We start from the raw sequence: 72,089 nt of genomic DNA, 5'->3' as shown, positions 1-72,089 counted from the left end.
GCAAGGAGGGAACAATACGAGGAACTGGCACGCTCTCGCTTTGGTAAACAACTCGTTGTTACGCGACGCGACACACACCAAAGAAAATGGTATGAGGGTGGCTACTATTCGCCCTTCCCATTCCTGCGTTTGTTGAATAAAGCAAAGTGGCACGCGCGTCGGTGTTCTCCCACGCACAAGCTCTCGGTTGTGCTGTGCAACCTGACGCACGCGCCAGTTGCGTTGGCACAAGAAATGTATAGGCACTCGAGTGAGGCCTAATGGAGCCGTAAAAGCTGTTCTGCTGGAAGGCCTTGGTTAGATATCCCACCGTCGAACACGGTTGGATCATTGCTTGCGCGAGAAATCGAAAAACACATCCAACCAGTTAACTAATATTCCGCAATAATCTTTTGAAATAATTACTTTACGGCACATATTGCTGTTTACGAAATGTAGCGGGCAAGTTTGCAAGGCGTATACACTTGAATGAATTTCCAGAATTACGCCAGTTTCGAGATATCGTTTCCCAAAGTGAGGGACGAAATACATGGGCGTTGCAGTTACTTTTGTGCTTCAGTGCATAAAATAGGAACCTACTTACCGTAACGTTCCTGCCAATAGGCAAATTTACATTAAGAATGCTCCTTGGCTCTGCATGTCTACTTTCTAGCCCGGTAATGACACATTTACCTGGAGTAAGAGAAAGAAAAATTTATTTACAGAAAGGTAGAGAGGCCGGCCTGAGCTGTAACTTGCTCTGGCCTGCTGCTCTACACTGGGTAAAAGGGACGACCTGGAGTAAACACTTCGCTAAAGGACCTCGCGCGAGGCAATTTCTTGCGCTCGCGTCCTTGAACTAAGCTTTCAAGTCTACGCATGGGTGTCACAAAGCGGACAAATGTGTGGCCGAGGTCGATGGCATTGTGGCACGCAATCGAAATGCAAACTGCTCGTCCGCCTAAGCCAGGCATCTATGAGCGACGGGCGTGCGAAAGTTGCCACATGAGGCACTGGCTACTGAGTCACATCCTCGATACAATTGCATTGACGGAGAGGACACAGGAAGTGCCTTACTGCGCTTATCTACCGCTTACGGCAGACTATTCTTGGGAGAGTCAAAGCACAGTGGCCACAACCCTAAATATACAAAGACGTAGACACCTACTGCTAACGGTCTCGGAGCACGTTTTGGATATTGCACTGATAAAGACGTAAGTTTTTATTAAGACGAAAGCCTTAATAAAGATGTGTTTATGTGTTTGGGATAATGATAGTGATCATGATAATTGTGACGGTGCAATATTTAAAGGTCAACGCACACCTTCATTTATGGTCTATGATAAATGGTTTCATGGTAGTCAACCAGAGTGAAACAAGCAGGACGAACGAAAGACGAACGCTGCAATTCAACTGGTTTTTACTCAGAAGCAGTGCAACAAGAAAAAACACAGGAAGTATGAACTACAACGAATAAATAAAATGATCATATACCGGCAGACGCCACTTTCAAGTAAAATATTGCTGTTATGCATATGGCATTTGTCCATTCAAAATATATCGCCTCCGTATTTGACAGGGCAGCAGACGCAATGCTGACACAGGTATCATCCTCTTTCTTAGCACAAAATACCCAGATGGTTCCTGCGCAGACCGATCGTTCAAGGCACCGATAAGGCTCGTGTTGGCGAAGGCCGCTTAAGTGCCCTTCGTCTGCACAAGCCTGCACCGGCGCGAGGTGTTCCCTTAATCTGCCATTCACACAGCTGTCAGTATGACCGACATATTCTATTGCACAAGAAGGAGCTTTTATACGGCTTGTTTCAGAAAATGCGTTCGAATCTTTTTTTTTAACACAGGGCAGATGAGACATCTAATCGATTTACCCGGGATTTTTTTTTCCCGAGGACAGATGTAAAATTTTTTGATGTAATAATAAGCCATCTAGTTACTGAAATTAGACTACTGAACTGTTTAACCGAGAGAATCAGGCGATCGTTCCTAACGGAAGATTTGCAGACCTTCATCCGAACGGTTCATAAACGCTTCCCGAATGTCAAAAATCTGACGCTACTAATTTCACTAATTTCTGAGCAGTAATGAATTCCGGCTCATATTACCTACAAAACCGAAGCTGGAAGGCCGGAGAGCGCAAATGTCACGTCCTAAGCACATACCATGAGGTAATTAAGTGAATAAATAAATAAATAAATAAATAAATAAATAAATAAATAAATAAATAAATAAATAAATAAATAAATAAATAACATGACAGTTTCCGCGACCTCCCCATCGGGCGAGCGTTATCGATCTTGCTCGCTTCCCACTCGCCAGACGGCGAGGCGGAAACCGTCACGTTGCTCATGGGTTGACAGTTTTGCTCTCCGACCTTTCAGCTTCGGCTTCGTGTGTAAAACGAAGCGTAACTCATTACCGCGCACAAATTAGTAGCGTCAGCTTATTCCAAGTCTGAAAGCGGTTATGAAATCGTCGAGTGAGCGGCTTCCAAGTCTACTCTAACATTTATATTTACTTGACTAATTGCTGCCTCGAGCCATTTTGAAATGTCTGTCTTTGTTGGAAAAGCAAGCCCAAAGACATCGGTTTGGTATTTCATGTTCCCTTCATTAAAAAAGAATCGGAACACATGCAATTTCTATAAAGCACTGACTCTACCACTCTGCCTGGAAAAAGCTGGTACTAACGTGCTGTGGTGTTAACGACACCAAAAGGCAAACACTAAGCTTTTTTGTTTTATTCGGGGGATTTGCCATACCGCATATGTAGTAAGAAATAAACAAAAAAAGGAGATCAAAGAAGCCACAGTTTCGCCCGAAAGGCTAAGCATCGATTGCGATAGCAAATTTGTGGACAGTTAAACAAAGTAAGGATAGTAGTTTTATCGGCCGTGTAAACTTGTAAATATAGGCAAACTAACTAAATTAACAAGAATGATATCACGCGCGCACAAGCAAACATGAACGCCTTTCACTCGATGACCGCGGAAAGTCGCTGTCAATACGCTGGAGTGAGACAGCGCAACAGCAGCAGCGAGCTAATAGAGCTTCGTGCAGGCGCTCGCATCAACGCGACCTTAGCCGCGAAAACACAGGGATGGCGGACCCTGCTCCCGCCGCACATGACTTTCAAGATTCAGCCGCGCGGGCGGACGCTCGCGGTGCAGAACGCGCCCCCCCCCCCCCTCCCCCCCTTCACCCCGGAGCCTACCGGCCCGGCGGGAGCGCGCAGCCGCAGCAAAGCGCGGCCCCTACACCTGCCTACCACCCGCCCGAAGACTTCCAGCCCGGCGGGAGCGCGAGGCCGCGCTGTAAAGCGCGGCCCCTCCAACTCACTACCCTCCCTTCGGAGGGTTGTGCGTGACTGAAAACTGCGCGCTTCCTTCCCACCTCCGGCCCTTGTGTGGGCGAGCCGCGATTGCCGGCTCACCGTCGAACGCTTTCGCTCGCACATATAGCGTACGGCACGCGGCGATGATTTTAGGACCCGTGGACTTTATACGGAACCTCAGGGCGACGGCGACGACGACGGCGGCAGAAATTCGCCTAGAGCCTCCATGTAATTGCTATCGTAATAATAAGCGCATATAACGCCGTATGATGCACGTGCTACACCAATGAGTTTGCGCATTTGTTCACCGTTACGCAACGGTTGTATTCATCAGAAAAATTAAGCTTGAGCCCGGCCTCCCTCAGCGCGTTGGGCCTGAGTACCAGGCACAGCCACAGAAGGTGCTAAGTGAGCTCAAAGGTCCACACAGCGCACGTTATTCCTCGCAGGATCAGAGTGGTATACAACATTCCTCTTTTCTATGGAACACGTTACGTCTGTGGAAAATGTACGAATGACGTATGAGGGAGACATTGAATATAGGTGCAGACTCATGCGATGCGAATAAAAAAGGGGGGCGGGGCAGGAAGGAGAGAGAGAGAGGGGGGGGGGGGGGGCTGAGAAGCGCTAGCTGACCCATAGCTCCGTAATTAAGCATACACTTAAAGGGAGCGTTATCGGCACCTTCGAAACTCAGGTCACAAGAGAATTGCTTCTGGCGTTATGTATCACAGAATACGCTGACATCTCTGTAAGCACCGCATCTAATGCTGCCACAAAGAGTTTCCTGAGTTATCTGAATGAAGATATGTGGTGTGCATGCTTAAAAGCAAAACCTTGCTTGAGACCGCTGACTGCAAACCTATGGTGTTCTTTCTCTGCGTAATGCATTTTTTGCGCACTCGTCTCCTGACACTGCTCCGCCGCAGAGATAATATAGGTCTAGAATTCACCCTATGATTTTCCTTTTCTTTTTAAAGCGAAGCTTTATATGGCTAAGTGAAATGAAAAAGTGTCTGTCCGTCGCCTGTGCACAGAAAAGTATCACCATCAGCACTGGCTTGAGCGTCGTCGTCTTCTTCCGCAGCTGGTTCGTTGGCGCCCATAGAGTTTCTCACTATATTATCGTCAGAATCTCTATGTTGGCCCCCTCGGGTTGCGCCCGTACTCGTGCTCGGCACGCACTAGTGCCACTGCTCCCGCGTTCGTCGTCGTCGTCGTCTTCTTCCATGGGTGGATCCGTTGCCGCCCATCATTCCAGCATAGAATTTCACTTCTCTTCTGTCGTCGTAATGAGGAGGCCGCACCCGCCGCGGTGGCTCAGTCAGCTAAGGCGTTGCGCTGCTGAGCACGCGGTCGCGGGATCGAATCCCGGCCGCGGCGGCCGCATTTCGATGGAGACGAAATGAAAAAAAAAAACCGGGTGCTTGCGTTGTAGTGCACGTTAAAGAACCCCAGCTGGTCAAAATTAGTTCCGAGCCCTCCACTACGGCGTGCCTCATAATCAGAACTGGTTTTGGCACGTAAAGCCCCAGGAAGAAGAATGGAGAGGCCGCGCTAACGGGGGCATGAGCCATTGCTTAAAGGGGTATGAGCCATTCATTGCCTTACGTAATGGACATATTTAATTTTGAAGCAATCTAATTTCGAAGAATAGCAAGTGGCAATGGTGGGCGAATGCTGCTAACCACGCCACCGAGCAAACTCGAGACATCGAACGCAAGCGACAACGGCGGACTGCGGGCATACCGTCAGTAGTAGTAGTAGTAGTAGTATACACTTCATTATTGCGATAGCAATTATACGGACACTCAAAAGCAGATTTCTGCCGTCGGCGTCGCCGTCGCCGTGAGGTTCCGTATGACGTCAATGGAGATGAAATCGTCGCCGCACGCCGAACGCTGTATGTGCGAGTGAAAGGGCGCGAGGGGCGCGCGCTTTCACGGGGAGTGAACGCACGGCGGAGAACAAACGCGCGTTCTGCGCCGTGCTCGCTTAAGGGGAGACGTGGGTCAGAAAACGGCGATTTTCATTAAAAAAATAGGTTTTCTGTTTTATTGCGATAGCAATTATATGGACACTCCAAAGCAGATTTCTGCCGTCGGCGTCGCCGTCGCCGTTCGCCGTCGCCGTCGCCGTCGCCGTCGCCGTCGCCGTGAGTTCCGTATGACGTCAATGGAGATGAAATCGTCGCCGCGCGCCGCCGAACGCTGTATGTGCGAGTGAAAGGGCGCGAGGGACGCGCGCTGTCACGGGGAGTGAACGCACGGCGGAGAACAAACGCGCGTTCTGTGCCGTGCTCCCTTAAGGGCTGCAGAAGTAGGCGTCTCTTTCCTCCTTTACAATCACCATATATGTAGAGCAAACGCGCCTTCTTCTGACGCACGAAAGGCCGTGGGGCGGGGGGGGGGGGGGGGGGCAGGGAAAGGAGGCGACGTTTAGCTGCGGCACCAAGTGCCTACTTATATCAGAGGCTCCGGCAACAGTCACCAACGCCGCACGCATTTTGTGCGAACGCGGGCAAAACGCCGACGGCGTCGACAACAGTGCTGTGTGTTGCCGGTGCTGCTGCATGTCCAAGTTTGTACAGCGGATAAAACTACTATCCTTACTCCGTATAGCTCTCTACTAAGTTGCTATCGCAATTGATGCTTCACCTTTCGGGTGAAACTGCGACAACTTTTTTAGTTGTTTCAGCAACATTGATCTCTCCTACTTCACATGTGAAGAAATCAGAGCCAGAAATGATCGGGAAAAGTATAATAAACTCGATTAAAGCCCTCGAGGTGGCAAGAAAAGGCACAGATATGACATATTTTTAAGCGCGCAATGCGTCAAATCGCGGTTTCACACGCCATTGGGCTCGTGCAAGGTGGTAGGCCAAAGCTTTTTCTCTCCAAGGTTAGCTTTGCCACATCACAACCTCCCTGAGAAGTAATAATGATAATTAACAGAAGTAAACAACTTTTAAAACTTTCAATCGCATTTTCTCAACTTCATATTTTGGGCAAAAGAAGGCGTTTGTGCACAGCATTTTATGTACTTATTGTGGTCCAATCAAGACCACACTTGATGGGCGTAATTTTTAGGATATGTAGAATGCACTTATCTAGGATTTGATGCAATCACCTAATTTTTTTAAGGATGAAAATTTTTAATGTACTCGGGCACCAGCCACTGAATATGAAGCACCAGATACGAAATTCTCTTTAAATGTTGCCTGTAAAGGGAATCACATTATCTTGCTTATTAGCACTCAGTGGAGTGTTAGGGACAAGAAACATAATTTTGCACTGCTCTATCATGCTAACTGCTAAGTCCAGCAGCTGCACAAACATGCACTGTTTCTCACTTATGCATGGTACTTAGGACATGAAAGCATCAAGATATCCTAAAACTAAAAGTAGATTTCGAATGAAGAGATCAAGCTCTATAAGTGGTAAAATTTTCATTTGCCCAGCATCATTATTTAAAAAGAAATGTTTCTGAGGAGCATCTCCCCTTAAGGGCTGCAGAAGTAGGCATCTCTTTCCTCCTTTACAATCACCATATATGTAGAGCAAACGCGCCTTCTTCCGACGCGCGAGAGGCCGTGGGGGAGAGGGGGGAGGGGGGGAGGGGGAGGGAAGGGAGGCGACGTTTAGCTGCGGCACCAAGTGCCTATTTATATTTTAGGTCCTGAGAAGCTAGGCAGGGGGGCCTGCTAGCCGTTGGCTAGTCCCATGTCGGAACAGAGAGGCCATGCCTCTCCGCTCGTTCACGGGCCCTCTGCACAGTCAGGAGTTGGACGTCTTGTCTGGGATCTGTGATGGCCTTCGTCCAGTCTTCTTCTTGGTTAAAATCCTGTAACACAGGGCACTGCCAGAGCATACCGTCAGTGACGTCGTTCTCTCCGTCGCAGCCGAACGTGTGTTTAAACTCATAAGAAACACGAAGGCGTAACCAGTAATTGAGACATACTTTAATGAACCGTCGGGATTAACCCAGTGATAAACACCGGGGCCGCACGTTTCAGTTTTACTGGTTAACCATCTGTACGGAGTGCTTGGGCGGTGATATTTTTTCCTTCGCGATGTCAGCTTTAGCGCTGGGTAATAAATGCATAGTTTGAACTCATTAACTAGATTTCGGTTGTACAAAAACTCTGAACCGAAGCGGCAATTCGTTAAAGTGATCTGGTGCAAGGTTAACCTCCAGAGGAAAAAAAAATTGAATAATTCTCGGTATACGCTCTATCAGGAAGTATACTTATAAGCATAAAATTCTTGTATATTTTGTTACCATCAATGACGGAATTTTGTTACACTTCTACATAGAGGTTGTCCTAAAGGCGCACGGAAGGGCACCGTGTAAACGCGATAGTTGTTCACATAGTCCAGGACGGCCACTGCACAGAGATATGGCCTGCTACTCCACTAAATTATGCAGTAGTTTATCAATTAATCAATCAATCAGCAAGTCAGCTGATCAAAGAGGGAGAATCCTACACAAGTTATTCGCTCACTATACGTGAATGAACCCCGCTGCTAGCAGCAATAGAGATGTATTCTATCCTGGGCCGCGTCGCTCTGCTGGGCTGGGAGCATCTGTCGATGCGTCCATGACATATTTTGATGCCGGCGAGTAGAAAGAAGTGGCAGCGATCGACCAGGGCCACGATTTTGTAGCGATGACTTCCGTTCGATTCTATACTACTCTTATCATCCACCCTTCACGGCCGGCTGATACCGTTGATAACGCGGGCGGAGCGTCACATTCACCACTTACGAAGCGCGAAAAAAAATAGCATCGGAAAAAGCATCGCTACAAAATCGTGGCCAAGGGTACTGTTCTGTGTGGCAAGATCTTCAGCCTTTCTGGGCGACGCACTGTGATCGACGTGATGTATCCTGTGACGATTTCAAACTTGCTTAATTGATCGATTGAGACAGACACTAGAATAAATAAGGACGGCCGCGACTCACGTGGCAAATGTGAGAAGACGCGGAAAATCAACGGGAGGCAGGCATAAAGTAGCTGTTGGCTGTTCGATAAAATCCAGCGGAAGGAGCTCCGAAGCAAACACCACCGATGCCTTGCCTCTATAGGTAAAAGCATCTAATGGACAATCCGTCGATAAGAACCCAGCTGGCGGTATAGGTCAATGGGCCAGAAAGCTGCGTTTACGATAATAGGACGTTAAATACCTCGACTCCGCGTAATGTATATGGCTGGGCGGGTGATAAACATTGCTCACTGGGGTCTATATGCTCCACGTTTCAGCCTTATCGCTTCTTATTTTATTGCGATAGCAATTATATGGACACTTAAACCGCATTTCTGCCGTCGGCGTCGCCGTCGTCGTGAGGTTCCGTATAGATTCCAAGGGCGATAAAATCGTCGCCGCGCGCCGTATGCGCGAGCAAAAGCGCGCGCGGGGGGACGCGCGCGCTATCACGGAGAGCGAACGCACGGCCGAAAGCAGACGCGACCGCCGCGCGAAAGGCCGTCGGGGTATGGGAGGGAAGGAGGCGGGGCGACGCTGTGCTCCGGCACCAAAGGCGTATCCTGCAATCGGGCGTAAGGGGAGCTTGCCACTCTATCTCCCACGCGAAAGCAACAAAGCGGTAAGGCAGCGCGGGAGGGAGGAGGGGGGGGGGGGGGTGCAGCTTGTCCTCAGCCAACAACTTCTCTGCCCGGCGGTCGCCCGCACCGTCTCTTATCTTCACACGGCTCTGACCTTTGTATGCGCTGTGCATTCGCCGCTCAGTTTCCGTTGAAGCGATAGACCGCGCGAACTTGCGCTTGCTGCCAGCGTTTTGGCAGTCGTTGGCTGCGGTCATTCAGTGTGATCTATTCATGTTTGCTTGTGCGCGCTGACACCACGCTTGTTAATTCAGTTAGTAAGCGGATGTGTCCAAGTTTATGCAGCCGATAAAACTACTATCCTACTCCGAATAGCTCTCTACTAATTGCTATAGCAATAGATGCTTCGCCTTTTGGGCGAAACTGCGACTTTTTCACAAATTCCGCCGGCTTTAGCGGCATTCTATCATCTTTTTTGACGGGACTGCAAGGGCCGCTACGTGCCAGATAGACAGTCTTTGAAGGCGGAATTACACCTTAAACAAGACTCGAGCTTGGAAATGAGACATACTCTCGGGTCATACACCACGAAAGCGCTGCTTGCGGGTCACGAGCCTTAAGAAAACTTGGTAAATAGTGTAAAAAGTGTGTGTGTGCGTGTGCGTGCGTGTGCGTGTGCGTGTGCGTGTGCGTGTGCGTGTGTGTGTGTGTGTGTGTGTGTGTGTGTGTGTGTGTGTGTGTGTGTGTGTGTGTGTGTGTGTGTGTGTGTGTGTGTGTGTGTGTGTGTGTGTGTGTGTGTGTGTGTGTGTGTGTGTGTGTGTGTGTCACTGTATATATCATAATCATCACCCAGCACCTGGAGTAGTATGTCAGGCGAATAGCCAGGCTAACATCTGCGGTATCTCATTAAAGTATGTTTATCTCCTCCTCCTTGGTGATTTTAAAACACCCGGACTTCATTGGAACACGCTTCGATATTATCATTACAATTGTTACATAGAAAACAAATACAGTATATTGTTGGACTTTCTGTCCATCTTTTCTTCAAGATAACTTGAACGCCAATTGCTGTGGCAACGTTTTAGACCTTTGCCTCTCAAATGCGCAAGATATTAGATGTCTCTTTTTGACATTTCACTTGTTCGTCCCGATATGTTTCATCCGCCACTAAAGATAAGTGCCGCTGTGTCAGCCCTGAGGCACAGCTCCTACATTGGCATGAATGAATCCTCTCGCTTTACTTTCAAGCATGACGATTATGTTGGTTTGTATGATTTCTGGCTCACCACCGACCGGTCACTGTTTACAGACAAAACCAATGTTGATGACCAAGTAGATCGATTTATGGAGCTTGTTTTGAGCACTATGCGCAAGTACATTCCCCAGTACAGACCTAAACGCTCTAAGTATCCCCACTGGTTCTCATCTGGAATTTAAGTGTCCTATAGTCCAAAGATCGCGTCCTGTGCGCGACCTAGAAGTTCTGTGACTAATGAGGGGAGAGAAGAACGTAAACTTTATTATCAAGTCAATGAGATTTGAGTCCGGTGTACTTTTAGTGGGTCTGGGCACCCGCCGCGGACGCGGTTCCGAGACCTTGTCTCGAAGCGGCTTGCTCGGCTCGCTGGACGGCCCAGAGTTGTACTGTCAGGTTCGAGCTGAGCAGTGTGGTCTTCCAACGCGAGCGGAGGCTGGCGGTGGAAGAGACGGAGGTGTCGGCACTGCCCGAATTGTTTGTTATGCGTTGACATTCCCATAACATGTGATTAAGTGTGGCAACCTCGCCACAGGATGTGCATCTGTTTGTAGTGTACATGTCTGGATACATTGCGTGCCTGAGTCTGGGGTTTATGTAAGAATCAGTTTGAGGGGAGAGAAGAATTCCGCTTTTTTCACACTCTGCAAACGCCTCTATGAGCAGGATCACCACTCATATATTGCTTTTTTGGAAAAGAGCGCCTCCGACAGGCCGGCGGAATTTTGGAAGTATATTCGCAAGCTGGGTGTCAGTCAGCAACATACGATGGTTCCTACATCTAGTGGTATGTTGTTTGATGAAAAGTTATTCTGCGAATGCCTTAAGCGTTTGAAGTCTTCCCTATCCTGCGGCCTACAGCAGTATCCTTCCCTACTGCAGCCTACAGCAGCTTACAACAGTATATTTACCCCAGTATTGTCCTCTATATTAAATAACTCTTTGAATACTTCCACTTTCCCTCACCTGTGGAAAAGTGCTCATGTTTTTTTATATATTTAAGACTGGCTATAAAACCTATGTCTCATATAATTAGATTTCGAACTTGCTCTTCAAAACATATTGTCTTTTACTGTGAAGAACTCACTAATTCCGAATCTGCATAGATTTCTCATCGGCTGCTTCACTATCACAAATCTCGCCAGTTCCATCATACAGATCTCCGTGCCAGTACTTCAAAGGGGGCTAGTTGACACCATTTACTGTAGTCTCGAGCAAAGCCTTTCATAGTCAACCACTCACTACTTCTGATCAAGCTTGCGCACTTTGGTGTTGACTTGTCAATTGTCAATCTCTTGCGAAGTTATGTTCTTGATAGATTATGTTATGTTAACGTCAATGGACAAAACGTCTTCTTTTTACATGGCAACTAGCGGCGTCCCTCAAGGATCAGTATTGGGACCACTCCTTTTTATCACTTTTATTAATGACGTTTTTTCCGCCATTCGGCATTCTTCATTCCTTGTATGCCGATGAGAGATTTTTTTAAACATCTTTATTTCTGCATTCAATAGGCGAACCTTGCGGCAGAAAAGGGGTGCTATATGGGGGTGGGGGAGCAGTCTGACCTGCTTTCTTTTTCTAAATGGTGCACAGATAATAACCTAACCTTTAATGCTGTTAAGACCATAGTCATGACTTTCACCCGCAAAACGGCAAGCATTTCTTTTTCTTATTCGGTAGGTTCTGTGCCATTGTGTAGGGTCCATGAGTTCAATGATCTCGGTGTACTTTTTGATACAACCTTACACTTTTCAGCTCACACTAAACGCGTTGCAATGCGGGTTATGCGCACTCTTGGCTCTGTTTGCAGACTATCGAGATAATTCAATTCACCTATACCACTCCACAAGTTGTACACAACAATCTGTCTTCCACAACTCGAATACGCGTCGGTCGTCTGGAACGACATCTCTAGAACCAACAGTGACATTATAGATCGGGTCCAGAAAACGTTTGTCAATGGTGTCCACTAGCCCCCTTTGAAGTACCGGCGCGGAGATCTGTGTCATGAAACTTGCGAGGTTTCGGATAGTCGAGCGGCCAGTGAGAATTTCATGCTGATTCGGAATCAATGAGTTTATCACAGTGAAAGGTAATATGCTGTTAATAGCAAGCTCAAAAATCTTGGACTTGCAGAGAAGAGAAATCGAGCGATAATTCAAGACATCGGTTTTAAAGGCATAATTCAATACAGGAAAAACACGAGCAGTTTTCTACATGTGAGGGGAAGGGGAATTATTCAGAGTATTCAAAAACTTGTTAAATATAGGTGACAATACTGGGGCAAATATACTGCTGTAAGCTTTTAATATTGTGGAGTGGATTCCATCAGGGCCGCAGGATAGGGAAGGTTTCAAGCGCGTAAGGCATTCGCTGAGTTTTTCATCAAACATAGCCGTACATGTAGGAACCGTCGTTTGCTGCTGACTGACACCAGCGTTGAAACCTGAAGTTTTATATAAGGATGAGAAATGGGCAGCACAAAAATAAAAAAAATCCGCGACTGCTTGGACTTCTACTCCTCTAGAGTCGAGCAGGCGAAAACACTATCCACGTTTACTAGAGCGCTTGCGGATATACTTCCAAAATTCTGCCGGCCAGTCGGAGGCTCTCTTCTCCAAGAATGCAATAAGTGAGTCGTGATCCCGCTTATATAAGCGTTTTCAGAAAGTAATAATAATAATAATAATAATAATAATAATAATAATAATAATAATAATAATAATAATAATAATAATAATAATAATAATAATAATAATAATAATAGGGTAGATACCACTATGCATCTAATAAAGACAATATTGCCACAACGGAGTTCACTCCACATCTAACGTCCATACATGCAATCCGCTGACCGGAAGGTATTTACACTTTGTATATCCATTAGTGCAAAAATCATCCACGTACTAAATGGATGTTAGGTCCAAACACAGGGCACAGTTCAAGTTCAATCAACCATAGAGAGCATGCACGTCACTTCATACGTACCTGTACATGACTACTTATTACAAACCGCTAAAGTAATTCTGTGTCCATTATTTATTTATTTATTTATTTATTTATTTATTTATTTATTTATTTATTTATTTATTTATTTATTTATTTATTTATTTATTTAGAAATACTGTTAACCCTCTCTTGAGGGTCATTACAGGGAGGGAGCACATTTTGCATACAGAAGTTTACACACATACACACTTACATACACGTACCTACACATATATGTATATTTAAGTAATACAACCAAACAACAAGACGTTTAATACAATAATCATAGCTAAAGCTCAGACTAATCATCATAGTAAATCATATAAATGTACATCAAGTAAACGCATGAATTCAATAACATCATTTGTATTGACCACATCATTCGGAAGCCGGAATGATCAAATACTTTGATGTAAAATACAAAGTATTTTAGGAATATGTGCGCCTTTTGTTGCAGCTGACTCGCTGACTACGGTACAATTATTTTTATTTTTTTATTGCGATAGCAATCATATGGACATTCCAAGCGCATTTCTGCCATCGTCGTCATCGCCATCGTCGCTGTGATGTGCTGTATAAAGTCCAAACCCAATAAAATCGTCACCGCGCGCCGTACGCTATATGTGCAAGTCAAAGCTTGCTAGGGTCAGCCGACGATCGCGGCTCAATCGCGCGCACGCGAGAGAGGAAGGCGGGGCGGAAGCGCGCCCTCTTCTGTCGCGCACGAAGCGTGGGGGGAAGTGAGGGAAGGGGGGGAGGGTGTCTTACTCCGGCAGCTGCTGCTTCCGGTGCGGCCGCGCAGGCGCCTTATCTTGAAAGCGTTCTGCGATGTGGGCTAAGTGCGCGCCCGCGCGGGCCTCGCATTCAAAGCGATCTGCGATGTTGGCAAAATGCGCCGAATGCCGGTAGGTTCGTATGCGCTGTGCTTTCGACGTTTAGTTCGCGTTGAAGCAAGAGACAGCATGAAGGTCACTTCGCTCACTGCTGCTGCCGCGATTTCTCACTCCAACGTTTTGACAGCGACTTTCCGTGGTCATCGAGTGAAATCTGTTCATGTTCACCTGTGCGCGCGTGGCACCGTGCTTTTTTAGTTTAGCTAGTAAGCGAATGTTTACAAGTGTATACGGCCGATAAAACTACTATGTCTACTTCGTATATCTGTCTACTAATCTGCTATCGTAATCGATGCTTCGCCTTTCGGGCGAAAGTGCGACTTCTTTTATATCGGAAAGGGCTGCTTCTCCAATCTTACTCTGCATGGGGAGGGAAAAGGAGATTAAGAGACTCAAGGGAGTGAAAAAAATTATATGTGCGAGTAAAGTTTCACCTAATGCTCACGTCATGATATATAAAGGCTTGAATATTTCGCCATCGTTGCACCTGTAAATATCATTATAAGAATCATAACGGAAATTTGTTCCCAGAAGAATACCAGCTTTCGAGAGTCAAGCAATCGATATAACTGGAAGGGGGAGAAGCAGAAACAAATTCCACCACAACTAAACAATTATTTTAACGAACACGCTGCCTCTACAACTTGTGTTTGGATTTCTAAGCTCGATTAGTCAGGAAAATTTCACGTAGACCTGATTCCGCATTGCGGATGCACAGATGTTGCGAAGTACGCAAGTGTGACTGTGGCACGCAGATGGTGTAGTGCGCAGCTAAATGTCACTGTTTTCTGAAACCTGATTGACTCAACAGCTGGCACTGCCTTTGTACCTGTGCTGTTTTGCCTACTCGTGACGTCAGATAGAGCGCCTAACATCCAGCAATCAAACTGAAAACTGCCAAGTAGAAGAAAAAAATTACGCCGCTAGATATACGAAGAGTGAGTAGTACGACAGCATCCGTTCCATCCAATTAATTTGTTTCTGAACATATGTAAGAGAACACAGAAAAGAAAAAAAGTCAGAGGAGTCTTCACAGAGAACAAGCGACGTCTGCCGGTAGAAAGTCGCAGAAACGGGTAGGACCTCAGTGAGTGTAGCGATGCCGACCCTTAAGGTGTCGTACTCTACCCCTGTTTAACTTTTTACCGCTGTAATCTTCTCCCTCGAAGAGGTCGTAGAAATGCACTGTCCAAGTCATCGTGACATCCATGGCGCCCTTCTTTTGCTCTTTAGTTTATAACCAACGAGGCGTTCTCTGTTCTAGCTATGTCTAAAGATATTGTTTCCAATGATGTCATTAATATTTAGCAGGATGCTAACACTCTTTAAAATTCTAGGCTGTAAAAAACAAGAACGTACAACATTTATAAACCATTGCTGTCAGTTTCATTTCATAAAAAGCAAAGCGCTGGTACTTGTTGCTGGAGGAAAGTGAGATCGTCGCCTTATACTTGAGACATTTTCTTTTTGGCACGTTAATGTCGGGCTTACAATAATGCATTTCTTCTGTCATGTTCTTTTCGACTGGGTCACGCTGTATAGACACGCATAGAAATACACACACATTCACAGACACCGTGAACGAGGTGCGAACGCCGGATCAAATTCTTATCAGCTTCCTAAAATAATCCCACGAAAGCGAGGACAATTAAGAATGAGCCCTCTGGTGCGCCAGCGAACGCCGGTTGCTCCCCAAAGACGAGTCCAAGCCCAGAGTTGTAAAAACACAACCAAATATATTCTTCAGGCAAGGCAGTTACACACACACATGTACACTTAGGCTAGACGCATCACAATACAATTCAGATGATTATTCTCAAAATACAGGAAAATGATTCACAACAAGCACTAGGCGTCCAACACGTAAAGTACAAAAGGAATAGGAACATTCAGTGTCCAATCGTATTCACCCGTGCTGGTCTTTGAGCCGGACGATCTCGGCGTAGCTCGAGGCAAATCTCGAAGGAACTTCTTCCAGAAATGCAGACGCTCGATGAACTCGCCGACTAGCTTGCCGGGGAATCCCCTTCTTCGGTTCTTCCGCAGACGGTTAGTCTTCACATTACATCTCTTCACCGACGCCGGTCTGAACCCCTTCTGATTTCCAGCACGGGGCTTTTATAGTGTTCGCCGGGGCTTCTCGAACCTTCGGTCGGAGTTGTCATCCCGTAGCATGACCAAAGCCTGGGAATCTTCTAGCCAATTCTCGCATCTTCGACCGCCGCCGTCGGAGCGTCGTCGAGGGGGGGGGGGGGGGGGGGGGGGGCTGGTAACTCACTGTAGGCGCGCGCTCACGCTGTTGTATTCTCTCTCTCTCTCTCTCTCTCTCTCTCGACTCGCCGGGTGAGAAGGTGTCTCGGCGCGCGCGCTCTCTTTCTCTCTGGTTACCATCGCCTTGTCGATGCTTCTATTGACCCTTTTCGCGGAGCATTTTGCTATAGAGGAACAAGATGGCGCTTTTGGTGGCGCACCATACGTTGCCTCAGCGAATGCGCACGAATACGAAACCATTACTGATTTTGCCCTGCTACTGAGCGATCAGCTGTCGGAAATGCAAACTGGGTGTTCGCTAATGCACTGTGCCCAATTCATACTGCAAAATGTGTAACGATAAAGGGAAGATGTTGCTGCAAAGTGAAAGTGTTCCTGACCGTCTGGCCGAACGCTGTACCGGCCCGGTAGCAAGCTATAACAGATGTGTGCGGGTTTCTCGCTGCAAACATAGCGATTCACATATTAAGGAATGGAATCAACCTGTGTCGCCTCTGCTACATAAGGACTGCCTGTGTTGCCGCCCTTCGCGATGCACGGCTTTCCTCGAGGATCAAGAAAGATAATCCATCCGTTAGCGCTGTATAGCTATATATCCTCCAAAGAAAGGATTTCAACTCCGGAACGTCGGCACTTTAAAAGTGAGTACCGCTCGTTACAAAAGAAAGTAGCGAAACTTACTGGCAAAGTAAACTTCTCGCACGTTATCTACACACATCCACGCCTACTTGCATGTAAACTTACGCCCACCCTATCGCCAACGTATCAATAAGTGAATGGGCGCACACTTGAATCGATGTGCCGAAGCATGAGTGATGGTGACTACACCGACAAGACACGAATGTTTGAAGCTGAACGTTTCGTGACGGACCACATAGTAAGCGAGGTACTAGCGATAATACGCCCTTTGTTACAAGCTACCGCAAAGTACAGAAAGTTTACATTCCAAACTTTGTGCAAGCACACCCGCGAGCGATTAGGCTGCAAATAAACAATAGGCTAAGACAGAGTACACTGCAGTCTTAGCTTAAAATGCTCAAACTTTTTGTTTATGGAGATGGCAAATCTTTGCTTAAAGAAAAAGGCCTATGAAACAAGAAATACAGAAATGTGGAACAGTTCCTTACTTTCGTACTAATTATGGCTTTCAGATGCTTCGATGTACTCTTCCGCGAATTCTAAATCATTACACTAGCAAAGGTATAGATGTGCCTCATTGAAGTGTCGCAGAATTAGCGGAAATTGCTACATAGTTTATAATTAGAATTATAAACTATGTAGCAATTTATTTAAGTGCAGAAGATTGCAGCAGTTTTCTTTTCTTTGTTGTATAAGCTATGTATAAACTATGTTTTCAGTTTTCCTTTATTGCTTGATCTTTACGTAAAGCAATGTGTCACATTGAAAAAAAAGTACTGTGATATTGAGATGCCCTTCAGCTGCTGCCATTGTTCACAAAGGGGGCGGAGGATCCCTCAAGCCGTCATTTGAACGGCTTTTCCCTCCGCCTCCTGTTACACTGTACTGTGACGAAGCAAATAAAGCAATCAATCAATCAGATACTGGCCGCTCCGAGGAACCGAGGAACTTTACTGAGTCAGAGACATGACAAGCCGTTGCTTCAAAATGTTTGCCAAATAAAGTACGAAGAGCACACTGAACCCGATTTAATTCATAAGCGGAGAGTTTGGACAGCTTGGAATACATTTCTAGCCCCGCTTTTAGTACAAGCACTGTATACGCTGCTCGCGCCGTTTGGACAAGGCGTAAGGAGCTCTGAAAGCACTTACAAGCTGTGGCCAAAGCTTCGTGTCGTGCACAAAGCCACCGTCTACGATATGCGTCGATAACGGAGGTTTGCTGCGCCGCACTGGCATAACGCGCTTGCATTGTAAACGTGGAGGCAATGTAGGCAGCTGAGGCAAACAATGGACGTGTCACCAAGTGACATAAACATGGCAGCACCCACGGGAGCGCCGCGAAATGGGTCAGTACGTCTAGATTCCGTTGGTCGCGTCGGCTGTTTGAGACGTATGCGCTCTCCCCCTCTGTTGAAGCTGCCGCGGGGCCGGCGTGTTTCTCTCACCGGCTTGCGTGACACACACACACACACACACACACACACACACACACACACGCACACACATGCAAATATAGCTTGGCTATGCCAAGAACCAGCGGTTCTTAGAAAACTTAGCTTACCTCAATCCCCAATGAAAAACCAAAAATATTACACATTAGCCGCGCATTCCGATTCAAGCAGCTTTGTACTTGTTGCATAATTCCTCCTTTGACCGAAATCACACATGTGCAGATGGTTCTTCAACTCCGACCAGCAGTGATTATTCCGTCTAAATCAATCATGAAAAAAAATTGACTCCTCATCCCGGCCCTGCGAAAATAGATGTCCAGCGAAGCTGTTGAAAACCACCACTACAACTACTGAGAGGGGTATGCAATGCTTTATTGCTTTAGAGTAATTTTAGCAATGATGATCTAGAGTAGTGGTAGTAATGGGAGTAATGGTAAGCGGTGCTGCAACAACATTGAAACCAGTTGCTAGGCTGGTTCTTTTATACACGAAAGGCTAGGGACGTCACTCCCCACGTCGCAAGCTGCCGTCGCCGCGGCAGCTTGCGCAACAGTAATATTTACCGGCAAAGATATGCGGGCAGCGCTACGTACTTCGAATTGTTATCAGTTGCGCCTTATCAGCAATTATGTGGTTCGGATGCTAGTTTTGTGCTCATTCTTCATTGAAACCTATGCTGTTCTTTATGTTGCATGCATGATTCCAAAGAATGTATGCGCTGTTCACTTCACTTTGCTGAGTGCCTGAAGCCTCTGTCTTATGCGGATACGAGCCACTGCTCCATCTTGCACTGCCGCCGGAATCGGTCCACATTTTCAAAGCTCACGGACTCAGGCACGAAAAATGGCGAACACCGAAAAGCTAACGGTTTCGCTGCAAAAATAAAAAACTTCACACGCCACGGAGTCGACGAGTTCGAAGCTCGTTGCCCTCCCTGAAGCTGTTCATCATGTTAATCTAATCACTGGGGTGTATCCAGCGACTCGAAGGCAGTCCTGCTATGTCTTTGTCTGCTATTCATCGCCGGTCAAGAACAACTTGAGTCGGAGATACGAAAAGCACACCACCAAGCGTTCTAAGAATGTCACGACGTCGTGTTTCAGCGGGAGACATATCGGTATCTTAGGCAACGACAGCACCGTCCAAGTTGCCCGCACAGCACGCGAATGAATAGAATTGTACTTTTATTCCGCTGTTCCGAACGGACGCAGCGTGGCACGTTTGCAAGCTCGCCCGTGATACGGACCTTACGACAATGGCATTCACCTGATTCCACGCGCGATAGCTTGCAATCTGCAACTCCTCTGTGCACGTGTTACCCTGTGCCTCTCGTTTTGAAGCAGCCCAATTGTGTCGCTTGCACCTGGGTTTTGCGTTTACCAATGCGTATGTGCACCCTTTACTGGAATAGCCAGCAGCGCTGATTGCAACGTCTGTTTTTTTTTGCAAAGGAGTCATTCAACACCTTAAGTTGCGACTCATTTCCTTTGAAGATCAACCATTTGCTCTCTGCACCGTACTTAGGCAGCACGATGGGAAATTATATTCCCTAAGGCCAAGATCTTGGGATCATGGAGTCTCACATCGGCACCAAGAGAGAGCTACAAGAGCACTGCTGGCGGTTTTTGAAGTCAACCGTATTGAGTAAGCCCGTAAATCTGTGTAGCCGAGAGTAGAGCATTCAAATTCCTCCGCGCCTCCGGCGTGCATAAATTCGGTTCCTGTCTTCCTCCTAACTGTATTTCTTTCATTTTTTCCCTCCCTAGTGTGGGGTCGCTAATTGAGCTCAACGCTGGTTGACCTCCCTGCCTGTTCGTTATACGACACTATTGGAGAAACTGTAGTTCTCATAGACGTTCGCAACCCTCCCTATATCCTTTTTTTCATATTTTTTTGTTTCTTTGTATTTTCCTTATGCTGTTCTTTCCGTCTTTCATTTCCCCATACCTTTCCCCCAGTGCAGGGTAGCAAACTGGAATCTTGTCCGGTTAGCCTCCCTGCCTTTCCCATCCCGTTTATCTCTCTCTATCTCATTTATCTCCTCCTTTCTGTCATCTTTCCCGCGTCCCCGATCATCACTTGGCGTTCTTGCCTTCACAGAGACCTCGTGCCACGTTTTCTGAAGTTATCACCAATCAAGATTGTCTTCCATCAAGGATAGACCCCAGCAGCAAGGCCTTCATTCCCGTTGTGGTGTCTCCAACAGCCTATAGTGTTCCGGGTGTAAAGAAGGTCAATCACCGAAAAACAGCTCTGAAACAGATGACGCTGCTATTAATGAATGATACCTACGGGGACCAAATACACACCAATACCGATGGTTTGGTCTCATCTACCAGCTGTTCAGGTGCCGTTGTCATTCCGGCTACGAAAACCACAGTCAAATTCAAACAGTCGCACATGACAACATCAACGGCGGCAGAGCTTGCTGCCCTGCGTTCTGTTGTAAAATACCTCCTGCAAGAGACACCTCAGAAATGGGTCATCTTTTGCTATTCTAAGGCAGCACTTCAGAATCTGCATTTTGCCCTTTATCACAGGACTCATGCGCAGCTGGCATATGAGATAAGAGAAGACCACCATCAAACTATCGCTAAAGGGCGTCATATTATATTTCAGTGGCTACCTGGACATATCAGCATTGCTGGTAATGACCTCGCCGCCGAGGCCGCCCGATATGCCCTTCTGGAAGGCCGACCAGTTCCAATCCCCTTATCCAGGACCGATGCTGCAAGAAAGCTTCATATTGTGGCTAAAGCTATGACACAGAAATATTGGTCTTCTCCCAACCTCCTGAAGTGTCATCTTCACAGACTTGTCTCATCCCTGAAGCTAGAAGTGCCATCAAAAGTTTCCCGCTCTGAGGCGACAGTATTGGGCCCCCTCTGGCTCGGGGTGGCATATACAAATGTCTACTCGTTCTGCATTGGAATGGGGGAAACGCATATGTGCGACTCTTGTGGAACCAGATAAACGACTAAACACGTCTTATGTATTTGTCCCCAGTACGACGTCGAGCGTGAAGCTCTCCGGGCAGCATTGAACCAGCTGGATTCTAGACCAGTTTCAGAAATGAAGATCTTTGGGCAATGGCCGTACTCATCGATGGCATAGAAGGCGACGAAAGCATTGTTGCAGTACCTGAAGTCTACAGGTTTTGGCGACCGTGTGTAGACATGGTGCGAACCTTCAAACGTGCGCGCAACGGTGTTCTCTCAATTGGTCTCAATATATGCCAGTACATCTATCGTTACATATCCCTTTTGTCAGCTATCCTGTCTCTATTCTTTTTTTTTTTACGTAACGAGGCAGTGCGTCATTAATACGCACTGCCTCGTTCATGGGCGACCTTGTTCATGGGCGACCTTGTTCATGGGCGACATTGATCATATGCTCATGGGCGACCTTGGCAAACGAGTGTCATAGCAAAGTGGGGCGATACCGGAGAGTGTCGCCATATATAGCCGAAGCAACGGAAGTCTCGTAATGACCACTGCAGATGTTAAATGAAAGTGACTTCAGAAATACGGTGCATATAGAGTGGTTGATTCCAAAGTTGCCCCCGCCTTCACCGTAAACGTGCAGGGTCCGTTAGTCCATAGTCGCGTCTCACGTGTGCCATCTTGAACGCGGCCCGTAAAGGGCTGCGCTTAGAGTGACGGCCTTCTAGTGCGGTCGCACAGAACAACTGCAGCGGTCCGCGAATATTCCACAGACAGGAAGGCTTTCTCTCGTCGACCTTTCGTTTTAACTGGCGCGCAATGCGGCGCGCGATGGACTGACTGACCGGTGACAGCGCGCTTGATATCCCCGACATGAAAGCAGCGGCGGCCACTGACTCTGCTCGGGTATCGCCGCTTTCACCTAGCACGTCGCACACAAACACTCGGGAACTTCTCACACATACACGCGGAGCTGCTCGCGCGCGTACACGGCCGTCTCGGCCTGCCGACGACGATGTCGTCTCGTCGCTCGCGTGCCGCAGCAGTGCGCGGGAGAGAGAGAAGAGATAGGGAAAGGTGATAAACGTAGCGGATGACGTCTCCAGATTGTGGCCCCGATAGTGATGACGTAGCCGCTTATATAAGGGGGCCTTCCGGAACTGCAGACTGCCCCAAGGGAGGTAGGATCATCAACTCCTCTCCTCTTCGACGCCTTGAAGACGCCTGCACCAGTCGCGGGAACATCGCGCGCCGCTTGCGCCTTCTTCTTGGGTCCGAAAGCGAAAATGGGAGCGCAAAAGTGGATCTTCCCGACGGTCTTCCTAGCATTCTTGGCCGCGGTTCTCGTTCAAAGGTAAGCGAGACCGCGCGCATTGCATTCTGGCATTCTCGTCATCTTGTACACTTCGTGCACCTGTGTATGTTTCCAGCGTTTCGCGTAATGACAAGAGGCAGAACCGTAGGTGTTTCAGATGTTCTTTTTTTGTCTTATTAACGTAATTTTTTACTAAAATGTACCTTCAAAGCATTGGAAGATATTGTGGGTGGCTTTTGGTGCAAGCCCCACTGCCCACCCAAGGTGGAGGGCTCTCATCAAAACTGCAGTTGTAAGTTGTAAGTGTCCCAGTATATATTCTCCGAATACAGCGTGTTTCGTGCTGTACTAACTCTTTACTGAGAAGCGAATTTCCCTTGGCTTTTTTTCGTTCACGTTTTTCTTTTTCTTTTTTTCCTCAGCTATATGTGCCTCGCTCATAGTATCGATATCATTCGTTTATAGAAAATGAAAGGCATTATAAAGAATATGGACCTTTCCGCTCAAAGATTGACATTTACACGCAGCGGTTTCTGCGCATCTTCACAGCGTGTGTGAGTGGCCCGAATACTGGTGTGAGAGAAAAAAAAAAGAAGATACTTTACAATCGGCGATGTTCAGTAGTGGTATTAAGCAATGCGTGGCATTTAGACTAACAAAATACATACCGTCAATGTAGGGCGTTGTAACAAGTCGTTGCAGGGCAACGCGTAATTCCGCAAAAGCGTACTTTGCGGGCATTAACAGTCGATGAGGGATGAACGGAGGTGGGATTTGCTTAGAAATTTTATGAATGTTCTGCTTTGCACGCTGCACCAGTGATTTCATGTGGCGTCGCTATAGACGAAAATCGCCAACGAAGGCAATGACAAGTTTCGATTTATTTTTGCGCTTTGATTGCTTGTCTCTATCAAACGAGTGGCTTAAAATATCGATGTCCAGTGCATCCATATTATTGTGTCTTCATTATGGATCATTTTATCCTATGTGCGTTAAAGTTCGCAAGCATCTTACCCCATCATCATGCCGTGATGTGTATGTGTGTGGTCCAGCCCCAGCATCATCGCCCACATCTACAAAAAAAAAAGTCTAACCCAAGAACATACGTTGTGATACCAGTATCTCTACGTGGCAAATGTTAGTTTAAAAGGGAAACTGCGCGAGTGGAATGATTCGGTATTGTGTACGCGTTTTAATGCGGTGCGCAAAAATTTTTTTACAGGCGCACACTTGAGTGGAAACGAAAATCATGTTAAATGGCACGATGCGTGAAGAGTGGGGCTGCATGCTGATTTTCGTAAAGAGTCTTGCATTCATTTATTGTCTTTAACACTTCAGTGCCGAGACATGATATGAAGTCTAGCAATTCTGGATAATATTTCGTAAGGCATAAACAACTGTGCATCACGTTTCTTTGACTTTGCGATGAGTTTATTGGATAATTGATGCATTTTTCTACCGGTACACAAATAACATTTGTGCTAGTCCATCGTGTACTGCATATACCAGTGGTTACAGCTCTAGAAAATTTTATTGCCGTTGCATTCAACGCTCTATTACAGTCGGGCGCTTTGAATCAAGACCTCGTACTTATCAATAATTCAATGTCTCGTTACTCAGGGTGGTCAAGGAGCACTCAAATCTTCGCATCTTGAAACAATGAAGCGCTCGTGTGGGATTTTCTCGGTCTAGTGGCTTACCGGGCGCGCGACCGTGACAGTTTGTCACCTTACGAATACTGATCCTGGTAACAGCCGACGTTAGCCCGCGTTGCTCTGAACAAACTTTTTTAAGAGCGAAGCTCTTTAGGCTCTCGTTGTCGCCGTCGTCGTCGTAGCTCCCCGTCGCGCACGCAGCGTGCATACCGACCGCGCACAGGTGTTGCGCTGCGCCGGCGCCGCTACGAAACCCCTCTCCGAGCAAGCGCACGACGTCATGCGCAGAACCGCTCGCAGAGCACACGCAGCGCGCATACCGACTGCGCGTAGCCGTTGCGCCGCGCCGCTGTCGCTACACTTAGCACTGCAGTATGGAGGAGCGCGAACGTAAGCGCAAACGTCGTGACTCTGATCCTACACTTCGAGAACGAGACGCGGTAGCCCAAGGGCAACGCCGCGAAGCTAACCCCGAGCTACGAGCACGAGAAGCAGCAGCACGCCGGCAACGGCAGCCAAGACCCCGAAGCGAAAGCTCGAGCAGCAACCGTAATCGTCCAAGGAGCTTCGCTCCATCATCAGCATTCACTTCGTGGATCGGCTGCCAATATTTTTTTTTTTTTTTTTGCACAACGGGACTGAATGAAAAACTGTAGTCGTTGCCAGTTACATTGCTTGTGTCTGTAAGGAAGATGTAAAGGATTCCCTTTGCATCTTCTCTTCCTTTCTCTTTTTTTTCTACCCTTTCCCCATCTGCCAGTGCAGAGTAGCCAACCTGACAGTTAATCTGTTTAACCTCTCAGCGCTTAATCTCCTATTTTCTCCCTCCCTATCTCTTCTACGCATGCTTGATCTCGATACATGCCGCAATCCAACGCTACTCGGTTTCCGCCAGTCGCTGTGAGATTTCGCACGTGAAGGAGAAATACTCGCCAAAATATATCTTCACCCTTCCTCCTGCTTTCCCTTTTCCCCTATACTGTCGAACCCGGATATATCGAACATGAAGGGGATCAGAAAAAAGTTCGATGTATAGGTAATTCGATATATATAAAATAAAAGGTTTATACAGAATCTTTCAAGGGGATTTTACAGCTGTTCCATATACACAATAATTCGTTATATGTGTGTTCGATATATCCGGCTTCGACTGTAATAATAAAGCATTTACGTCGCATCCAAAGGCGTTCTCGCTAGTGCTTGCGCCGACCGCGGACCGCCGACCCCGGAACAACCCCTCACGAGATCGCTTTCGAAAGTGATCCTTGCTCGCACACTGGAATGTACCGTAAATAAGGCTCGTTATTCGCGGCCACCAGAAGTGCTGCAGATTCTTAGTCAATGGCCTTTTGCCAAACAGTGTCAAAGAAGCAGCGAATGTCCTGCCGCTGACGCGGACAATGGAAGCGAACTCGAGGCACATAATCCAGTGCTACGGACATTTTGTAGATTAGGGCATGGCGCGTACACAAATAGGAAAGGCACACGTAAGTCATGTAAACGCCACACGTAGTATCAGTATGTGCACAAGGCTTACATATATCTTCGCTGGATTTTTCTCTGTCCGTTCCTGACAGCTCTTCTCCTCCGACCTTCACTTTGAGCAGACAAGTGGTTTACAGGAGCGTAGCCCCTAATCTACCTCCTTACGTACTCCTCAGACCTTTATCTTAGTTTCTTTGCGACCCTCTGAACAGTGTGAAAGGATCACTGCAACTTTTTTTAACCATGGTCACGTTTATTTTATTAACTGCGTGATTCAGTTCTGGTATTACACGAAAGAGAGCAGCTATATGATATCGAGACACGCAATGCATCTATAAACTGTGGTTTGTTACGGCACAGGCACTAAGCACGGCTATCATTGGAGAGTGCCACGGCCTCGAAGAATGGATTCCCTCCGGCACTGCCACAAATCACTGAAAGCATCCTTCGAGAAAACAGCTTTAGGTCATCGTCCACGTACATTGTTTACACTTGACAGATAGCTTGTCAGGTTCATCGTGAGTTGGTGAGGCATGCACGTGGCAAGTTGTGCTACCTGTATTTCAGGCAGGAGTAAACACCACTCTTCAGAAATCTAGCCATATACAGGGTGTTTCAGCGAACACTTTCAAGGGATTTTAAAGGTTGCCTGTGGCAGATAGCACAATTCTAGTTCATGAGCTTGTCTACTCGAAGAGGACATTATTTGCACAATAACTTGAAATACATTGTCGACTAATTAACAAATATTTACTAATTAAGTTTGTAACGAATTACATTACGGCCGATATTGCAATTTACAAATTCCGGCCGTGGAGTTCGCAAGGCAGATTCACTTGGAATGAATTCTCAGGATGCCACTAGTTCCAGTTACTTTCTTAACAAAATGTCGTTTTATGCATTGAAGCACAAAAGTAACTGAAACGCCAGTGCATTTCTCCGCAATGTTCGGGAATGATCTTGAAACTTGTGTCATCCTGAGAACTCGTTTCGAGTGGATCCGCCTTGCGAACTTCACGGATTAAGAAGTTGCAATATGGGCAATTAGTTAAATACTGAATTATTATTTTTTTCTTAGTTAGTCGACAATGCATTTCAATTTTTGTGCAAGTAATGTCCGCCTCTTCGAGTAGACCAGCTCATGAACTAGAATCGTGCTATGTGCCACAGGTGACCTTTAAAATTTTTCGAAAGTGTTCGCTGAAACACCCGGTATATTAAACGCAAGCACACATTCTTTCTGAAAACCCTTTCTTGGTACATTTTGCGCACTACCGAAACAATCGGACAGAAACATGATCTCCTGACATAAGTTTCTTTCATAGTCATTATCATCACCCAGAAGAAAAAGAAAAATGATGGGGTTGCATACTAGGAACACATCGCTAACTGGTCGTATAGTTCTCAATCGCTCTTCAACGAGTTGAATTACAATTTCTATTTCAAACCTCCATACATTGTGTATTATCCTTACTTCATGGTCGCCACGATGTTGAAAATTACTCGTCTGCTCTCGCTCTTTCCTCTTTATATTATGCTTTTTTTACTATTATAAAGCATTTAGGCAACAGACATCATGACGGACGCCGGTAGAAACTGTTCCCTGCGAATATACCTGTGATTTTTTTTTTACGTTACCAAATGGCCTTTTTTTTTAATCGCCTGTGACACAAAGCACAAACCTACCTGTTGAGGTGGTTTACCCGAAGAGCGGGACATTACTTGCAGAAAAAGTAAAAATACGTGATTGAATAATTGAATAATAAAAAAAATTCGCTAATCAACTTTCGGGCACATATTGTAATACACTAATTGAAGACAGTGAGTTCTCAAGGCACGTTCACTTAGAACGAATTTTTAAATTAGCCCCAGTTCTGAGTAAAACGCGGTAAAAATGCACTGGTTATTAATCATACTTCCTGAACTGCAAGTATTCCTGGAACACCAATGTATGTGCACCAACGACGCACATTCGGGAACACTTATCTCAAAACTGATCTATCCTCAGAATTCGTTCCGAGTAGATATACTCCGCGAACTGACCAGCTAAAACTGATAAATTGCAATATGTGCCCTAATGTGGTTAATTTAAAAGTTAACTGCCTAAATTTTGGTAATTAGTCCGTTGTGCATTTTCATTTCTTGCGCAAATAATGCACGCCTCTTAACGTAGTCCAACTCAAGGAGCATGATTCTGCTACATGCCACAACCGTATTTTTTTTTTAATCGCTCTGGTTAAAAAAGAAAACACCCTTTATATCAGCGCGCTGACTACGTGCTGCCTGTTGCACTACCGTCTTCACCTTGCCCAACACCTCTCTTTGCCTTCGACAACTTTATCTCGCGGCCTAGCTCGTGTGCTAACGACGCTGTCTCGGTCATCGCTCCCGCTGTCTTTTTCTCCCTTCATTTCGGATCATACAGCCTACATTTCAGAGCATATCGCTCACAGCATTTCGCTGTGTATGTGTCTTCTAATTCTTGGTCTCTGTCGTGTTGCGCTGCTCCATGTCTATTATATATCGCTGCTGCTCTTGACATTTACTGCACCCGTATCGATCAAAATGTGGACATGTTCGCATAGAGTTTTGCGCACCTAAACTATGATAAGCAATTGAGGTGCGCACTAGAGATATGACTGCACACGTGCGTATATGCAGAATACTACCTTTTGCAATCTGCTTGATGCACACGCATGTTTCAGTTCCAGACGCTACATACGTATTTAGAGTATGCTGAAAGTTATAAACACACGTATATTTATAGTACTGGCGTGGTATACAGAACTTTGGAGATCGAAATTAATCCTGCGCCTTGAATCGCTGCAACGTTAGCCCATGACGTAGCATTTCAACTTATATACATGGATACTTTCTTATTATTTTACTTAAGGTACGTAAGCTTGGAGCAAATACCAGTATAGTCGAACAAGGAATTTCGCTGACGCCACCGTTTCGACAAGGGCATTTGTGACAAGGCCCTGACAAAGACAAGTCCCATTGTCGAAACGTTGGTTCCATCGGCGTTTCTTGTTTTACTGCTGGCAATCACTACGAGCAACCACCTTCCTGTGAACTTTTGTCACATAAGCCTGAAATATTGTGCGAATGACAACGTGTTTAAAGTAGACCTGCTCCTATGCATCGGCGTCCTTAGCATTTCGCTGAAGAAAAAAAATCGCGGGCGTGATTCTAGGCCACAGTGGTCCTATTCCGATGAGGTAACCCTCAGAATGCGGCCGCCGGCCAGAACACAAAGACAGCCGTGTGCTGAGATTATGAAGTGCGCCTAAGCGACCCAGGTGTACTAAATTAACCCGTAGCTGTTCACGACGGGGTCCCTCATAGTCGTATTACGGCGTGCACTTACATCCAGTGCGGTGCAGCACTGAGACGCCAAAAAAAAAAAGAGGTGAGTCAGCCAACCAGCCAGTCTTTGTTATCACATATCCGGGTCCACGTATGAGCGACGCATGACCGGTTAAGAAACAATGTCGTTGATTACTGAGCTTCTCGCAATAGAGCTTCCTTTAGTTGTGCTTTATTGCACAGCACAGCAAGTCTGTTTTCTCTGAAAGTTAGAACAGGCGCACGTACAGCTAGGACAAAGTTCGGGCATGAACGTTTGGATACAGCACTCGAATGGTGAGAATGAGTTCACTCAAGGCACACAGAATTTTTTTCAATTTCTCCACAATTCCTGAACCTCCGGGGGAAAAAAAACATTCACGGTGGCAACTGCGTGCGTTTGTACCAGCGTGGTTGCCATTGACACAATATTTTGTTTCTCATTCTATGCAAACCCACTGATGTTGCCACGATAACCTTAGGTCTATGGAAAAGATGACGAAGGCACGCTTAAATCCCCTTCAACTCTGTTAGAACATCTATACCTGAAGGTATTAAGCGCAAGCACAGGACCGCCTATGGTCGTTGTCGCTGCAAAAGCATGAAACGTTTTTAACCTCTCGACGGTTTAGAGATTTGAAACCAGTAACGAAGTAGGCTGACAATGCTTTTTACTGCAAGAAAATGGCAGTAATATCTGGCTTTTATAATGAAGGGGCTAAGATAAAGCAAAGTAAGGCAAAAGTCACCTTAAGACCTCCCTTCTGCTGCAAGCTTAATAGCAATGCCAATCACCTAAAATGAACTGCGCTGAGTCATGCGAACAGACTCTAGAGAGTAGAACTTGCCGAGGTAATATCAGTTAATTAGAGCTGCGTTATCATATAATCCTCACGGCAGTGATAACGCCCGCGAGGAACACGACATCCACCCTGCAGGGAAGGTGTCAAAAGGAGTAAGAATTGTCCTAGCAACAAGTGCGTTTCATTACACTAGAGTGGTCAATAGTTTAGGGTATCCTGGTTACCGCGTTTGGATGCGGTTGATACAAGCGCCATTTTGGTCAGTTTTGCGTTATGTACTGTAGAGAGAAAGAGAGAGAAACATTTATAGCACCCTGTCCGGGGCTATTGGGCGTTTGGGTGGCGGTCAGTGGTGACAAAAGACAGAGGCCAAGATGTAACTTTGATGGCGCCGTCCCGTTGGTTTGGTCGGCTTCCTCTGGTATGGTTATGGTTAGCCCAATGGTGGTGGTAAATTTCGTCAACGCGGCCACGTTGCCCGCTGTTGGTTAGGCAGCCACTATTCAAGTGTGTGGGGCTTCAGGTAGCGTATTAGAATAGATTGAAGTGCACGTTAGATGAATGGAAAATCTCAGAGTGCATGGGGTCTATCGGGGTATCACCAGCAATGTGTGAATTTGGGAAGAAACTGAAATAGCCGACACGACTCCATTTATCTATGTTGAACAGAAAGAGAGAGGAAGTAGATCCCCACGACAGTGGCTACCTCATTTCGTTCTTTAGCTAGCAGAAGTATCAAACACTTTGCGTAAGGACAGACCACACATTTTCTTTTGAACGTTGGTACATAATTTTGCGCGATTAAAATTTTAATTCTGCGCTTTTACGTGCCAAAAAACTATCTGATTATGAGGCACGCCATAGTGGGAGACTCCGGATTAATTTTGATCACCTGGGGGCCTTTAACGTGCACCCAGTGCACAGAACACAGACGTTCTTGCATTTCGCTCCCATCGAAATGCGGCCGCCGTGGCCGGGATTTATTCCGCGACCTCATGCTAATAGCAGCGCACCGCCGTAACCACTAAACCACCACGGCAGATCATAATTTTGCGGCATATCCGGTTAATATACGCTCAAGTCATGAATATACCGATGTCAGCAATAAGTATACCATAGCCGGTAGTTGTAAACTCAGTCCAGGTCAAAGGCGTGCATTGAAGGCGCAAATTTATAAGCGCGGAGTCCGACGCAAGCAGTCACGAGATCGGTCTTGAATACCCTGTCAAAAATCTCTGAAAGCGACTCTAGTCTGTCGCTACAATTGGCTTGCCGGTCGTACTCTGAATGTTTCATCTGAATTCAAGAGGCACACATCTTGCCTTTATGTATATTACGCCAGGGAGGGCACCATTCTTACCAGCTAGAGATCTACAATGTCAACCAGGTGCTCGTCTGCATGACTTCTAATCGTTTTGTTGGTTTAGCTCTCTTGTTCGATTCGAAAGGAGGCTCTCACGCAGAGCAGTAGCTGCCCAATGTTAGGCAAACCCTCCCTGCTGATGTTATGTGCACGCCCCAAACACCGTGCCTAACTATACGCCGGGGGCGTGCTTGTGTGCCTGCACGTGTGTGTGCGCGCATGTAAGTGAGTGAGTGAGTGAGTGAGTGAGTGAGTGAGTGAGTGAGTGAGTGAGTGAGTGAGTGAGTGAGTGAGTGAGTGAGTGAGTGAGTGAGTGAGTGAGTGAGTGAGTGAGTGAGTGAGTGAGTGAGTGAGTGAGTGAGTGAGTGAGTGAGTGAGTGAGTGAGTGAGTGAGTGAGTGAGTGAGTGAGTGAGTGAGTGAGTGAGTGAGTGAGTGAGTGAGTGAGTGAGTGAGTGAGTGAGTGAGTGAGTGAGTGAGTGAGTGAGTGAGTGAGTGAGTGAGTGAGTGTTATATTGCTAGTGAAATCTAGCCTAGCAAAACTGCTTCCATTTTCCCCGTCCAAAAGCGGCCAAGTTAAGCCGAACCTTTATCCACTATCACTCATCAGCTAAGCCAGACGCTTCCGAGAAGGTCCCTCCGAGGAAGGGTCTGCCATACTGATAAGTCCGAATGCATCGCGGACAGTGCAGTCAAGGTCTCATGTCCTTGGGTGCACTCCGACCCATAACAAAATGTGTCACGACAACCACAACGCTGCAGTTTGTGTACTTATTTTCCAAATGCACCGTAAAAACTGCATATTGTCCGAGAAACCACTATCAGGGGGAATCCCTGGGGATGCCCTATAAGATCTGGCCCCGGTTAGCCTAGACCCTCCTGCCACTTCTTGTCTCGCATCGTAAAACAATGCAGTGAATTCGCAGTGAATCGTGGCGACAAACCTCTTCCCTGCTTCACCAAGGATTTACAGTCGTTGTCGCCATTTTATGGAAGCTTAGATGCGCGTCGTTGCATACATGCATGCAGATACGTATACATATATACATGCGATATAGCGCCGTGACACAAAGACCGCCAGATTAGACGGCAGCTCGCTCTTCTTAGAAGGTTTCGCAAGTGGAAACGAAGGCAGGGGTATATAGGCTTGGACTGTGGCAGCTATCAGAACGAGAGATAAAGCGGCAATTTATGCTCATTTAGGAACAATTAAAGTGGCATGCCCGCTGTAATAGGCGCTGTATAGAGGTGCCGACCTTCTCTGCGGCGGAGAACGTTCGAGATAATTGGCAGTTTGAGTGTTTTGTTTTGCCATATCTAGTCTTGCCTCCGCTAGGAGCACTCCTGCATTTTGTTTTTCTTTGCGTCACTGTTCGCGTACTCTTGATGGCACGGGTTTCTTTTTAGTATCCTAAAGTACGTTTGCTAGACAAGGGGCTAACCCAGTCCTTTAAAAGGGCGTTAAAGTGGTCTTGTTGGTATACATGACGACTCAGTAACAAACCGTGCACAACGGAACGAGCCAACGGCACGCAACAATGGTCGCAGCTTCCAAGACACACACTCTGCTAGTACTTCAATGCAAAAAACTCGCAATCTCCTCCATACAGCGCTAGATAACTGCTCGTGACGAAAAAGGAAATACCAAGGACTTCAAGGAGAACGTGACGCCTCTGCTGCAAGCCACGTTCTAGTTAAAAGAACGATCTAGTTAAGCTAGATCTCGTTGGGTTGGTAGTTTTCAGACTGAGGGCTGGTATGCAATATGAGATTCCACGCACGCACGCACGCACGCGCACACACACACACACGCACGCACGCACGCACGCACGCACGCACGGACGGACGGACGGACGGACGGACGGACGGACGGACGGACGGACGGACGGACGGACGGACGGACGGACGGACGGACGGACGGACGGACGGACAGACAGACAGACAGACGGACGGACGGACGGACGGACGGACGGACGGACGGACGGACGGACGGACGGACGGACGGACAGACAGACAGACAGGACAGACAGACAGACAGACAGACAGACAGACAGACAGACAGACAGACAGACAGACAGACAGACAGACAGACAGACAGACAGACAGACAGACAGACAGACAGACAGACGACGGACGGACGGACGGACGGACGGACGGACGGACGGACGGACGGACGGACGGACGGACGGACGGACGGACGGACGGACGGACGGACGGACGGACGGACGGACGGACGGACGGACGGACGGACAGACAGACAGACAGACAGACAGACAGACAGACAGACAGACAGACAGACAGACAGACAGACAGACAGACAGACAGACAGACAGACAGACAGACAGACAGACAGACAGACAGACAGACAGACAGACAGACAGACAGACAGACAGACAGACAGACAGACAGACAGACAGACAGACAGACAGACAGACAGACAGACAGACAGACAGACAGACAGACAGACAGACAGACAGACAGACGGACGGACGGACGGACGGACGGACGGACGGACGGACGGACGGACGACAGACGGACGGACGGACGGACAGGACAGACAGACAGACAGACAGACAGACAGACAGACAGACAGACAGACAGACAGACAGACAGACAGACAGACAGACAGACAGACAGACAGACAGACAGACAGACAGACAGACAGACAGACTAGCAAGCTTCTTCTGTGGCTTGCATTTTTATTGAAATAAAAATAAAAGAAAGAGATGTAATCACCCTATAATGGTGACGGCTACTCCTTTTCGCATAGCAAAAACAACAATATAAAAATATATGTAGTAAGAAAAGGAAAAGAAACAACGTCATGGGGCCAAACAACCACAGCACACAGTCATGTAGGCACACGAGCATATAGATATAAAAGGCAAAGGCAAGTCGCACCACAAAAACGTCACACACACACACGCACACACAAGCGGCCGCGATGTAGAATGCGATGAGCATGTAAACAGATGAGGAATTACACAGAGTTGAAATAATGCACGCACAGCATATCATAGTTAAAAGTGAGCTTCAGCACAGAATACAGAATGCACACGAATTCACAAGCGCTAATAATTACAAATAATAGAAGTAAGTTGTAGTTAAATTGTGTGACGATTCAATGCGATATGAAGTACTTGTTAAGGATGCCTGTGTCGTCGTAAAAATGCCTTCAATGCTGTTCGCTGTGTTATTTTCGGTGGCCATGGGCTCAGCAATTTTGCGAGTCAGAAAGGTCGATGAGGATGACTCGATTGTAGCTCTTGTTCTAGCTTCAGTCTTTGCGTCGCTTATGTGGGGTATTCGAGGAGTAGATTGGGAACATCCTTATCATTGTTGCCACAGGAGCAAGCCGGGGAAGAAGCCCGTTTTATGCGATATAGAAAATGTTTGGTGTATGCTGTCCCAAGGCAGAGCCGATGAATTAGTGTCTCGGTACTTTTCGAAAGTTCTACATCCAGCTGGTATTTGAGTTGAGGGTCCACTTCGTAAAGAGTTGATTCCTTAGTGTCTTCATTGAACCAGGTTGACATACACAAGTCCTGCCTTAGTACTCCTGAAATGCGTTGCGTGCCCAATGGTGGTAAAGGGATGAGTTGAATTTCTGCATCTTTGTGGGCCGATTTCGCCAACGAGTCCGCTAATTCGTTGCCGGTTCCACTTTGTTTTTGGGAACTTCTTGTTACTTCTATACTTTGTTAGCGGGAAAACTCCTATTCTGTGTCCTCAACATGCATCATAGTATGAACTAAATGATCGCGTCGAGCTGAGGCAAGTCATTGTCGTTCCTGTAGCTTTATCGTGCCTGCAGTTTCGAAAAAGGCAGAGGCACAACGCACGAGAGCATTTATTTGACGTGTGCGGCGCACAAGCCGTGACCTCGTCCAAACAGCCGGAAGAAAACATTTGGTCTGTTTGCACGTACGCCTTGGAAAACATGACGGCGGCAAAACGCCGCCATGCTGTTTGTTTCATCAGGCATATCGAGATGTCAGTGTTCCCCTTTCATAATGGTATAGGCCGCAGCCAGCGGTCTTACTCACCTACGACGGAGGCACAGCTGCACTTGTTTCGCTGGAGTTCCTCTTCGTGACATCTGACACCTATCAGCCATTCGAGGTCATTGCGCGATCTTTCGTATATAGTCCCGTTCGTTACCGGCAGAGTGACTGACTCGTGTTTTTCTCTTTTTTGTCAACAATCTCTGAGCGACAGCGCCAACGTTTTCGTCTAAAACAAAAATGCTAGCACTCAAACACATATCCAGAAAACTTAAATGCTGGCGTTTTGAATCTTTTCGTAGTCTAGGTGGTCATGCGCTTCGAAAACAAAGAACGGTGTGGCTCGTAAGAATAAATCCGATGCCCCGACGGTTGTGCTGATTAGTACTATTTACAGTAATAGCGCATCTGATAGCAGCAATAATCATTAGTGCATTTCTCTTAACAGTCACCACACTATAACAGCCTTAAAATACTATTATTACTACTCCTAGAATTACTGATGTTATATTTAGCTGTGCTGAATTACGAGTCGGCTAATTGCATAACACGAAATTATATCACGCCGTTACTTTGTCATCATCTGACCATGCAAATTTACCTCGGCTATAATATGCAAACCAACCAAGCTTTCTTCTGTATGCACAAAACGTCCTGTAACAAGCCTCACATTCTTATCACATATATGGTTTCAACGGAAAGATGTAGAAGGGCAGTGACTCGCAATAATGTTTTGCAACTAGAATAACACAGTAACCGCATGTCAAGTGAGTTGCTAATTTCCTTCTACCTATAAAATAAAAGAAAGCTGCACAAGGCCTGTCAGCAGAAGAAAGACAGAAAACGATGTTGACACTTCTCTCACCTTTTTAATGTATGCAACTATTACCCATTTATTATCTTCTCTTTAATTTACAATTTTTTTCAAGTTTTTTTTTCTTCCTGCTATACCGCCCGAATCATGGCCTATCCCTCGTGGTGGTTTGAGCCATGACACCTGGCATGAATCAAACAACCAACCCAATATTTCTATGCGCAGGCACTGCGTCCAGGCAATGATCGAAGCCCAAGACATTATATTCACCAACATCACTTCACCATCAATATACAACAAGCGAGTGAGGCCCTCCTACGCAATAGGTAAGCGAGATCATTCTCAAAACTGCACAATTGGACAGGTATTTTGCCCACCCCTACAGAATGGGGTCCGCATGTCACCCCATAATTCAATATGCTTTCCGCATATTTCACAATAAAAGTATATGAATTGCCCTTCCAGTCCATGTCTGTTGCGCACGGAGATTACAGTGTAGTAGCGTTTACATAAATGACCTCTTTCTGTATATTCCATTCTATCTGTAATCCTGCAAGTTTATCATCAATAAACTCAAACGAAAAACAAAACATTACGGGAATACTCGTCTACATTTATCGGTAGAAATGCCCCTTTCTTTCCTTTTTCTCTGCTTCTTGAACTCCTTACTGTCCTATCATTTCTTGTGATCTGATAACTAACAGAAAAACAGTAACGTACTTCGTCCTAATGTTGGCCCGTATTCACAAAACGTACTTACCCAAGTTAAGAGAGTGAGAACAAAAACCGTCCAACAGTGACAACGAACATGTCCTTTGCGAAGGCAGCTGAGCAATCAGAATAACTTCTTACGAACAAAAAGCTTTGTTAATTCGGCTCCTGCTGAACAACTTTCTGTAGACAATAAACGAAGGAACAAACGACGGCGAGCACAGTTTTATCGCACCGGTTAAGTCTGGTGGCATGAATTTGGTAAAAATTATTTTACTTCACGTGATCGGCTTTAAACTGAGTACTTCACAATCGCTCGTAGCTCTAGATTACCTGGTATTTCCCTGTACGAGGTCTTGTCGCTGAAATTGCTCGTTCGTACAAGCAGCTTAAAAAAATTGCAACACTCGAGTCATGTGCTGAACTCATTTCAAGTGCACCTAGTTGCAGTTTGTGCACTTTTGCGAACGTATAAAGTACGGAGTCATGTTGACAAGCGACACTGGTGCGTGAATTGTATTAAATTTCCGTTGGACAGGCTTGCAAACCTACGGCAAAAGTAATTGACTTAATGCTAATTCTCATTCACGCTCTACGGCTGTAACAATGCGGTTTTTTTTTTTTTTTTTTTTTTTTTTAGGGGCGAAGCACCTTAGGGCCGAGCCTTGTCCCTCGTCGTCCGTTGACCATAGCTCTGGTTTGCATGGAGACCGCTATAGGGGCGCTGCGGTGCACAAGGGATATATAAGCGCTGTATATACTGTACACATGTACAGTATATATGTGTATATGTATATATATATATATATATATATATATATATATATATATATATATATATATGCGGGGCATTCACGGTTACCCGAATGATCCCCCGGTGCTTCGCCCACTCATCGTCATTCACTTCGTGGATATGCGGTGATTTTTTGGTAGTAATGCCACTGTTTTGGATCAACATAATGCGTTCCGTCTGACCCGCAACAACAGATGCGATCCAGGTGCAGCAAATCATATACCGCTGTGCAAGCCGCGTTAGTTGAAATTGGGTTCGTTGTGCGTAGGTTGCATCTCAAGCCTTTACACGTGCTTTGCGAGCATGGTGATGCGCATGTTTGCTGTCATGCTGCAGCCCTTTTGGCAGGGCCTGCGGCATTACGGATTTTATCTCTTTCGTACTGGAAACACGCATTCGTTTCGCTGCTTCAGGTGTTCCTGTCGTCGTCAACACCAGCATAGACCTCTACAGCATGGCGTCCACGAACGACCTCCACACTGTGAGTTGAGTTAAAGCCTTTTATTGTGCTTCCCAAAAGACATCTGTCAAGCTCTAACAAGGATTTTTCCAAAGGAATTCCACAAAGTAACCAGGTCTCAATGGTCTTAATACTGCTTCAATGAGGATCAGTAAACATTCATGTATGAAATCTAATGTTCCGCATAAAATGTTGCAGCCGCGAGCAAGGCGATTGACACAAACAGTGTTCTATGCACTGACTGGGAAGAAGACCACGCTAGGGTATTTATTATAAGTGATAGGCACCCTGTTTCTGGCCAAATGTTCACAGCTTACTTGCAGTTGTCAATCTTGCAATGGCACGTCAGCGAAAATTCCATGGATCTTATCCTATCGTCAAAGGCACACATCAGAGCGTACAGACAAGGTCATGCGAATATATTAATGGCTAATCCTCCCCTGTTTTTTCCCGCTCATTTATTTCACATTAAACAAAATGAAGCAATCTAGAATCCGCCAACAGGTGGCTTAAAAACGGCTTCGAGAAAAAACAAAGCAGATTGCAGACGTACTGCTAAAGTCATCTCAAGAGCAGTCCTGCAGAATTACCGCTAACTTGACTATGAGTATCATAACTGGGTTAACTTAAAAAAAGAACTAGTACTCATTCTGCTTGCGCCACGCCACTTATACCTATAGGATCAGCTAGAAACAAATGTTACCAGCCTTTCCAAAACCAGTGAACCATTAGCCACTCACTAACTTATCAAGCAACCAATTTATTAAGCAGTCAAATTCATCTGTTGGGATGATGTGAACACCTTTCATCGGCAGCACGAAACTTTGAACGCGTGCCGTGGCAGACGCTGAGGCACCTGCTTTAAAATTGGGACAACCAAATTGTATGCAGTTGTTTGGCTTCACCAATCACAGTGGTGTTCGAATTATAATGAATGTTTCGTGTCGTGTGTACAAGAGGAAACATGTGCCCTTTGTAACCATAAGCAGGTCTTTGTTTTTCACGTATACTTCAAGCTTGGTGCTTTTGTGGACTAGTCGAGCTTGAGCAGGCAGGTGAAAGTCACCGTTACGGGAAATGCTTTGTCGACATTGTCACACACGTGGCCAAGCAATGTCTGCAGAGGACTGTTTTCTGTACCCATATATGTTTTCAACTTTATTAAATTGTGGAGTTAACCGAGCCGAAAGTGCACATTGCGTTATTGTGCAGGGCTCCGAAATAATTTTGACCATCTGCGTTTTTTAACATGCACCCGAAGCACGGTACACGAGCATTTTTTGCATTCCTTCTCCATAGCAATGCGGCCGCCGTGGCCGGGAGCGAACCGTAGACCTAATGATACAGCAGTGCAACGCCATAACCACTCAGCTATCGCCGCGAATACCCACGTTTCCAGCTCACAGGTCACGTACGCAAGGTCATATACACGCTCCCAAACCCGAGATACTCTCGCATTAAAGCATCAGGCAGATATTGTTATGGTCGTTGCAGACATACTACCTAGCGTCTGCACCAACTTCTCAGCTGCCACCTACAGTAGTGCCTACAGGAAGTGCGTCGCATCTCCGCATGCTGCAGATCAGCTGCAGCACCGCGACAGGGCTGTCGCGACGCAGTCATTTTTAGAAAAAACCGCCACGAACTGGAAACAACCTGCTGGCAATGCGCCGTCGCTGGCGTGGTGTTATAAAATTTAATTGCCTGAGCTGAACGGGTGATGCAACAATGCTTGGTCGACCCTCATGTCCAGTCGCCATGCTTATCTAGGTACCCTAGGACGCAGTGTAAGAACGGTAGTATGTCAACAAACGGCGCCTTTGTGGACGAGTCGAGCTTGAGCAGACAGGGAAACGTCACCGTTACGGGAAATGCTTTGTCGATGTTGTCGCACACGTGGCCAAGCAATAGCTGCCGTCCTTGCTTCCAGCTCTTACTTATTTGACAGGTTGTGTATCAGACATACCGCTTTGTTAATGCACATCTTTAACATTTCACTTAACGATAAGACTCCTTTAAAGGGTAGAGCTTTGCATCCACCAGACTAACATGAAACCACAAGGGAATTCATAGGGGTTTATCGGCAAGAAAGCTCCGCAGTTGCAGAAAACTCACCATGTTGTAGAAGTCGAACTCGGAACCACCGAGTTTCCGAGCTGTCACTTCACCAACTTAGCTAACCGTGAAGCTTGCGCTTGACAGCAAGAGAGCGAGTTAATACAACAGAAAAGCATAGAAACAACGACTGAGTAAATTAATTCTGCGGGGACCCGAAGGTTTCCGCAGAATTTATTTCAAGAAATGTCTAGTCAGCAAGCCGCTTACCAATGGCTCCGTGCCGCGCTGTCTATGATGGTCTGGCGCTGAGAACGAAGTCGTCGGTTAGATTTCCAGAAGCGGCGACACAATTCGTATGGCGGCAGACTGCAGCAATTCCCATATACTGAAGTCTTGTTGCACGTTAAGTAAACGGGGCGGTCGACATTATTTCGAAGCGGTCTGCAACGACTTTTGTCATGCAACGCCAGTATAGAACGTAGAACGTCGTCAGTTACTAACTTGAGTGATGGTGAAAGAGTTTTGTGCTTTAGTCCGCACAAAGCTTCAAGTATATGTGAAAAACAAAGACCTGCTTATGGTTCCTAATTTACAAAGGGCACATATTTCTCTTACAAACTCGACATAAAACACTCGTTGTAATTTGAGCACCGATCCGATTGGCATAGCCAAACAATCAGACAACAAAGTGATGGCCGTCCACTGGTCAAAGTAGGCACAGTAACGTGCTCTTTATTCCATTCTGTCGACATGAAAAAAATTCAAAAAAACTAATAAATTATGGGGTTCTACGTGCCAAAAATGCAAAATAATACGGAGCTCCGGATAAAGATAATTTATATTGTAGAAATCTGTTGCACTAATTTGGGGAGGGGGAGTGCGTTTTAGTTCGAGCATAAATGTTTTAATTCGTGAGTCAAGACAATAACCTAAGGAATCCTCCCAGGGTGAACCTTTTGCACTAGCATTTGCACTTGCATGGCTTTTGGGTAACACAGCTGGCCCTGCGTCATGAGACAAGCCGTATGTGGAGGGTTGCGGGTTAATTTTAACTACATTGGGTTCTTGAACGTGCACCTAAGTACTCATGTGTTCTTGCATTCCTCTCTCCTTGAAATGTGGCCACGGATGTTCGGATTCAAACTTTCGACTTCGGCTTCCAAAAACAAAACTCTTGACGCAAGAGGATTTCAACGCCACTACAACAGTTTTGTAGAAATTTGTAACGCTGTTTCGTAGAAGTCCAGCTCAGATAAAGAGAAAATAGATACGTGAAGAAAAATATTGGAAGGCCAACCAGTAGTCAGCCTGGTTCTGTAGCCTACAGTTGCAAAAGTGAAAAAAAGTGTCATAAGAAAACAGCTATTTAGAAGGGGATAACAGAGTTAGCGCATGCACAGGCGCTATAGAGGTTCGTCAGTCTGTCACAAGCGGTTGGTCACATATAGGCAGGAATAAAAAATATTATGGGGTTTAACGTGCCAAAAACTGATTATGAGGCACGCCGTAATGGGTGACTCCGGAAATTTGGAGTCCCCCATTACGTCTTTAACGTGCACCTAAATCTAAGTATACGGGTGTTTTCGCATTTCGCCTCCATCGAAATGCGGCCGCCGTGGCCGGGATTCGACTCCGCGACCTTGTGCACAGGAAGAAACGCATCAGCACCCTTGTGGTTTTCTACTTGGCGTCTGTTTTCCCAGATGTAGCGGCAATATACAAGTGAGGGGCAGGCGCCAGTGTTTATTTTTTTTTTTCGGGGGACTTGAACAGGGCTGTCTCACTGCAGTCATTGGATGGCGCTACGGCTGATACGGCGCCTCGGCGGCTAGCGGCCACACGTGGAAGTAATTTGCGCATGGAACATGTGTTGTGCTCCTTGTCAAGGTCATTTGACCTGCATCTTGATACCGCGGTGCAGGCATGCCTATTACATCGCGTGAGCGTTTGACACAACCTTGACAAGGATTGACACACCATTCGAGCTTGTTGCTCGTACATGCCCAGCCACCTGGCTTTGCGAGTTAATTGGCGTTATTAAAACTCTTGCGAGACTTAAGTTTTCCCCTATGCGGGACGTGCTCTACAATACAATATTTGCATTTGTAGTGTTGCATCTGACGGCCAACCCACAAGCATTTTAGCACAATAGCGTTAAGGGCCTCGTGTCGCGAAAAATCCGTTGCCGGCGTCGGCGCCAACGGAGCTACCCGTGAGTGAAATTACCCGTATATACGCGTATTAGGTGTACGTACGTCTATGCCACGCCTTGGTATATGACATCCAGTATATGCGGGTCATATTAACGCGATAGCGTTTAGGGCCACGTGTCACAAAAAATCCGGCTTCAGCAACCGGCGCGTGATCGCGGATGGCCGACAAAATCATCCAACCACATCGACCGCGCAGGCCCTCCACGTGGTGCAAGGCTTTGGTGAACAAAAATTTAATTTCTCACAGTGAAATCCGTCAGAAAAAATGGTAAAGTACGACTTTACCATTGGGCGTCGGATGCACCATCGGATTGTTTACCAATCGGCGTCGGATTGCAATTTGAATGTACGAGAAAACCTAATTCTGCTTCGAGGAAACTCAAACACAAACCACTTTTCCAGCATTTCTACCACACCTGCGCGCGTCGGGGCAATAGCAAACAATTATTAAAATATTTTTAAAAAGGTGCTAGGGCCTTCACATTTTAATATAAGACCACTTATATTGTCCCTGGAAAAACGTCTTTCAAGCAATGCATTTCAGTTTAAAAGTGAAGCCGACTTTAAGGGGATGGGTGTAAGCTTGGTCTTTGTAAGCTGGCTTTTCCACGTTCAGTGTTGCAGTGAATGAAGCCTACTTGCCGTATGCGAACAATGCGATGCGAACGGATCCCGATAACGTGATAGCGTTATCGGGATCCGTTCGAAGCTTATGCGTCCTCCAAGACTTTTGCCAAACCATTCTATCGCTAAACTTGCTCATCCCTTGTCTTCATGCTTGAAAAAGTTATTTCTCGGAATTTGGGAATGACAGCCCACAAACAAGTGGCATGAACCAAAACACCGACAGCGCATGCCTTTTATGTTAAATCTTCTCAGACTGAAATATAAAAGTGCAAAATAACAACAGAAACCTGAAAAAGATGTAATTTTCGGCGCGGCTGTGCACTATCTCCGAGATCGGCCCACGCAAAAGGCCGCGTTTCTACCAGAAAGCTCGCCTTCGTGCATAGCGTTCGCCGCCAGCGTTTCCCGGTAAGCATTATGGTTACATAAGCTGCAGTTGCCGGGAAGCGAGAGAAGCAGTCAGCGATCTTTGAACGCTATCGCGTTCCACCGTTAAAGGCGAAGCTTAAGCGTCCTCCAAGTTTTTAATGAACTTGCCGAGAGTATTTCAGAAGTAAAACGTGAACTGACCAGCAAAAATTATAAGAAAAACTTTAGGCCCTGCCAAAGACGCATCCCCTTGTCAGAAAGTTGGCTTCAGCCTGCGACAGCTCTTGTTCAAACTCTGTCAATCACTTCAAGTGTCCATCTTCCTGTTCGCCTCTGTCTTGTTTGTAAGTCAGTTTCACACTCGAAGGCAGCCGCAAACTATTCGAAATACAAAATATTTAGAAATGGAATGTCCACATATCTATGCAGTCAGCTTGGTCTCTGTAATACTATTCAAAGCCTCATGGTGGGCAGGCCGATCAAAAAGGCGTCCTCTCGCGCATCATGCCTTGAGCAGGGAGTGAGCACACGAACTTCTCACAGCTACGTGGTTATAGTTGAAACGAAAGCAACAGAAAAAAATCTATTCACCATTACCGGCCCTGCGAAAGTGGATGTCTGGCGAAGTTCTTGAAACCCACCACTACAACTGCTGAAGGGGGTCATCATCATCATCATCATCAGCAGCAGCAGCAGCAGCAGCAGCAGCAGCCTATATTTTATGTCCACTGCAGGACGAAGGCCTCTCCCTGCGATCTCCAATTAACCCTGCCTTGCGCTAGCGTATTCCAACTTGCGCCTGCAAATTTCCTAACTTCATCACCCCATCTGGTTTTCTGCCGACCTCGACTGCGCTTCCCTTCTCTTGGTATCCATTCTGTAACCCTAATGGTGCATCGGTTATCCATCCTAACGCATTACATGGCCTGCCCAGCTCAATTTCTTCCGCTTAATGTCAACCAGAATATCGGGTATCCCCGTTTGTTCTCTGATCCGCACCGCTCTCTTCCTGTCTCTTAACGTTAGTCCTAAGATTTTTCATTCCATTGCTCTTTGTGCGGTCCTTAACTTGTTCTCGAGCTTCTGTGTTAACCTCCAAGTTTCTGCCCCCTATGTTAGCACCGGTAGAATGCAATGATTGTACACTTTTCTTTTCAATGACAGTGGTAAGCTCCCAGTCAGGATTTGGCAATGCCTGCCGTATGCACTCCAACCCAATTTTATTCTTCTGTGAATTTCTTTCTCATGATCAGGGTCCCCTGTGAGTAACTGACATAGATAAACGTACTCCTTTACAGACTCTAGAGGCTAACTGGTGATGCCAAATTCTTGTTCCCTTGCCAGGCCTATTGAACATTATCTTTGTCTTCTGCATATTCATATTCAACCCAATTCTTACACTTTCTCGATTAAGGTCCTCAATCATGCATTTCTCCGCAAAGTTCGGGAATTATTATCTCGAAACTGGTGTCATCCTGAGAATTAATTCCAAGTGGATCCGCCTTGCGAACTTTACGGCTACAATTTGTAAATTGTAATTTGGGCCATCAGGTAATTGGTTAAAAACGTAATTAGTGAATTTTTGTTAATCATTCGATTCTGCATTTCAATTTGTGGAAGTAATGTCCGCCTCTTCCAGTAGACCAGCTCGTTAACTAGAATTGGGCTATCTGCCACAGGAAACCTTAAATAAATTTTGAAAGTGTTCGCTGAAACACCCTGTATAGGAAAGGCCTATAGTGACGTCATTCCCTGCGTCGCAGCCGCGGCAGCTTGCGCAACAATAATATTTACCGGGAAACGTATGTGGGGAGCACTACGCGATTCTCATTGTTATCAGGAGCGCCTTATCATCAATGATGCGGTTTGGATGTTTTTTTTTTTTTTTGTGCTTGTTCTTTATTGAAACGAATACTGTGCTGTAGCATACGTGATACCAAAGAATTTGTGTACATCGAGCTCCAGTCGCTGAAGGTTTTTATTTTTTTAACGCTTAAGCATTTCTTCCCCGTGAGGACGCGCCGCGAAAAACCCGACCAACAAGAGGCTAACAAGTTCGCTGTAAAAACAACAAAATATCTCCCAGTCTGTCTCTCGCCGCCTTTCTCGGGCGCGAGCGGTAACTGCCACTCCAGCTTCGCCACCCAAGGGCGTGCTGGTGCGTAGGGTCTTATATATATATATATATATATACGGAGGGGTCGTTCGCAAAGGCGCCAACCTATGAGCACCTCGTGCTTAGAAGACGCGGCAATGTCATGGTCTGGTTTTGAACGGTTTAAAAACAGCTTATGAGTCTCAACAATTAAACGGTAGCTTTGTGTGTTTGTGTGTGTGTGCGTGCGTGCGTGCGTGCTTGTCTTTCTTCTTGGAACACTGTTACCGATAAAGCGTCTCCTATCATCGAGCCTGCGAATGTCGTGTCCGCAAAGCAGCAGATCGTTCTTGCGACACAGTCGCTATAGCGGTGCAGTGCATTAGCGCCTGCACGATATTTTTAGTGTACGCTATATTGTAAACCTACGGCTGCTTAAGGGCTGTTTCTAACGTCATCTCTCATCTTCTCTCTCTCTCTCTCTCTCCTCTCTCTCTCTCTGTGGCTATCTCGATGCGATGAAACTTTACTGTGTCGCTTGTGGTTGGGCGTCGCCTTTACGAACACGTGCTGTTTTCGTATAGGCATGATAAACAGTGATTCGATCATGCAGCAATGTGCTTGCGATAAGACGATCCAACACATCCTATTTTACTGTCCCTCTTTTGTCATTGAAAAACAGACATTTCGTGCCACTTTAAGCCTCAAGAAAGGCAGAGCAGAAATAATACTGGAACCATGGCCTCGACCATCTTCCGGGCTGCTAGCCACAAGAACAATGCTGCACTTTTTGAAGTCGGCTGAACTCTCCGACCGCCTCTCATAACGCGGCGAACGCTGTTATGTGTGCGCGCGCGCATCACTTACTTGTTCTCCCCTTCCTTCTCATGCTCCTATTTTTTTCCTTTTCTTTTCGTTCTCTTCTCCCCCAGTATACGGTAGCAAACTAGGTGCAACCTGGTTAACCTTCCTACCTTTCCTTTACTTTCTCTCTCTCTCTAACGCGAATAGATAAGCCAATCAATCAATTGATTTTGATTGATTGATTGATTGATTGATTGATTGATTGATTGATTGATTGATTGATTGATTGATTCTAAACACACTGCGCAGGAGTACACGGCCAATCTGCGACTACGGCTGACGTGGTACGACCAGCGGCTAATCTACGACGCCGACTCTCTGCAGCCGGACTCGCGCATCCAGGGCGACCATTGGCACGCCGAGCGGCTCTGGCTGCCCAGTGTCGAGGTCACCAACACGATCAGCTACGGCCCGGCCGCCGGCCACTTGGAGTCGTCCACGGCCCCCGGGTCCACCTCGGTGCTGGTGATCGTGCTTCCCGACGGGACGGTGCACCTCATCAGGAAGTACGCGTGCTTTCGTTTCGCATTAGTCAGACGTTGGCACCAGCGCTGTTAGGCTCATTGCCCAATCATGCGTATTATTGTCGCGCACATGCGAGAACTCACTCACGAATCATGCGTCGAGGTATTCTGACTAACGAGTATAGCACGTATATATCGCTCATCGTGCCTTCATTTTTACATGATACCAGCTACAGTCACCTTCCCTCAGGCAGTTTCCGTCAGGCGCTCCCCCTCCGTCGCGTTGTGAGAATGCGTGCAGTACTGAGGTGGCTTTTCTTGAACGAGGCACTTTTCACAAACATGTGAATCTGCTGCTCTTGAAAAACTAGGCATTTTTAACAGCGAAGCTGTTAAATCTGGAGTAGAAACGTCCGAAGTCCGCAGAAAACGCCACGCCATTGCCTAGCAACAACCCAGCTAGAGTTACTGTATAGGCTCCTTTTTATTGCGATAGCAATTATATGAACACTTCAACCGGATTTCTGCCGTCGGCGTCGCCGTCGCCGTCGCCGTGAATTTCCGTATAGATAAAATCTTCGCCGCGCGCCGTATGCCCGAGCGGAAGCGTGCGGGGACGCACGCTATCACGGAGAGCGAACGCATAAAAATGTCACAGTTTCGCCCTAAGGGCGAAGCAATGAATGCGATAGCAACACAGCAATGTCATACGAAGTAAGGTGAGCGGCTTTGGTAGCAATATGAATTGTAGTAGACATGAATATGAATTGTAGTAGTCCACGCGCAAGCAAGGAAGCGGGAAGCCAGCGCCGGAGGGAGCGGGGGGGGGGGGGGGGGGGGCGCACTTCTACTCTGCCAACAACCGCGCTCGTCGCTCGCCCGCACTGTCTCTTATCTCCACACGGCTCTGACCTTTGTATGCACTGTGCATTCGCCGCTCAATTTCCGTTGAAGCGATAGACCGCACGTACCTTCGCCCGCTGCGGCGTATGCGCTTGCTGCCACCGTTTTGACGGTCGTTGTCTGTAGTCATTCAGTGTGATCTATTCATGTTTGTTTGTGCGCGCTCACACCACGCTTGTTCATTCAGTTAGTAATAGTCGGGCCACATTTTCCAACGCACGCTACACATGCAATGCTGCCTGGATCGGCAGTGCAGCGCTACAGGTGTGTCCCTTCGCACGCGCTGCCCACGGGAAGCGCTTCTCATCAACACCACCGTTTCACACGCGCCTTCTCGTGGTCATCGAGTCTCTCTTCATATCGGTCTACTTACGCCACAGCACACCTGCTTACTTAATTAGCTCATGTCTACTACAATTCATATTGCTACCAAAGCCGCTCACCTTACTTCGTATGACATTGCTGTGTTGCTATCGCATTCATTGCTTCGCCCTTAGGGCGAAACTGTGACATTTTATGGGCTCCCTGAGCCCATACAGTGACTCTAAACTAAGCCACAGATGCCCACCGCCTGGCCCAACCTCGCCTAGCCGCACATGCGCCTAAGCCGTAGCGATGACGTCACCTCGAGTTGCCTATACAGGAACCACCGGCGCAGGTGCGCGCTTGCTTCGCCAGACACAGACACGGCTCCGCCGAGCTCCCGTCAGCTGCGCGCTACTGCGCATGCGCCGTGACGTCATCCCAGCGTGTCATCTGCTGTGCACCGCCCGTACACGGTGCATAGCTTTCGCCCAGTGTGTATGCGCTTGGCCTCGGAGTTTGCCATAAAAGGCGCTGTGCCTAGTCATGTCAACTTTCGCTAGATATCGAGCGGCTAGGCTCCAACGCGTTCGGCGTTGGCAAGCAACAGCGTTCTTGGCACTGTGCCAACCTTAGTTAGCCTGCGTGCGTTTGTGGCATACCAGGAACGCTGTCGCTCGAGCGTAGGCGCCGACGCGTCCAGCGCTAGTTACGCGAAATGTCGCGAAAGGGAACCTCCGAAAATGATCGATCAAGTACCTCCGAAAATGATCGATCAAGAATACCTTCCATACATGCGTAGTTAAGTTAAACCAAGTTAAGACCTAGAAGTAGTAGCCAGTAAGACTTGAGGATCGGCAGTTTCGCTGTACCTAAGCTTTTCACGACCGAGTGTAAACTTGCCCGATTTTTCTGAGCACAGAGGACTAGCACTCAAAAGCACTCAAAAGGCCACCAGTGGCATCACGGTCAGAAATTATCGCGTTTTGGTGCATCTCTATTATATGGTGAGCCCTTGTGTGGTTCTTTTCTGTACGCCCGCGTTCTAATGAGTGTAGTGGGTCGTGTTCTCGTCTTCGCCCCCCCCCCCCCCCCATTTGTCTTCATCTTGTTTGCAACATACGTCTAAGTTTTAAATATCATGGTCAGTGGTATACATCTGTCACCGGAAAGCTCCCATTCCCTATAATTACTAGCAGCCAGTTACCTCACACCACGTCCACCTAATTCGCTTCTAACAACAGCTACTCATTACGAAAACCTAGAACTAATTATGGTAAATTTACTACCAATCATTCAGCCAAATTACTCTGGAATTCATTACCATCGCATAATAAGGTACTGTCTGACTTTTACAGATTTAAATCAAACTTCCGTAAATATTTCCGCTTAGTGTAGTATTCTAGCTGTTACTGTCTTTAGCAATTGCTTTGTGTCATTAAAATATATTTTTTGCGTTAGCTTGTGACATCCGCAATACGCTGTTTTTGTAGTTATGTTAGTTTCTCCACGTATTTTAGCTTTCTAGTTAATACTAACGGGAGGTCCCCCCTGCAATGTACATATATACGAGGTTTTTCAGCGAACACTTTCAAAAATTCCTAAATGTTGCCTGTGGCAGATAGCACAATTCTAGTTCATGAGCTGGTCTAATCGAAGAAATAGAAATGCACGATCGAATAATTAACAAAAATTCACTAAGTAAGTTTTATTGCGATAGCAATTATATGGACACTCCAAAGCGGATTTCTGCCGTCGGCGTTGTCGTCGCCATCGCCGTCACCGTGAGGTTCCGTATGACGTCAACGGCGATGAAATCATCACCGCGCTCCGGACGCTGTATGTGCGAGTGAAAGGGGCGAGGGACGTGCGCGCTTTCACGGGGAGCGAACGCACGTCGGAGAGCAAACGCGCGTTCTGCGCCGTGCTCCCTGAAGGGCTGCAGAATTAAGCGTCTCTCTCCTCCTTTACAATCACCATATATTGACCCTTTTCGCGGCGATCCCGTGGGCGCTGCCATATTTGATCACGTGGTGACGCGTCCATTGCTTGCCTCCACTGCCTCCGTTGCTTCCTTGTTTACAATGGAAGTGTACGACGCCGGCGCGGCTTAGAAACCCTCTGTTTTCGGAGATATCGTAGACGGTGACTAGGTGGACGACACGAAGCTTTGATCACAGCCTCTGAGAACATGCAAAAGCGCTTTCGGAGCCGATTAAGCTATGTCCAAACTGCGCAAGCAGCGTATGTGGTGCTTGTTCTAAAAGCGGGGATAAAAATGTATTCCAAGCTATCCAAGCTTTCCGATGATGAATTCAGTCAGGATTAGTGTGTTTTGCTCTTTGTTCGTTATTCGGCAAATATTTTGAAGCAGTGGCTTGTCAGTTTCTGACTCAGTGAAGTTCCTTGGTGCGGCCACTATCTGATTATTTTCTGCCTAATCGCTCGCGGGTGTGCTCAGTTCCGAACTTCCAATAGATTTGTTCTTGGCTTGAAACGTAGCTGTTTGTACATTGTAATACCTTGTAGCAAATATATATTACGGCTAGTAAATCGCTTACACTTGTGGACCGTCACGAAACATTCAGCTTCGAGTCCGTCATTTATTGTGCGTATACAGTGCGTATATATTCAAGTGTGTGCCCATTCACTTATTCTTGATACGTCGGCGATAGAGTGGTCGTAAGTTTTCCTGCCATTTGGGACAGATATGTATAGATAATGTGCACGAAACTTACTATGACAGTAAGAGGTGCTACTCCCACTGTCATTGTTTAACGAGTGGTACTCACTCTTGCTGACGTTCTGGGGATGAAGCCCTTTCTTTGAAGGTTAGCGATACAAGGCTGGCGGATGAGCATATTTCTGTATCTTCGAGGAAAGCCGTACATCACGAATTCATTAAGTGGCGTACATCACGATCGAAGTGCCGGTAACACGTTCGGACAGTTGCAGCAGCGGTCCGCGAACTTGGCCACACAGATTCATTCTATTGCTTAACATGCCAGTCACTATTTTTGCAGCCAACTACTGCACACGCCTTCAATCCACATGATTCAGTCTAGCATGATTGGAGCACAGTGTGTTAGCGAAAACTCAGTTGCATTTCCGACAGCTGATCGCACAGAAGCAAGGTAGAAGCGGTAATGGTTTCGTATTCGTGCGCGGCTGCTGAGGAGAGGTATGGCGCGCCGCCGTGAGCGCCATCTCGTTTCTCTAAAACAAACTGCTCCGCGAAAAGGGTCAATAGGAGAGCAAACGCGACTTCTTCCGTCGCGCGAAAGGCCGTGGGGGGTCGGGAGGAAGAGAGGGGAGGCGACGTTTAGCTGCTGCACCAAATGCGTATTATATAAAAACGTTGCGAGGCGAGAAGGTGGGTAAGATTTCCGACGCTGCTCGACAAGCGTCCCAGTCTGATCTCGTCGAAAACCTCCGAGCCGCCCCCAGAGGCGCCGGCAACAGTCACGTACGCCGCGCGCGTTCGGTGCGAACGCGCGCAAAACGCCGACGGCGTCGAGAACAGTTCTGCGTGTTGCTGGTGCTGCTGCATGTCCAAGTTTATACAGCTGATAAAACTAATATCCTTACTCCGTATAGCTCTCGACTAATTTGCTATCACAATTGATGCTTCGCCTTCCGGGTGAAACTGCGACAAATTTTATTGCGATAGCAATTATATGGACACTCCAAAGCAGATTTCTGTCGTCGGCGTCGCCCTCGTCGTCGCCGTCGCCGTCGCCGTCGCCGTCGCCGTGAGGTTCCGTATGACGTCAAAGGCGATGAAATTGTTGCCGATCGATAAGTGGTTCTTGAGGGAAAGGGAAAGGTTGGCGCTATCTTCTGCAGCCCTTGAGGGAGCACGGCTCAGCGCCAAGAAATAGTCGCCCCGGTAAGTGGTTCTTGAGGGAAAGGGAAAGGTTGGCGCTATCTTCTGCAGCCCTTGAGGGAGCACGGCTCAGCGCCCGAACGCTGTATGTGCGAGTGAAAGGGCGCGAGGGATGCGCGCTTTCACGGTGAGTGAACGCACGGCGGAGAACAAACGCGCGTTCTGCGCCGTGCTCCCTTAAGGGCTGCAGAATTAAGCGTCTCTTTCCTCCTTTACAATCACCATATATGTAGAGCAAACGCGACTTCTTCAGACACGCGAAAGGCAGTGGGGGGGGGGGGGGGGGGGGGGGGAGGCGGCGTTTAGCTGGCGCGTTTGCGCCGTGCGTTCACTCCCCGTGAAAGAGCGCGTCCCTCGCGCTCGCACATAAGCGTTCACGATTTCATCTCCACGTCATACGGAACCTACGCCGACGGCAGAAATCTGCGATTGCTATCGCAATAAAACGAGGCGACTTCCGACGCTGCTCGACGAGTGTCCCGTTCTGAAAGAGGGGGCGAGGGGGCGACTCCGGGGGGGGGCTAGGGCCAAAGGCCGCAGGCGTGCGTGCGGTGACCCCGAGACACTCGAACAGCTGCGGCACAAAGGTGCCTGCAGGAATTTACCTGCTGTTCCCATCCCGCTACCATCTCCCCGCACTAACAGCCTCGTGGAGTTGTGGAGGCGAGTGGGATAGCGCATACCGCTGAGCGTACCTGCCCTTGCCGGTCCCTGGCCTCTGCTGCCTACCCATGTGCGGACGAGCCCCCTGAACTATCTCTCTTCTCTTTCTTTACCTCCTACTCCCCCTTCCCCTACGACGCTGCGCCGTGCAGAAGGTGGTAAAGACTTCCGACGCTGCTCGACGAGTGTCCCGTTCTGATCTCGTTGAAAACCTCCGAGCCGCCCCCAGAGGCTGCGGCAACAGTCACCAACGCCGCGCGCGTTTTGTGCGAACGCGGGCAAAACGCCGACGGCGTCGGCAACAGTTCTGTGTGTTGCCGGTGCTGCTGCATGTCCACGTTTATACAGCTGATAAAGCTAATATCATTACTCCGTATAGCTGTCTACAAATTTGCTGTCGCAATTGATGCTTCGCCTTTCGGGTGAAACTGCGACAAATTTTTTAACTAATTACCTGATGGCCCATATTGCATTTTACAAATTGTAGCCGTGAAGTTCGCTAGGCGGATTCACTTGGAACGAATTCTCAGGATGACACCAGTTCCGAGATATTAATTCCCGAACTTCGCGGAGAAAGGCATTGGCGTTTCGGTTAGTTTCTTAACAAAACGTCGCTTTATGCACTGAAGCACAAAATTAATTGGAACGCCAATGCATTTCTCCACAAAGTTCGGGAATTAATATCTCGAAACTGGTGCCATCCTGAGAATTAATTCCAAGTGGATCCGCCTTGCGAACTTTACGGCTACAATTTGTGAATTGCAATATGGGCCATCAGGTAGTTAGTTAAAAACTTAATTAGTGAATTTTTGTTAATTATTCGATTATGCATTTCAATTTCTTGTGCAAGTAATGTCCGCCTCTTCGAGTAGACCAGCTCATTAACTAGAATTGGGCTATCTATCACAGGCAACTTTAAATAAATTTTGAAAGTGTTCGCTGAAGCCCCCTGTATGTATAATTCATATTTGTGACATTATTATGCGCACTAACCTGGAACTGCAACCGACTATCGCTACTCATCGCTTTACTGAGAAACTGTGCCTAAGTCTACAAGTACCGACTCAGAAAACTGTGTTCACCTTTACCTTCATTCCATAGAATATTTACGTAATGTCCAGATGTTTCATTTGCTTTAGCACTGCTAAGTTTACATGATCATAAGATATATCGAAACTTGTGCAGTTCCAAAGCGAATAAAAGATTATCTCTTCCGTCTTCCAACAACAGGGTAGCGTTATTTGCAAATCTTTGTAAACTCGAATATTTTCTTTATTTCTGCAACCAGACTGAACCCCAAGCTTACGTGCGAAATGGAATTCCACAAGTACCCGCTGGACAAGCAGCGTTGCAGCCTGAAAATAGAGAGCAGTGAGTACATTTCGCAGAACTTGTACCATGCATGCCATACTGTTTTATTGCGATAGCAATTATATGGACACTCCAGGAGCATTTCTGCCGTCGCCGTGGTGTTCCGTATAAAGTCCACGGGCGATAAAATCGTCACCGCGCACCGTACGCTCTATGTGCGAGTGAAAGCATGCGACGGTGGGCCGGCAATCGCGGCTCGCGCACGCAAGGGCGGGAAGCGGGAAGGAAGTGCGCAGTCTTCCAGTCACGCACAACGCTCCGGAGGGAGGTTAGGGAGGTGGAGGGGCCCCGCTTTACTGCGGCCGCGCACTCCCACTGGGAAGGAAGGCTCCGGGGAGAGGGTGATGTATCTTGAAAGCCATCTACGGTGGGAGCACAGTTCGCCCTCCCTGTGTTTTCGCGGCTAAGATCGCGTTGATGCGAGCGCCGTCGGGAAGCTCAATTCGCTCACTGGTGCCGCCGCGTTGACTCACTCCAGCGTTTTGACAGCGTGTTTCCGCAGTCATCGAGTGAGATGCGTTCATGTTTGCTTGTGCGCGCGTGACACAATGCTCGTTAATTTAGTTTGTGCGCCTATGTTTACAAGTTTATGCGGCCGATAAAACTACTAGCCTTACTTTGTATCGCTGTCCACTAGTTTGCTATCGCAATCGATGCTTGGCCTTTCGGGCGAAACTGCGACTTTTTTAATGCAAGTTCTGTTTCTATTTACCAGGATTTTTCTAAAGTATTTATTACTGAGAATGTGCAAGCGAACCACTGGAGAAGACAGCAAGCTGATTTTCCTGCAAGACATTTCACCGAAGTTTCGCCATGGAGTCTCCATAAAGCATAGTTTCGAAAGCCAATTGCATTGAATTTTCGCGTTCGAACAGGCTGCAGTTTTGTCACACGGAATATCGTGGTGGACCTTCCATCCCTAATTGCCGTGGAGAAAACACAGTAGTCAGTAGTGTTGCACAATATTACGTGCATCGGTTGCTAGTGTTTTCTGTCGTCAAATTTAGTTTTCAAGTCGGAAAACGATGCGCATTTGAATCATATTATTCCGCAACTCAAACCGTCGAAAAATAACACAGAGCTCTAGTCGTCACTAGTATAGTGGCCAAATGAATTAAAGATATAAAACAAAAATTAACCGAAATGTCAATTAGAAACTTGCTGAATGCGCTGTCATTTATTTTGTGAATATAAGTTGCCATCCAATTCCAGGGCATCGCTAGCCAGTCGTTGATGCTCTAGCTGTACGATACTTCCGCAGTTTAAGCCGGGCTGGCTTAATCTACACAAAGGCTTTGTTCCGCAAAGCCCTTGCGGAACAAAGTCTTTAGTAGCAGAATAAAAACGCCATGATGGCGCTTCCATCCACTGGCTGCTAGGGAGCCTACATGCAACGCCGTTTTAACGGCGTTGCATGTCGGGTCCCTACTGGCTGCCACGTCATTAGATATGTGATCTTCCTATACGAAACGCTGTTCGCGCATTTTTCGAGGCATTTTTATGCACTTATTTGGAACTGTGAACCCATCTTCGTCGCGAGGGTCGGTGCTTCAATGGTGTATCATCATGGCGGGCTCTTACAAATATTTGCTTTTCTTCACAAACAGGTACACTGTCGACTAGCAACATGGTGCTTAACTGGGATCCCGAAGAGTCCTTGCAGTTCAGTGACAACTTTGCCGTCACCGGCTTCCAGATGCTCGATTTCAACTGCTCAAGCCACGTCAGCAACTTCGGCAAAATCGGTAATCATGTTTTCAAGACCCAGTTTGATAGAGAATCGTGAAAACAATGAAACAACACAGCAAATAACGTGTCTTCATTTAAGTCATCTCCACCTATCAATACGGTTCACGCGCAGGCAAGCTATTCATTGCTCGACAATTGCGAAAGTGTGGATGCTTAAGTTCTAGCACGCTTGATGGGAAGTTCAATCATAGTTTTTTCTACAATTTACTAAGCGTTTAGTCTGACATGCGGATATTTATCAGAGTCGTCATCACGTTAAGTAGCTTGCTCAAGTTGATGATTTGGTATTCAGTGAACTAAATTCAACAATTCTAGAAAAGATAGGACGCAAAACAGGAACTAAAGAGCACACGGAGCACCTTGTTTGTTATTCGGTCCTTGCATCGCGCTTTCTTTTTTCTCTTTCTCTCTCTGTGCTGCAGCACTTACGCGTTGCTCTCACGCGAGCTCCTGTAAGCTATTGGCGAATGTTACTACAGCATAGCGAGGAACACTTCTATGCCGTACATGTAGCAGCTCCTAAAAGAAAGTCATGACCTTTCGCGACGTTGTGGTGGTGATAACGTGGTGTTTTTAGCACTGAAGACGGTGCGTAGGTTGGTAGAGGTGCAGTACGATAAAAACTCGAGCGTGTTTAGGTCGCCTGTAACTCTTTAGTGCTCACCGACGGCACACAGAATACATGAGCGCGTCTTTTAGCACCTCGCCCCAGATAATTGTAAACACCACATAGAGATTACCGCCAAGGCTTGAAACGAAGTTCCGTCTCAGTGGTAATGGCTGTGAATATGTACTGCTGACAGCTTAAAGCATAACTACGAGTGTGAAATAATTTTAGAAACGAATTGATAGGAGAACGATATGTTACCCTAAGCACGTGCAATAAGACAGTGAATCTGAAAAAAAAGAAAAGTCGATAACTGAATGGAACATTGCTAAACGTAAAAATTTAGACAAGAAGGTTTCAAATATACACGTCGTTCCACGTCACGCAGAGGGGCTAACACAGGCGCAAAAGCATCTCCGACAGCTCAACATAAAACCCGCTAGAATAAAAGACAGCCAAGTTGCGTACTTAGCCACAGAGCACCTCTGCCTTGCGAAAAAGCGCAAGTCATTACCGTTTGGGAAGACTATCGCTGAATTTCAGCATATTTTTCTAAGGAACACCTTTCGAGGACTTGATAAAGTCATTCGAACATATTTGGAATTCAAACAGGACAAAGTTACACAGGAAAATGTAGGCTTCAATTGATCAACGTAGGTTGAACAAGGAATGGCTCTGGAGCAAATATTTCGACAAGGAACTGCGACAAACATCGGCTCCTTAGACATATCTAGTTCAACAACTGTCAAGAATATATTTGCATTGTGGTCAGCGAATTTTTTTAAGAAGAAACTAGACGCGAGCACTGGCGACGGTGAAAGAACTGTCATGTGGTCGCTATATAGTATACTTAAAGGCAGCATTTACATTGAGTGAAAACGTGACCATGGAAGCAAGTTATGTTCAGCACATGCTACGTTGCTGTGAGGCATACGAGCTTTTATAGATAGTCACTTAACGAAATAGCATCACCCATCTCATCGCGCCAATCAAAGTAGCGAAAAATAAGACTCAAAGCACCTCTCACCAGAACTACCAATTTAGTCGAAAGCTTCTCATCAGACCCTAAAGCGGCGCGCAGAATGGGCAGAAGATCGCGTGCTTGTGTAACGTTATTTAAACTCGCTGTCGATGGCACATCTACTTTCTGCTTCAGCTCCATCCCTACCGTCTGATTGATAGTGGTAGTGGTATATCGCATATGACTGAGAGTACGAACCCGGGAGGGAACCTGTCGGAGTGAGTAAGGCTGGAAATGAGCGCCCTAAATAGCGGCAAACATGACATTCAAAAGAAATGTGAGAAAATATTTTTATAACGCGAATAAAATAGCGTGGAGTTATACAAAAAGAGTGTAATGACGACCAATACAGAGAGAAAAAGACGCAGAAGGTACAGGTGTGGCACAGCCCTTCATGAAGTAAATGAAGAAATACTTATCAAAAGAAAGCTCGGGTAGCACAGCATTCAACCCGTTAGTAAGTAAATCACATGCGTTGCGACGCGGAATACATGCAATATTTTATTAAGGCGAAAGCCTTAAGTGGCTCATACCCCTGATGGCCTTGAAAAAAACTCGTCGTCCGGTTCAGTGGCGCAAAAATTGTCATCAGCAGCAATGGCTCATACCCCCTAAGCAAGCAAAAATGCAATGGCGAATACCTGTCGTAATGCAGAGGCTACAAGCACCCAGAAAAGTGAAGCGAACAATGCATACAGTCATTGGACTCATGCATACAATGTACAGAAACGCAACGTCTAGCCGAGTGGTACAAAAAAAAAAAACACGTGACCTTCTCAATCACTTATATCCCCGTAAGGCTGAGGCTACAAGCGCTCAGCAAAGTGAAGCGAAAAGTGCATATTTTCATTGAAATCACCCATACTACACACAGTTCAGCATAAGTTTCAATCCCCTTCTGAGAGGTTGCTACTTAATGTCGCAGAGAAGCGCCGTTGGTGCTAGTCTGACCCCGCTATACGAGCGCGCGAAGCCGCAGCTAAGCGTCGAAAACGAGCCGAAGATGCCGAACTGCGAAAGCAGCAACGCGACTATGCGAGACGGCGCATTAAAAAGTGTGCAGCAGACTTTCGCCTTCACGTGTTACAGGAGTGTAACATGCTGCCGAACTTTTTTTTTTTCATTTGACGAATATCAAATCTGCAAGTGAAAGAAGTGTATTTCGCGGTCTCGGATCATTCCCACATTGTACGCAAGATCATCACTTGCTCCATTATTCTTTCTTTCATTAGTTTTTTCTTCTTCTTTTTTCGCGCAAGGATACCGTGAGCTCAAAGAGAGACCAACTTTTCTTTTTTTTTTCTTTTTTTTGTTCTCCACGACAGGCAACTTCTCAATGATCATGTGCGAGTTCACACTGAAGCGGGACTTCGGACCCTTTCTGCTGGAAATCTACATTCCGGGCATCACTTTCGTCATCACCTCGTGGTTCTCGCTGTGGATTGACATCCCGGCAGCACCGGCGCGTGTGACCCTCGCCATGACAACCTTCCTCACCCTCGTCACCGGCGGGAAGTCCATCCGCGAAAAGCTGCCCAAGGTTCCCTATGTACACGCCCTTGACGTCTGGTATCTCGCCTGCACCGGTGAGTATTCATGCACGGCTGACGGAAACAAAGAAATAGTGATAATAAAAAGGCCAAGAGCCTCGATATCTGTCCACGCACATATAAGCACGCGCTGACATTCTCATTCACTGCCATAGTCTAATTTACTGTCATCGTGAGTAGTCGGTGGCACGAGCTTGGAGCACTCGTCACGGCAGGGTGCAGTGCAGGGCAGCATCAAAGATACATGTATCTTCAGTACTATCTTAGATACTCTTTAGCTATCTGGTATCTTTATCATGATACGTCTGGCAAGATGTGTATCAGTATCTGTATTTCCGATACATGAAAAAAAGTATCGTGTATCTTATGATACAAGATACTGCTATCACAACATCACCGTGCGAAACTATAAACGTTGGCTGAACTCCGCTTCTTAAGCTGATACTGCTGCCACTAAGCCACATGAATAAAACTAAAGGCAGCGACATTCTTTTCTTTCCGCCAGAGCACTCCAGCGAGGGCAGGCGATGAGGTTTGCGCGGCGCTATTGGTGGCGCAGGGTCACGTGGTGGCGCTCGCCCTGTCTCGACAAAAACAAGTGCGCGAACATCTGCGCGCAGCCGATCTTTTGTTTTCTTGATTTTTTGTTTTTACGGACAAGGCAAAACTCCACCATGGTATTTGCGCCATCGTGCAGAGGTTTCTTAGTGACGTTCTTGTAATTAGATGGCGACCCGCAAGCTGGTCGGCAAGCAGACCAGCGACTCCAATCAATTACAAAAGCGACAAGCAAGAAACGCTGACAGCGCAGCGTATAGTAAAGAGCTTTCATGTTTATCAGCTAAAGCAACCCAAATAACTTGTTTGGGAATGAAAATATTATACTTTGAGCAAGAAAGACAAAACTTTTGAGATACTAAAGGATATTTCATTTCATACTAACAGACAAACAAGGTTGGTCGGAGTTAAGAAATCTCCAAGCGTTTTTGTGCATACGCGTTTGCTGCTGCATTATATAGATCTATGAAAAGAAATTTGAAATGTATCGAAGTATTTTAAGATACAAGTGGAAAGTATCGTATCGAGTACAATAATTGCGGTAGTATCTTGTATCTGTATCTGAAATACTTGTTGCCCCAGTATCTTGTCTGGTATCATGATACGATTGTGAAGTACCTTTGCCCAGCCCTCACAGGATGGCAAGGATGGTAAGAACGAGGCGAGGCAGGAAGGTATATAGTGCAAACTAAGGGCACTTGCCGGGCCACCGTGTGTACAAGGACGGTTATTTGCTCGGCTTTATCAGCTGCTTGCTGAGGAGAACACGCTCCCCCCTCAGCCAACCAACTCACCGGCAAAGGCCTTGTGAGAAAGTAAGAGGCTTGCACCAGCCTGTGCCAATATTTCTTCTACTATCCTGTTCACTCTTCGAAATGCAAAAACTGTGAAGGCATAGCGACCCTAAATCACATGCTCTGGGCTTGCCCAGCGCTAAACGGTCTACATGGAAACAAAGAGTCATGGGAATCCTCCCTCCATAGCCAGGAAGAACAAGCCCAAAAACGAGCCATCTGTCAAGCTTAGGCCGCCGCCGGAAGCCAACTGATTCCGGCCGACGTCTAGGGGGGAAGTAGACGGTGAAAGGGCAAGCTGCGTCTCACCCCGATCACCCATACTCTCTGACGGGTGCAAATGAAGTGCTCTCTCTCTCTCTCTCTCTCTCTCTCTCTCTCTACAATCCTGTTGTTAAAACGGGCATCGCTCGTGGGCCGATTAGAAACTTAAGAAGGAAGAGTTCTCGTTCCGGCCACTGAACGGCTGAGGACCAACCATAGCTTTTTTTTTTTTTTTTTCACACATAACAGAGGCAGTGAGGTGAAGCATACGAGGGCGGCGACCACGCTAGACCAATTCCTTGACTTGCGCAGGACTTCCTATAGTAACTTTTGCCAATCTTCAACAAAGCTGTGTTAGTGGCCCTTCCAACAAATTCTATTAAATAATTCATTCACGTCAAGCGAAAACTGAAGTCCAAAAGTGGATGCAAACACACCTTCATTTCCGTGCTTAGCGTAATATGGTTTCGTTCCCTTCTTCGGTGTTGGCACTGATTTCGTTCAAATGGTCCCCTCCCTTATCCTGTCTCATGTACAGCATTCGTGTTCTTCATCCTGCTGGAGTACGCCATGGTTAACTACATCTACCACAAGGACAACCGCCGGCGCCAGGGAGGCATGCGTCGCATCGAGAGCCAAGCATCGTTGGCTTCCGCCGGGGGCTCGGTGAACGGAAGCACTTACATCAACGTCATCAGCGCGCTGGAGGTAAGACGCGACAACGGAGAACTTCCTCCACGACTGAGATTAGGGCGAGTTCGTTGAGCTCCTTCGTGAAAAACAGCGCATGCGAAGACGGGGAGTATAAGAACGAACACCAAAAGACCAAATAACCGCGCATTATTTCATAAGTGTATCATCCTCATATGCCCACCTGCTCATCTGGGACTGCCTCGTGGCCTCGTGTATGTGCTTGGAATTCTGCGTTCGCGTATATGTAGGGACTCGGTGGGGTATAACTTGTCCTCGCCTTCTTTCTGTATATGTTCGTGTGTGTACATGTCTGTATATATAGTAGTAGTAACTGGATTATATATATATATATATATATATATATATATATATATATAGTAGTAACTGGATTTTTCAATATATATATATATATATATATATATATATATATGTTTCGACCCTATGACGTACGCTGTTTCTTCTCTTTGTCTTATTTTACAATATATTATTATTGTTGTTAGGTATTATGGGAAAAGGAGTAGACGTGGTTATTATAGGGTGATGTCATCTCCTTCTTCAGTTAATATTTCGGCATAAACATGCAGCACGTGAACGGGACTAAGATTAAAGGGACACACGACACAGACGCTGACTTCCATCTAAAGTTTATTGCGCAGGGGCCAAATATATAGCCAAATAAGACAAGCTAAATACAAAAAACGCACATCACAACATTACATGTATGAATGACTGGGGGATTCTGAGCACCCCAAGTGAGGCCGGGGTGTGTGTGTGTGTGGGGGGGGGGGGGGGGAAGTGGGTGAAGGTCTGTAATCTTGCAGAGGCGCGATTTCCTTGTCATATAAGCGCGGCCCTTCATGCGTCAGCTCGGCGTCTTTTGAACGTACCAACAAATTCGGCGATTGGCCGTTTGGAAAACAGCACATTCATGTGGTATTTTCGTTTCTCTCGTGCATTTCTTGTAGGCTGTCTTTCATAGTGAGTATTTCTTATACTTCGCGGATCAACGCGATCTTTAGACCGAAAACCAGAACTTCAACTCACATGGACTAAAGATTCATCGTCGCACTGCATTTTTTTTTAATTCTACGTTTTTTCACTCATGCTGAGTTGCACTAATATTAACAAAATCTGTTGACATTTGCTTTCTATATTGACAACATAAAAAGCAAAATAATCGCAGTTGCACGATAAGCAATCTCTACTAAATTTCTATACGTTACGTATGCCTCCCATCTTGTCGCCATTCCTTCCACACTCACGGACAAGCTCGACCATTCAACCCAGACACAACCGTCCCATTCTGGTGACTTTTCGCATCGTACATTCAGATAATTTCCTAAGCCCAAAGCACACTGGCAACGTGATACCAGCGCTAGTAGCTCGAACAAAAGGCCGTTTGTAAATTAAGTTGATATTATCTCCCCCATATTGTCGTAGCTCGGTGGTATCGTTCAGCTGCCACGATGATGGGGATAATATTACACATATTCAGACCTTAGGACCATTTTCTGATAAACTCGTCTAATAGTTCTAGTCCCACTACTGTTTGTAATAAGAACTAAGTTGTAAAGTGGACAACTAAGAATTCACCTGCGAAAACACTCAACTTCTTGTTCGGAAATTCAAAATGCCGTGTACACATCTCGTGTAATTTATGTCCCTTAGGTAATCTACGGACAACGTGCACATGACACAGAACATTGCAGTCATGCGTGTTTACGGTTTTGCTACCGAAAATTGTAGCGGAGTATTAGGACACAAGGAGAACACTACTGGACGGCGTGCATACTACTCAAACTAATGGCAGGTGGTTTTATTTTGTATGTGTGCAACAGGATGTCATGAGGCGAGTGCACACACGGCTCAGCACAACCGCTGACAAAGACGATGCCTGTACCCCTACAAAACATTTAAGTCACTCGTAGTTCGAGATTAGTACTGACCCATATGCCGAGTCAATGTAAGGTGGCTGCATGCAGTCACCATAACTACAATGTTGGACTAAAGCCTACCGAGAATTTGTACATCTTTTCACGACATTTTCGCTTATATGTACTTAGTTATCGGGAAACAGTTATGGAAAGTGTCAAATTAAAGTGCATTCTTGCCTACACCACTCTTGCCAACTTCCACTGCGCCAACTTATAATGCGATGCATTTCTGCTTTTGCCATTCTCGCAGCAAGCTCAGCACCAGCACGGTGGCCTCACTCCGGGCCAGAGCGCTAAAGGCCAGTGTGCGGTGCAGATCAAGTACAAGAAAAACAACAACGGCAACTACAACAAGACAGGGGGTCCCACCGTGCTCCGGTTGACCGACCTTGAGCCACATTCGTTGCCAGACCTGCCGGACACCCCACCTCGCTCGCCGATGTCGGTGCGCTCGTTCGCGGGCGACGAGCCACCCTTCGTGTGCACGCTCATCACGCCACTGACGCCTCGCGACATTGCCAATGGCATCGACCGCCACTGCCGCTACATCTTCCCGCTAGCGTTCATCGTCTTCAACGCCATCTACTGGTCAATGCTGACGTCATCTTGAGCGGTTGAAGCTGCCCCGTGACCATGAATCGTACCCGGTGTCTACAGGGTTCATCATCCTCAAAGTCATTTGCCGGATAATGCTGAGACCATCAAGAGTCTTGCGGCAATGCAGTATTCATGAACTGTAGGCATCAACGCCTGGGATTTGTCGTATTCCCTGCCATCTCCTATAGACCGTCCATACGGCGCGCCGAGCAGAGATCGAGGCGTGCCACCTGTTACACAGTTCTCCCCAGGCAAAAGACATCACAATGGCAGTTCGTGGTGAAGAAAGATGGAACAGCTTACAGCGTGTCCATATGATTAGACACGACTGTTAATGCCGCTGCAGTTGAGACAGTTGCTACACGAAGATTTATATACACGAAGATTAAATATCAGCATCGTTAGTTATTTTTCTTCATCATCACAATCCTGTGGGTCGTCTTGACTTCGTCGGGGACGTAATTGGCGACGTAATCACTGTGCATATGATTGTGCTCAGCGACCGCACAACTCTGCGGCCTTCGTTGTCACCAGCCAACGTCATCTTGAGAAGAGCTGACTACATCGTAACATCAAATGTGTTTCGCCGCTACGTATTCCCACTTGCGCTAGTCGTCTTCAACACCACATGCAAGGTGATATCGACTTGAACGTGAGGGCAAGTGTGTTGATGACTGATATTGTTTAGTGGTTCCAACTAGTGTGAAGCACCGGTGAAAATGCGCCAGTGCCAGGCCTTGACTGTCGCCTGACAAACGGGCATTTATTACAATCAACGTCCCTTTCTTTCCTTTCTTATTTCTCTCACTCTATTTTACATGTCACGACTACTGAAGGTTTTGAAACGTTTTCCTTCATTCAAGAGCAGTTCTTAATAGTTCCAATTACACCCGCTGACGGGATGTTTCCATGACAATGGCACGCATAATGCGCCCATAAAGGTTTTATTGTTCCTAGTGAGCCTATGGGCCCGCAATGTATACAAGGATTACGAAACGCTGTTTCATAAGCCTGCATGTTTCGGAGTCCTACATTATTATTGTGTTTCCTGCGTCCACATGAAAGGCACGAAAAAGAAACCTATACGTATACTGCACAAGAAGCTACCTTGGGAAAGTATATTTTCGTTTGGGGGAGCGGTTTGTCATAGTATTTGATGCGGCGTGTATTACTGCCATTCATAACGAATATTTTGGCCAAGCAGTATTGCAAACCTATTTTCACAGTTGACAGAGTGTGAAAATGCGTCATCACCTTAGTTTCTTTAGGCATAATCAAAAGATGTGTTACAAGTACAAATAGTCTGTTCGAAAACGTATCTGAACTTCTAGCCTCCAACAGAAAAGAATTGAGCTACCAGAAGTTTTGTCCTTTTCTAGAGTAGCAACCCTCAAAAAGCTGCGGATCTATTAACAGAACGTCTCAAAATTTTTCTAATATGGGAGAAAGTTGTCACGAAGAGTTCATACGTGCAAGGCTCACTAAAGCTAGATCTCATCTTGTTATCAATTGACTTCGATTTCTGTCAGACGAACAGTCCACACGGAATCAGGCTCGTCTACAGCACAGAGTAAAAGAAAGTGATCACTGATACGCTTGTTTAACATGACGGATGAACAAGCACCACGAGTTTTTTGCGAGAACCCGGTATAAGACAAAAAAAAAAGATAGAAAAGGCTCCTTAGTGGAGAGCCGTGTCCCACTAGCGCTGGAACAACAGTGGTAAGCATTTACTTGCACCATGACTTTATAAAGTGTCGTTACTCCGTTTGTTTATTTATTTGTTTACCGATTTTCCAATAGTGGCATAGCCGACAAAGGCAAGTTTGTGCGAGAGGCTCTAGTAGTGCAAAGAAAGTCTTTGTCAGCATGGGTTCCGCGGTAATAAGATTCACAGGACGTCAGCATGTGCTCAAGATATTTTCATTTTGAGCGAAGGCTCTTGTCCTCACCACTGCTGACTGCTTCTTAATCAAACGCACATTTCCCAAAGATGAAGTTGTTCTTTGAAATGCTTGTATTTACACGCGTATTTTTTAGCCCTTTGGTTGTGAATCTTGTTTGTGTATAACTCATACATGTGTCCACGTTCATATGTTCAATTGACTGTAGGCAACGTTTTGTGCAAAATAAATACTTGCGCAGACATTTTCGTTGTTTCTTTCTCTAAAAGTTGTTAATTCTTGCTAATCATATCTATGTTTATCTCATACAGATAATCATATCTGTTTATCTGTGTGGCCAATCTTCCTCGTGCCATGTGTGAAGGAATCGCCGTAACCAATTCATTGATGTATGCTGTCTAGCGGCACATTCGCTTAGGTGTTCCTTACGTACTCACACGCAATTAAACACGCGTAGACAGCAGAGTTGAATATATATAAAGCAGCCTTTGGAACCGCAACAATGTGCAGTAGCTGAAATGAAAAATTAGACACCAAGTAATAACTGAGGGGCTATGTAGTGGTGACGTCGCCTATGTTGAATTGCAAGACCCTGAATAGCTTGTAACTCCGATGGTTTCCGGCGGCACTTGGCATTTCACATCAGCAGAGCCATCGATAAAGGCTTCAAGGCGACCGTATATGCACTTCGTTCAACTACTCAAGCACCAAATACTTGGCTTCTCCCGCCGATTCGAGAGTCTTCGTGGTAATGTCAGTGGCCTTTAGATGGCGCTCCGGTGTTTAAAATTATCACGGCGGCTTCTGTTGAGCTCTCCTTCGCCACAAAACGAAGACTAAGGGCTCTTGGTATTCAAAGCAACGAAAACTCGAGACTCGACCTTTCTTCGAAAGTGCCGGAGCAGAGCTTCTTCCGGTACACGACTCGAAATTAAGCGAGTTGAATAACGCATCTTTTGGCAGACACGCAGACGCAGAGGGGGCGGTTGAGACACGTAGTGTAAAATTTAATTAGCTGCAGTATTTGGTAATGCAAGAGTAACAGAATTACTCTCACCGGTTTACTTTCGCCATGACTTTGGCATACGAACCCCGATTGTATAAAACGTCGCCATACCGCCAAGGCCGGCGTAACACAACGACCTGGAAATACTCGTACGACTGAACGGTCGTTCGTACATCACACGTCCCTCTGTACCTACTGTAGGATAATTTGGAGTCCCTGCTGTACACCAGCAATAGCTGGTACACCTTTTTCTCATTCGTGTATACATCTACTGACCAGCCCTACATAAGCAATGGCTTTTATTTTTACTACTGCTAAACAGTTTCACACATTGAGGCAGATACATGCAACAATCCCGTTGTTGAATACATAGTTTCAGTTTCAATTCGAAACTGCGTCATCTCTCTTCTGCAAGTATGTGCAGCTATCATCATCTCCATATACCCTGAAGTTACCAGTGTTTATTTATACGGACGATAAATCATCCCCGTCCTCCATAGAGGAAGTTCTTTCCTTCCTCCATGCCGTCCTCACTCAGTCATTCCCGCCGAAAGCTTCCGCTTGTCCGGCTCATCCCTGCACCATCGGTGCCACACTGTCCTCTGTCTCGGCCTGTCACCTCAGCCCGCTTCGCCCGGTGTATTCGGGACATCAAAGAATGGCGACGAGGGTGACGAGAATGAGTCACAGCCTCCGTGTTGGAAACTCCGAGTGAACAAAAACCACCTGTGGTAATCAGGAAAGTTTTCGCAAGAATGTCAAAAAGAAACTTGTGAAGGACATAAAGTCAATCCTCTAGATGAGCGGCACTGCAGTTTTCATCAGCATATATATATGCTCGGTTTCATATGAACCAATACCAGGAATTAGGGACATTTCGTACAGTTTCCTTTTTTCGCCACCACGTGGCGTATCGACCTTAAAGAATTCGAAATTCCCGCTATGACGTATGCTATGACGCTCAACTAAAGAAAGCGCAATAAAAAGAAACACACCTTGAAGCTGTCACTTCACCTCGGTGCTTGGAAACGAGCGCGCTTGTGTATCAGCGTTATCTCGAAGACGGCCAGCTACTTGCTCTACTGACAATGAATCGACGGTTTTGCTAGACACCTGGCCAGAAAGCTCGTCCGCATCCGGGATAGATGTCTGGCCAAGATAAAGGCTGCCGCGAAGATTCCGTTGAATATATTTTTTTTTCCTTGAGCAGACTTTTTATTTGTGCACCACTGCGGCCACGGTCTTGCATGTACGTCAGGGTTCTGTTTCATGGGTTTCCTATAGAACTGGCGTGATCCATTGTTTAAGAGGAAGCTTTAGCTCGGGCCTATCTCGATGCCGGATTCTCAAATACAAATAAAATGCAGGAATGCTTTTATGAGAAAACCGCTGAACCGATTTGAATGAAATATGTTGCATTAAGAGGGAAAGTTGAATTGCAGACTACAGCAACAAGAATTTTCGTTTATATAGTGTAATGTTTTCAAAGAATCGCAGGATGTTCGTAAATTTGAAAAAAAAATAGAAGCATGAAGTTTCCAAATCCGCAACTCAACCATTAAAAACAAATATGGCATTTCTATAAACTGCACCCGTTGGAGCATCAAAAGCGAACAATTTTTTTGGCCATACCTTAAAACTTACGTGAATTTGTTATAATGTTTGGAAGGGTTTTGCAAATGCAACATTCACAACATAGTGGTATATTTCAGGATGGTGTATGGTATATGATTGCTATCCGCTTTGGATGTATTATTAGGTGCAGTTTACAGAATTCCGATATCATTTTTAGCTGCTGAGGTGCATAGCTGTATAAGTCAAGCTTTCTTTTTCGATATTTGGCAATTCTTTAAAATTTTACGTAAAAAAAGTAGACGGCCTATAATAAAATATCCCTTTCTGCATTCACTACATTTTCATTTTTTTTTCTAAATTCAACATAAGTCATCAGAGTTAGTGCATCGGTTGCTATGAAAAACTATTGCCGATTTCCCATGTATTTCTATAAGAGCCCCCAAGCTCAATGTTCCCCCTAGTTCGAGCTTGAATAATATACTTGTTGGCAAGATACGTTTGTAACGTGTGATCGTGGCCTAATGAGCTAGAGCACCGGCGTACTGAGCTGAACGGCCGAGGATATGTTTGTGAAGCGTCTTGGGAAGGAATAGGAGAAAAGAAAGAGAGAAAAAAAGGGAGAAGGCTGGTATGTTATTCAGAAGCGTGCCTGCTTGGCTAAAAATTACTAAATGCTTTGGTGGTCATACCACCTCACGTTCCATCAGCATAATTTCTATTTCATTCCGCTAGTATTGTGCAATTATTGTCAATCAACCGAGATTAAAACACCGGTGTCATGGCATTGTATTCCGTCGCAATTCTTTATCGCCGTCACTTCAGAATCCTCTCATCATCGTCATGCCATCGTCCTTTATGCCTTCGTCGTTCTATCGACATCATTCCTACCTCGTAATTCCATCGTCGTCACTGCATGCACCGTCGGCCTGCGGTCCTTGTTCTACCATCGTGAGGTAACATTGGCGAGCGATGGTCATAACAAACCGGGTCAATTAGGGAGACAGTGCATGGCCACATATATCCGAATCACTTGAAACATCAGGGGAAACACTACGGATTTTAAATAAAGGTGTCTTAGCTAACACGGTGTGTCGCTTCTTGCTCGCTAGATTGTGTGAATGTTAATCGCATTAACTTCGATAATCATCTTAACATGGGTTCTGCCGGAATTCTTTCGTCTTCGCAACACTAACGAACTCTTTATTTATTTATTTATTTATTTATTTATTTATTTATTTATTTATTTATTTATTTATTTATTTATTTATTTATTTATTTATTTATTTATTTATTTATTTCAAAATACCTTACAGGCCCCATGAGGGGCATTGAGTAAGGGGGGCATTACTGCAAGACAGTTTTACACGTGAATTCCAAAACTCGAGGACCACAAAAATGAGCAGAAATCATCGTCGCAAAACAGGATACAAATGAAGCAGACGCGTTAGCGTACAAAACATCAGCCAAATATTATCACGCATATTGCTCGCGCACATATCGAATATCGTGTAAAAATGTGTATTTCAAAGTATGAAAGAAAAAAAAACACTACAAACAATACGTAGACAAACAGAAATAACAGTTCTAGATAGTGTACAAAATGCCAGATAAATATTACCAAGCACATTGTTCACGCATATAATCAAACATTGTGTAAGAAAAGTTTATTTAAAGCATGAATAGAAAACAATAGTCAGCGTGACGTTACATACAAATAGAGAGCATGGCATACAGAATGACACATTTTTAGGACAAAAACTGCAAGTTCAGGAGTTTCCTAAATTTATCTCTGTCCGTTTGCATGATAGCGCGGTCAGGGAGGGAATTCCACAAGCGGATGGCTCGTGGCAAAGCCGACACATTAAATGCATCAGTGTTTCCGTAGATGCGAGTGAAACTTAAATTATTATTCAGTCGTCGTGATACGCAACTTGCACGTTCCAGCAGCAAAGACGATGACTTCAATTGATGAACGTATTTATGGAAGAAGGACAGCAATGCCACGTCACGACGACTGCTTAGTGCAGGAAGCGAAAGGTCAAGTTTGATTCGAGTTATGCCTATTGTAATTGCGGGAAATGAAACGACTAGCTCGCTTTTGGATGGCTTCTAACATGCAGATTAGGTACTCGTGATGAGGAGACCAAATCGGGGACGCGAACTCGAGCTGTGGACGGACAAACGTCAGGAATGCTAACTTGCGGATGTCAGATGGAGAATTGCGTAGGTTGCGACGAATGTACCCTAGTGTTTTTGAACCATTAGCGCATATGTTTGTTATATGAGAAGCCCAGGAAAGATTTGGTGCGAGATGAACGCCTAGATTTGTACAGTGAAGCTTCGGATACTAGATCCGCATTTATATACTAAGTTCGCAGCCTATTAACATTGTTCCCAGCCTATTAACACCTCGAATTGCTAGAGGTGATCATGCTCAGGCATGTGATGGACGACCCGAAGTTTGATGGAGGTAGCGGTATGATTTCGACAGCGCCGCCGCCAATCGACAAGGGGAAACACGTTTGGATGGGTGGGAATAGCGGCGAAAGGCACACTTCAAGAGTGCCAGAGAGTTAGATATGCGCTAAGGAAATGGAAAACTATTGGATTGGTGTGAGACTCGCTGCAAAAACATTCGTTAGACTGTTTCAGGTATCCGAGCTATCCTTAACGGGAATCAATGAGATGAGTTGAACAGCTGAACAGCCTGACGGGGCTCAACTGACTGCACTATCTCTTCTCCACCTCCAGGTGCCAGAATACCTCAAAGTGTACAAAGGAGTGCACTATGAGGTCTTTTGCGTAGCACCGTGTTCGATATATCGAATGTGCTGGTGAACGAGCGTTCTTTATACGCGTGCACCAGCCTGATACACTTGCATGGAATTTTCAAGGGGATTTTACAGCTGTTCGATATACAGAATAATTCGTTATAAGTTGGCTTGATATATCCGCGTACGACTGTATCTCCGTCACCATATATATGGCATCGTATTGATCAGCTGTACAAAATACGTATCAGATTTAGTCACATTAACTTCCTTCAGCTCTTTCTGGCCTCACACAGCCCTTGAATGGTATCGCCTCCCCAAAGAAATCATAAAGAGTACAAATAAACGCAAGTTTCAAGCAACATCAACTACCGTACGTTGTGTAATCTGAATTTGTTAATTACCTACTATGTTCCTTTTAAATTCTTTGTAAGGTCAGGTAATATGGTATAATTGTAAAGCTGCCTTCGTCGTGCGCACTGAACTTTTTTCCACGTACCACCAGCTAAAATTATATGATTAGAAACTTACTTTTTAATCCTTGCATTATTTGTTTAGCCTGCTCAACCCACTTCCATCCGTAATGCCTTCGAGTGCTGACGGCGCAAATAAATAAATTATTAAACTGTAAAAAATATTTCTTGGATGAGAGGTGGTCACCTCCGGCAATGTTTCATCATCATCATCAGACTATATTTATGTCCATGGCAGGACGAAGGCCTCGCCCAGCGATCTCCAATGACCCCTATCCGGCGATGTATAAAATATGCGCATTATTTAAAGCTACATAGTTTAACACTACGTAGCTAAACTCAGTTATTCTTCTGAAATAACTAGTCAGTTGTTCCTCTTAGCCGCTTATTTAGTCTGTGCATGAAAGTTTCTCGTTTTATTTGCTCAAATGACAACCTAATTAACAAGCTTTTGAAACTCATATCGCTTTGGTATATAAGTTGCTATGTGTTTTTGGACTCGCGCTAAAATAAAAAAAAACGTACATTGCTTTATAAATGCAGTGGATGAAATTGCCGCGAAAAGACAAAGCCGTGTAATACATTTGAGCTTTTCATTACATGCCTATAGCCAGGAAGTTTATGCAACCAAATGATTGTGTATTATTACATTCTCAAATTCCTACGGCATTTCCCCTATGTGGAGAAGCCAG

General features: G+C 46.2%; 1 protein-coding gene across 2 annotated transcripts; it reads left to right on the top strand.

The window, feature by feature from the left end:
- The first annotated feature begins 22,315 nt into the window (after positions 1-22,315).
- Positions 22,316-65,811, top strand: LOC119455677 (glycine receptor subunit alphaZ1). 2 transcript variants are annotated; one of them, XM_037717102.2, is made up of 9 exons: positions 22,316-22,690; positions 36,347-36,447; positions 38,039-38,106; positions 46,561-46,817; positions 53,819-53,901; positions 55,509-55,646; positions 58,604-58,864; positions 60,983-61,152; positions 63,322-65,811. In XM_037717102.2, exons 1-9 carry the CDS (start codon positions 22,623-22,625, stop codon positions 63,679-63,681), a joined length of 1,506 nt encoding a protein of 501 aa, XP_037573030.1. In that variant the 5' UTR covers positions 22,316-22,622; the 3' UTR covers positions 63,682-65,811. The 2 variants fall into 2 exon arrangements, with proteins under 2 accessions (XP_037573030.1, XP_049524906.1); XM_049668949.1 differs by lacking the exon at positions 36,347-36,447.
- Positions 65,812-72,089: the final 6,278 nt, after the last annotated feature.

This window comes from Dermacentor silvarum, chromosome 6 (genome assembly GCF_013339745.2).
Source record: "Dermacentor silvarum isolate Dsil-2018 chromosome 6, BIME_Dsil_1.4, whole genome shotgun sequence".
NCBI lineage: Eukaryota > Metazoa > Arthropoda > Arachnida > Ixodida > Ixodidae > Dermacentor > Dermacentor silvarum.
The sequence above is the reverse complement of the archived record's forward strand: the minus strand, read 5'-3'. Positions and strand labels throughout refer to the sequence as shown.

Bases quoted from the DNA above. Each gene is read 5' to 3' on its own strand.
- LOC119455677 (XM_037717102.2), top strand. From the start codon at position 22,623: ATGGGAGCGCAAAAGTGGATCTTCCCGACGGTCTTCCTAGCATTCTTG. The intron at 22,691-36,346 runs GTAAGCGAGACC...TTCTATGCGCAG, and splicing joins GCCGCGGTTCTCGTTCAAAG to GCACTGCGTCCAGGCAATGA. The intron at 36,448-38,038 runs GTAAGCGAGATC...TCGCTGCTTCAG, and splicing joins GAGGCCCTCCTACGCAATAG to GTGTTCCTGTCGTCGTCAAC.